At 46.3% G+C, this 58,799-nt stretch overlaps 2 protein-coding genes and 1 non-coding gene across 3 annotated transcripts; 1 reads left to right on the top strand and 2 right to left on the bottom strand.

The window, feature by feature from the left end:
- The first annotated feature begins 3,454 nt into the window (after window positions 1-3,454).
- Window positions 3,455-5,052, top strand: LOC128721642 (NEDD8-conjugating enzyme UBE2F-like). The gene is made up of 3 exons (XM_053815414.1): window positions 3,455-3,839; window positions 3,924-4,085; window positions 4,163-5,052. Exons 1-3 carry the CDS (start codon window positions 3,537-3,539, stop codon window positions 4,277-4,279), a joined length of 582 nt encoding a protein of 193 aa, XP_053671389.1. The 5' UTR covers window positions 3,455-3,536; the 3' UTR covers window positions 4,280-5,052.
- Window positions 5,053-7,662: 2,610 nt separating this feature from the next.
- Window positions 7,663-9,793, bottom strand: LOC128731551 (dnaJ homolog subfamily B member 6). The gene is made up of 6 exons (XM_053824676.1): window positions 9,692-9,793; window positions 9,473-9,582; window positions 9,044-9,289; window positions 8,254-8,466; window positions 7,887-8,169; window positions 7,663-7,780 (listed from the first exon to the last, which is right to left on the bottom strand). The coding sequence occupies exons 1-6, from the start codon at window positions 9,754-9,756 to the stop codon at window positions 7,678-7,680; spliced, it is 1,020 nt and encodes a 339-aa protein (XP_053680651.1). The 5' UTR covers window positions 9,757-9,793; the 3' UTR covers window positions 7,663-7,677.
- Window positions 9,794-24,292: 14,499 nt separating this feature from the next.
- LOC128722242 (U4atac minor spliceosomal RNA) lies at window positions 24,293-24,453 on the bottom strand. The gene has a single exon (XR_008410798.1). It is a non-coding gene; the product is annotated as a U4atac minor spliceosomal RNA (small nuclear RNA).
- Window positions 24,454-58,799: the final 34,346 nt, after the last annotated feature.

Below are 58,799 nucleotides of genomic sequence, written 5' to 3'. Positions count from 1 at the left end.
GAAGCTAGATGGTAATTCATAGCATATAATATTCATTGGGAGCCACGAGGTTTTTCCTTTGCTTTGTAAACATGCATCTTGAATGAATGATCCACGCAAGCTGCAAAGGATGAATCAACTTGGCGGGTATCCCGATGCCATGTTAAATAATGCACATGTTGAAATGTGAGTCACATTGGAAATATTTGAAATCGGGGATGTTGTTTCCATCCGACGAGGCGTTTAACAGAGAAGTATAACATAATTTAAATTTCATCGTAGTTTTCTTTTGCCTGGTGCAAGGAGTTCTACGCAAAGTCATAATAATATTTAGTTTCTTTACGTAAATTAAATTTCTTGTTCATAAACACATAATTCATTCATTCTTATTCTATAATTTCGCATAGTTCAAGGCGAGTGGGCATTTCCTTCCATCAAAACATTGTAATAATTCATAAATATTTTCACGATTTAAACATAAAAGTGAAAAATCGCAACACATATATTTATGGACAATCTATGCATGCTCATAAATAAATAAGAAATAACAGTGCACAATGCAAACGAAGAAGAATAAATCAAAAATGCCCGAAAACTACTCGGCAAAAATCAGTAGATGCACGTTTACATGCAACAAATGCACAAAAATCAAGCCCATGTGGCTCTCGTCGCTAAGCGGTATCGATTTCGGGCGTCGGATTTTGAACGCCAAAATCACCTGCTTTGAAATCGCTAGTAACAAGAGATCATGCGTCGAAGAGGTTACATGCACCAGCCGGAGTACCACACTATTATATATAATGGATTGCCCCTCCTTATGTTATCAGTACATATCGCCGATCTTTCCGACGCATGATAATCAGCATCCCATCTCGTTTGCTCTCGTTTGCTATCGATCGCAGTGTTCTACGCACACTGTAGGATCTTATTGAGCGTTGTCTCTTACCGGTCATAATTCGGTCGCAGTTTTTTGTCGATAATAATAAATTGTCTTCCTACATACATTAAATCCTTTTCGGATACAAAATAAAGCAACAAACGGTGCGCGATAAATTTCTTTTATTTAAACCACTGCTTCCCATGTTATTGAGCATCTTTTTATCACACAACTATATGAAAATAGCGGGATGATCAAACACGGTGTCCAACTAGCACGCAGTATTCCATAGTGCAGCAATGTCCACCTCCGCAGCTCGCCTGGTACAAAATATAGTAGCTTGTCCTTGTTGCGCTCACGTGCTGCTGTCGTTATCCGAAATAGTAACCTTTAAGCTCATGGCGCACGTTTTTTATCAGCAGTGCCAAATCTGGCGTCGTTGCGCGTGTTTCGGGCACACGTGAATTTCACAAAATTCTGTCGAGAATTCTGCTCATCGGAGGATTTCGGCGTCGGATTTTGAACGCCAAAATCACCAACTTTGAAATCGCTAGTAACGAGAGACCATGCGTCGAAGAGGTTACATGCACCAGCCGGAGTACCACACTATATATAATGGATTTCCCCTCCTAATGTATCGCCGATCTTTCCAACGCATGATAATCAGCATCCTTTCTCGTTTGCTCTTGTTTGCTATGGGCTTAAAGATTACTATTTCGGATAACGGGAGCAGCACGTGAGCGCAACAAGGACAAGCTACTATATTTTGTACCACACGTGCGTAGGGCGTGACCATTTCTTGCACTATGGAGTACTGCGTGCTAGTTGGTCACTGTGTTCGATTATCCCGCTAGTTCCATATAGTTTTATGATAAAAAGATGCTCAATGATATGGGGAACAGTGGTTTAAATAACAGAAATTTATCGCCCCCCGTTTGTTGCTTTATTTTGTATCCGAAAAGGATTTAATGTATGTAGGAAGACAATTTATTATTATCGACAAAAAACTGCGACCGAATTATGACCGGTAAGAGACAACGCTCAATAAGATCCTACAGTGTGCGTAGAACACTGCGATCGATAGCAAACGAGAGCAAACGAGATGGGATGCTGATTATCATGCGTCGGAAGGATCGGCGATATGTACTGATAACATAAGGAGGGGCAATCCATTATATATAATAGTGTGGTACTCCGGCTGGTGCATGTAACCTCTTCGACGCATGATCTCTTGTTACTAGCGATTTCAAAGTTGGTGATTTTGGCGTTCAAAATCCGACGCCGAAATCGATACCGCTTAGCGACGAGAGCCACATGGGCTTGATTTTTGTGCATTTGTTGCATGCAAACGTGCATCTTCTGATTTGTCCGAGGTGTTCGGGCATTTTTGATTTATTCTTCTTCGTTTGCATTGTGCACTGTTATTTCTTATTTTTTTATGAGCATGCATAGATTCTCCATAAATATATGTGTTGCGATATTTCACTTTTATGTTTAAATCGTGAAATTTTTATAAATTATTACAATGTTTTGATGGAAGGAAATGCCCACTCGCCTTGAACTATACGAAATTATAGAATAAGAATGAATGAATTATGTATTTGTGAACAAGAAATTTAGTTTTGAGAACAATACGGCCAGGTCGTCATTTAAATATAAAAAATTGAACTTTTTGACTCAAGTCACGAGAGTGCAAAGTTTGTTGTTCGTGCAGAAGCAAGTGCGGTAAAAAGCTACGCAAAGAAACTAAATATTATTATAAGACTTTGAATAGAATTCCTTGCACCAGGCAAAAGCAAATTACGATAAAGTTTAAATTACGTCATCACTAAAAAAAATTCATTCATAATGAAAACAATCAAGCAGTTTAAACTAATTTTCTGAAACACTGAAGCAATTATCATTTTTAGCATAAAATCTCAACGAAAAAGTATTAAAACTTCCAATTTCATGAACTTTAAATCACGTTTTTCAAAACCATAAATAAAAAAGGATGACAATTTGTTAACCCTTTTTTTCAAAATTGAAAGACTGTGAAGGCGTTTAATTTTGAAAACATGCGCATATATAACGGCTGCTGATTTGACAGCATAATTTTTTCAAAAGCTTTTGACGTTGATGACGTCACACATAACGTCAGTGAGTGCGTGTGTGCGCGCTAATGTTTGTTTACTATTTTCATAGACGTGAGCGATGGTAGGAATTTCCTTTTTTGTAATTATAAACGATTTGCTTCCCCTTCGTCCTACTAACATTTCAAATTGCAAGTGAAAATGATTCACAGTGCTTCACGGGTCTATTTGTGGCTAGTGGCTTCTTAATACGGTATCACCAAGAAGAGTAAGAGTTATCGTTTTCGTGCTGAAGAAAAAAGGTGCCACACACGGGGTGGAAGGTAAAAACGGTCGGGAATTCTATTTTATAAACATTCAAAGTTACCCCCACCGGAGGTGTACGTGTGATGAACGTGTAACGTCAGCACTCGGAGCCGTAGCAAGGATCACTTCTTTTACGTACCAGCGTACACGTGAGGCTTATTTGCCAACTGTACGTGCGGTGCAACGGTGGCGCAAGATCCGGCGACGGATGTGACTCACCGTGACAGGTGCCACTCGAGCCGAAGATCAACTGGGAGTTGAACACACAGCAAGGATCACACCCCAACATCACGCAGCGCACAATGATCACGCTCGCTCGCAAAAAGAAGGAATCGGGAAACGGCGGCAATGGTGGAAACGGTGGGTCCACCACAGGCACACCCGGTACGCTGTCCGACGCACCGAAACGGATATCCATTCGCGAGTTTCTGCTCGTAAAGGAGGTCCAGGAGCTCGAACAAAATCTCCCGAACACCTGCAAGGTGACGTTCCACGATCCGAACGTACTGAGCGAGTTTACGCTAGTCATTAGTCCGAGCGAAGGGTTCTGGTGTGGTGGCCGCTTCAAATTCAGCATTCTCGTTCCGGAAGAGTACAACATGGCGGTAAGGCGAAAGCAAACCAATAAGACAGACGAACGACACGCATTACTCACCGACTGACAAATGATGATTCCTTTCCCTTTTCAGCCTCCGAAGGTGAAGTGTCTTACTAAGCTGTGGCATCCGAACATATCCGTCGATGGGGACATCTGCCTGTCGCTGCTACGACTCAACTCGATCGACGGGCTCGGTTGGGCACCAACACGTCGTCTGAAGGATGTCATCTGGGGCCTGAACTCTCTTTTCACTGTAATGTTGTTCTACCCGATTGTTCCAACAACCTTACGATAACGATGATTGTGTGTGTGTTTTATGCCTTCTCGCAGGACCTGCTAAACTTCGACGATCCGCTCAACATCGAGGCGGCGGAACAGTATTCCAAAGACAAGGATCGCTTCCAGGCGAAGGTGTGCGAGTATGTGTCGGCTTACGCGAGGAGATAATAATTCAGCATACGGCCCTCTCCGTGACTCGTTGCAATCTTCCCTGCCTCCCGGACTGCGTGTTTGCCCCGAGAAAAAAGAACAAGTTATCCCGTGGAACGAGAGAGAGAAAAAGAAATAATGGATACGGAACCAGTTTTCCTGGTATTATCCTTCCTGGTGAATTGCTTGCTCCACTCGGTTACAGAAGAGGACAGCGACAGATTATAACACAAACGTTAACCACATCCAGCCACCCAGGCGAAATATCAAATGGAACGATAGGAAAATGACACGATATCTGGAAATCGCACTAGGTCGATTACAACGCCTGCAGCGGTTGATGACTCATACATAGTATTCAAAAACTACTAGAGAACAACCAACCACCATATGAAACGATGATATTTTTTCTTTTACATGAGGAGATTTTTAAAAGGAACATCTATTTGCTCAATTAATCTGATTTAACGCAAAAAAACCTAGAGATTATAAAAACTGGATATTATTTGTACGACTTGTTTTTGTGCTTCACCAGGAAGATGCGCAGGATTACTCGTTGTACGCGCACCCGACAAAAAGGGACACAAACACCGCCTCTCGCGCTCGCTTAGGAAGGGGCACCACGGTTAAGCATGTAATTATATTACCGGTAAATACTGATAATCGAATTTTCGCATGTAAGTTTAGCAATGTCTAGAAATAAAATTAAATAAAAAACGCTGTGACTCTAAGCCTCCGTTCAGCCCGCATTCATCTTACTCCGCGTGTTTCGTCCTGGAGGGGTTAATGTGATAATTCTAAAGGGTTGTTCAACGAAAAAGCCCAATAATATAACAATGGAAAAACGCTCTCGATTGATGCTTGAATGTACTTCAACTAGCGAATTATCGGAAATCTGTTATATTTTCATGTTCTTGCCATTTGTGGGTGTGGTTTTTTCTTCTTATGTTTTCTCTATATGTTTTTATATAACTTTATTTTGAGCCATTTAGCTTGGGATGTGAGATATTTTCATACTTCTGCTTTTGCTGCTCCTGCGGACTGTGTTTGATTATAAGTTAGCCATCTTTCGTACAGATTTATTCCTTGTCCCCCTCTGCACGCTGTGTTGGCTGGTGAGGGAATTTTTGTCTTATGTATTTTTGCTGCCTAATTGCTGATATTCTGATGTTCTGTTGCTGTTGCCTCATTTGTCAGTAGTGTCTGTTGTGTTGATGATGCCGCATTTTTATCAACTGATAGGGAAGGGAGGGGCGAAGGTTACCCAAAACTAAACGTACTTGCGATAGGTAAGGGATTTATCCCGTATTTGTCTCTCTTTACATGTACACAATCGTTCGTCCTATCCTTCGTCATTTTTTCAATAGTAGAACATTTTGTTTCAGATTTCGCTTCGGCTTTCGCGTCGAGATTAAGGAGCAAAACTACATTTAAATACAGCTTTCGTCTCATTATGCGTGCCGTGACTCTAAACGCACCTAGCCACAGTTACCGTTTCTTTCAATTTTTTTTTCGTCACGTCCGTCTGTACTCTATCATTACCGTCGCACTTGTTTGCACCCAGCTCAATTCTAAACCCAGGGCACGAAGAAACCTCGAGAAGTTTTTACAGACAAATCACCATCCCACCACGGCACCTGGGACACGAAAGAGCATATCATTTTGAAAAGCAGTAATGACGAACCAAGCTAGAGGGATATCCGTGTTTGTATTGTCTTTTCCCCTTTTAAGAGAGGACGATTTCCAGGAGTATCGCGAGAGGCCCCACCAGAGAGGCTTGCCCGCGATGCAATTGTTATTATTTTAGCTTACAACATAAGCGAAATCCTTATCCATATACCTAAGAACGAAAATACATAATAATATTAATAAAAACGAAATATATATTTTACAGTGCGCGCGGATTCGCTTCTGGAAACTCTAGGAGGGCAGGTAGGATGAACGTACGTTTTAGTTTCCGTTTCGGCAGGCTTTGAAATTTATTCGAATATTAATAAACGCAGCCGCCAAGGGATCAACGAAAAATCGTTCATTTTCGCAACTCAAGCAATATATTCCAAAGTTCCATATCAAGAGCGGAAAGGATAGCAAAATTTCCAACGTATCAAGGAAAGGACCTCGCAGGGCATCATCGTTCTTAGTTGTTTGCGTCGAGAACGATACATAACCTCAGCAAGAAAATACATCTGATGCCTGTTGTAAAATTCTCCGTCAGGCAAGGAACACAAAAATGTCTAAATTACGTCAAGCTACTGCGGTACTGAACAGTACTGACATCAGCTTTCCTTCGCTCTCGTTAACACAATGCTTGCTCGTTTGATTTTTAGCTAGTTTAGTTTTGTGTAATCAAACACTGAAATTTGGAGAGAGAGAGAGAGAGAAAGAAACCTTTGTCGTCTTTTAACAGTCCATTCGAAAACCGAGGCTAATGATGGTGGGTATGCGGTTTCCTACCAGCATTTAACTGGATGTGACCCGTTGTTTTTGCGACTACTTTATCTACGCTGATACTGCAAACAACTACTACCATTTGCAGTGCCGTAATCGTGCAGCACTACCTTGCAAACACGATTGAAAAATGGTTATAGATACCCGATAGAAAACGTTAACAGTTTGTTTACTTCGTTCCGCTAGTATACCGTCGGTTTTGGCGAAAACAAAACTCATGATATTAAATTCAAATTTTGATACCCTTTCTTAACCTTAAGCTTTTCAATGCATTAATCGTATAGCACACGTCCGACGGTAGAATAGTGCATGCCTGTGTACTATTTCATTATTCGGTCATGCGCCAAACTCACTAACCAGCAGGACAGTTGATCTAAATCAGCAGCGACATTGTACCATACCAGTACAGCTTGAGCATTTAAGGACTTCTGCCGGAATAAACGAAACCAATATTAAGGAAAGTAATGTTGCGATTGTTATTCAGTGCGCTTCTCGTAGTTCCCAAAGCTAGAAATTCTTGTCCTTCCTCCTAAAGGTTGAAATAAGTTCAGCAGCATTGGTTTAATAGAAATTCTTAAGTATCCTTTCCTCGCTCACACATCTTTAGCTATCTGCTCTATAACATCCTTTCCCTGCTTTCTCCTGTTCTGCAGTCCGTATCGTGCTCACCAACGGTGGTCTGGCTTCCTGACCGTCCGTTGCTTTCTCTGATTCTCTCTTTTGTCAAGCCACAGGCGCGCTAAAAACCCGCAATCGAACTCACACTCTTCCGCCCACAGACGTTATCCGCAATGCTACAAATTATTAATCATAATTGTTATGTGTATCACTAATCCTATGCTCAGTAGCTATGAGAAAATAATTGTTTGCTTTGTTTGCCTTTCTCCATCCCGTTCTCCATCTTCTTGGTGCTTATCGCGCAATTACAGGAGCGACGGAGGAGGCTTTATAGTTGTTTCCTCTGCGAATTAATGGTTGTATGGTATAGCTTGAGCGACCCCATTTACAGTCTTTGATTTTAGTACATCGTTCTCGTAGGACATGATGGTTTCCGTACCATTCTCGATCACCCTGTAGAGTGAGCAAAGTGAGAGAGAGAAAAAAAACACAAGACGATTAAAAATGGATCAATCCTCCGGCGACCGAATGACGGTTCCTCCGTCGTGACCATCCTTACTTTTTCGTCATCAGCTTCTTGCCATTGATGAACGTGGTCGAGGTGGAGGTGCGCTTGACGGGACCGCCGCCACCCATGCTGAACTCGGAAATGGAGCTAATTCCACTCCTCTGCGCCATGTGCCCGTTGTTAAAGAAGTCATCCATCAGATTGATGCTCATGAACGGTGTCATGAACGGCGACGAAATGACATTATGCGGGTGAGAGTGTCTCGCATGGTGATGGTGTCCATTGCTGGCTCCGTTGGTACGCGCGCGTCCGTTGTGATGCACAGGTTGACTAACTACGGAACAACGGCAACGGATGAAGACGATTACTTCTGGGGTTCTTACTCCAGTTTACCATTTAACAAACAAAACATGCTTACATCTAAGCAATTCATCGAACGGCGAACCGCCGAAGAATTCTCGGAACACATCCTCCGGATCGCGGAATTGGAACGGGAAGCCGAAGAACTCGAAGTCGTCCATACCGCCGTTGTCGTGTCGCCGGTGGTGCCGCGAGCTTGGATGGTAGCGATCGGAGCCGTTGTTGATCAGCCCATCCTTGCCGTACTGATCATAGATGCGCCTTTTCTTTTCTATATATGTTAGGTGGGTTTAAAAAGTACATATTAGTTTCCGATAACCCAAGAACTGAGCTACTTGCTTAATACAACACGAATCATTCGGTGGTTAGTTTGTTACAAACAGGAGAACAAGTACGAATTACATCTGTTCCCCGAATCAGCCGCAGAGCCTGAATTTTATATAGCTTCCGAGCGTATGCAATTAGTTACCGTAAGCACTCTAGAAACTCTCTCTTAAAACAGCAGGTTTAATAAAGACACACTTCTTCTCCAGCCAGCTGGAGAAAAGTTAATAGTACAAACATCACCACACGCCATTAGTCAACTGGGCATACGTATTTTCTTTTCATTCGAAACACGCGGATAACAAGCAACATTCCCGATCCGCCACAAAATAGTACGCAAGCAACGGGGTGTTGCAAAAGAAGGTTCTCGACAAAAAGGAACCATTTCGCAACCACGCAGCGGATCGATCGATTAGAAGGGTAAAAGGGCAGCGTTCAGCATCGTTATAGCAAAACAGTCCGATCAGAACAGGTGGAAGCGGAAATTCAAGAGTAACAAAAAAACTGTACAACTACAACTCTACCAAAGAAGCGGAAAAACGGCGTCGTCTCAAAAAATCCTCTAAACGAAAACGTACGACTACTGCTACTGTTCTCCCGGCCACCGGTCGAACCGTACCGGCTGCCGCCCGAGCCGTAACGATGGTGATGATAATGGTCATAGCCTCCGTTGCGACTGTAGTCGCGGTTGGTGAAGGCGGTATAGCTGCCGCCGGAACCGGTCGCACTTTTCCGCGTGCCCCGATTATCGTAGATGTGTCGTTTATAGGCTAAGGTAGGAAAATGGCATCGTTATGAAAGATAATGCTAAACCCTGGCAACTTTAAACGTGCCTACAACGTGCCTTTTTGACACCTTCAATAGCACACTTTTGTCCCTACCAAATGTCCCTAACCAAAAAGTGCTCCTGTTCCGCTAATCACTAATCCGTGTAAAACGTTCGATTAACTTACCATCGGACAGCACTTCGTATGCTTCAGAAATTTCCTTAAACCGCCTGTTTGACTCTTCCTGGTTGTTCGGATTTTTGTCGGGATGCCATCGTAGGGCTAATTTTTTGTATCTAAAAAGAAAACACAACCGATATTAATCAAGCGTCCCATTTTCCATTGTTCCCACTGTAACCGCATTGCGGTTTGGTCGGAGCCTGACAACTGTGTCGTTACACTTACGCCTTTTTTATTTCAGCCTCCGACGCTGTTCTGGACACGTCCAGAACTTTGTAGTAGTCCACCATCGTTGCGGTTTACAAGTCTCTACGGGTGTCCGATGCGGGTTTGCACTATTTGGAGGACTTTTTCAATCCTTCACACTCCTGCTCGTACTGGTGCTTTTCTTCTTCACACTTCGCTGACACTAGTTTTTCAAGAATGATACATGTCTTTCTGAAGGTGTACTAAAGTGGGACTCCCGAATCGTATCCACCGATCTCTAATTCACTGCAGTACACACTTTTCCAAACAGATTTAACGTGTAATTTTACTGAACAGAATTAACCGATCCAAATCTAAAAGAAAAGATAGAGGAGAAAACATCAGGATTACCAACTTGTCAGAACAGCGTGAAACACAAAACCAAAAAAAATAGGCTGTATTCCTTTAAAAATATGAAAGGATTTTAAAGGATGAATCCAGGCAAAATACGCAAGAAAGTGTATTAGTATTTACATTATCAAAAACTTCTGGAATTAAGATATATACATATGCTTGACGTAAAGTTCTAGAACAACCACATCTGAGTAGGAAATTGATGGGTAAAATTAGGTTTACACGAGCGATCCGTCACTTCCGCTGTCAAATATCACTTAACTTCATCATTAACTGTCACAGCTAGCGGTAGTAAGCCATTGCTACAGACACCAAAAAATCATCTATGTAGCCAAATGTTTAGGACTAGATGTAAATAATTTTTTCCCCTTCATTCAACTCGTTGCTAACAAACAATAATGCTTAATGTGTCACCGGATTACCGTATCCGTATCCACCTACGAACTGCTTCGTGCTTTACTTCCGTTACAAACTTGTCGCGACTTGATCAGACCTGTGTTTCCGTGCGTTTGTGTTATTGCCAGTTGCACGAAAGAAAAAATCGTTCCAAAATACCGTCATGGTTCAAATGCAAACAAACCAAAATAAGATAGCTAATCCAAGACACGGATTGCTCGCTTACGGCTGAAAAGTTCATTGACATTCCAGACAAAAGTTATGCCGAGAAACACGTGTTGCGATGGCACGCACGCATGTCAACACGAGGTGGATATTGGAGAGCAACCAGCCTCCGGGAAACAGGTTCAGTGTTCGCTTCCCACACGATTAATCAACACGTGTGTTGGGATTGAATCATCGAGCAGCTTGGCAATGCATCATGGATATTACATTTCTGTCAGCAAAAAATCTCTTCGGAAGTCATCAGCACGATGTGAAACCATGAATCATGGTAAAGCAAGAGATTAGGTATTGACGCACTCAATCTTATAATGCACCTCACGGTGACCGCAAAGACCATCAAACGGACAGGGCGGCTTTGTTCCAAAGTGTTCCGATGATTGGAGATAAGTGAAACGTTTCCGATAGAGAAAGTATCAAAGGATACACTCATTCAAAATGCTATCTAGTGTTTAGTCTCACCTGGGAAGCACTACGTAAACGCATTCTTTTTTAACACAACATCTCCTCTTGTCACCATTGTAATCAACGGTTTTTTCTATACATTTTTAGTCCTTTGAAGACAGCTTATTGATCTCCGGAGCGGTTGATCAGCTGAAGAAAATCAACAGACGCTGTAAAACCACAGTCACGCTGTGACGTTTCACCTTTCGGTAACTAAACATAGCAAGCAATGCTAAGGGCACGATCTGAAAAACTGGTATTAGCAACGAGGCTGGATCTGCCACGGTCGTGAATACATGAAACTACAGGCAGACTAATGCTGTTCTGTGTCCAGTCGGATCACTAAAATCTGTGCACGTAATCTTAATTTCATTAACAACTTATCGCGAAGCTAATGAGGTCACATGAATCACACAGATACACAGCAGCACTCGTGTCACGCTCACATTTGTTGTAGGTTGGTGAAACGTCATGATCAATTCCGTTTATTTGCTCATAGTGGCTCATGAGTAGTGGCGGGGATTTTCACTATTCCTAAGAAACTGCCTCCGAAATCAGCTGTTGAGTGTGCGTCCCAATCATCAGTGACTCAGTGGTTACGAAACACTAAAACAAAAAATAAACTACGTACTCTCTACAGTGCTCCGATTGCACAGCATTCGAAATAAGATCGACGTAAGGCACCCATTTTAAAGTCTTGAGCAGGATTAGAAGGAGTAACCCGCAGTTAAATAAAATACTAGATTTGGTCCAGAGGGCCGATTATGAACCATTCTGGGGTGTTTCACTCGGGACAGTCTCGGAACTTCTTATCAGTGTGCCACGCAAACACCCGCAATGGTTATCGAATTGATAAGCGTGGTACGTTCGCATGCGCTAGTGTGAGTTGCTGGAGGAGCATCTACCACGTGCACGGACCGCGGACTCCAAACTCGATCGTATCCGGTTGATTGTGGTCAACGAAGTCTTGGGTCATTGCCACATTGGGCAGGAGAAGGGCGAAACGTTGCGTTACTCAGTGCACAACCCTTCACGAAGCGAGCGAACCCAACACTACACTGTCAGGCACAGTGTCTAACCGAGACCTAGAATACACCACACTCAATTACGCTGCTTCGATCCCATGGCGTGATAATGCACACGCAATTACAAAAAGGAAACCCTTCCGTGACTTTACGCTGGTGTCCCTGGCATGTTTACTCCATCGCGAATTTTCCATTTCTCACCAACAGCGCTCATCGGGCACGTAACTAGACAAAGAATCGAACGTGGACCCACGGTTGCGTCACAATGAAAGTGACATTGAAACACACTTACGACAATCACACGGTCAACTACTCGCCACGATCCGGACCTATAGATACCCCACAGACGTTGGAGATAATAGCCAACACGACAGTTCGACGCACTGCAACTGCAACACAAACCACCTATCGAAAGGGGAGTATATTTATGCTATCCCAAGGTAGAATAATGCATTTCGCAATGTGTGAACGGGGGCGATAATAGCTGTTGCTGTATTGCAACAGAAATGAGCACCTATGAATCATCATCATATGACGACGTGCACACGTTTATCTTCTGAAGAACACGAGCTAGGTAATTAGAAAGAACAACATCCACCAGCTGCGGGTTTTTGCTCATAAATCTAATCCCAAAATCTACTCTACGAGTGGGGTGGATATTCGCTAGCCACCAGCATTTGCCCCCTATACAGGCTTAGCTGTCGTTCTCGTTACATACGAAATGGCCTACCGAAATGGCAGTTCCGTGGAGGGAAAACTTTTCACCGCCCCGAGGGAGTCTTTCCCTTCTAAAGCTATTTTCTACTTCGCAGGGTTTAGAAGCATATGCAACTTTTTCTTCCACGCTTCAGCGCCTCGAAAAAAGCTCTGTGCGCGAATCACTCTTCAAAGGGAGCTCGCTTCGTAAAGCGCCCTGAGGTATGGAGCGTGGCACAAAAAAAAAGACACTTCAACGATACAAATGGGAGTTCAAATGTCGCAAAGTGCTGCGATCCAGCCCTCACATTGGCCACGGTTTGAGGCTGCGGTTATCCATCGGCCGCTCGGTAGAGAGGTATGCCAGCGAATGTGCCTCTATGCAAAAACTCATTTAGCTGCTTCGAAGCGATTTCCGCAACCATTATTGCTCACGATTAGCGCCAAACGACTGTGTGTACGGGACGGGTGTTGCTGCCGGCACCTTCCTTTTCCGTGATACGCGCGAGAAGCTCGCCCCAGGAGGAAAGAAACTCCAACCGAAACCGGCATTATGTGTGCGCGCCTTTTAGCTGCTGCCCTCTTTAAAACACCCGCCCGATCGCACTGGGAAACGTTAAATGGGCGGATAGATCGAGGTATGGTTTGCCGCAAGTGGCCACACACTCGTCGGGGGCAACTTGCAAGGGAATGCGAACCACCGCGTGTTTTATCGGTGCGCACTCGAGCGTGTGCAACCGCGGCGTGTTTCAATGCGCACGGGAAAATTGGCGTGCCACGCGGCGTGTTCCGTACCGATGGCGCAAACATTGGCATCCGATCGGCGTGGGGATTAATGTGATGGCGAAGGGGAAGTGGGGTGGACGGGGAGGGGTACTGGCCTGTGTCGAGGGGCAAACACAAACCTTCCCAACCGAGCGATGCATGCATGCGAACTCGTCGACTCGTACATTCTTTCAAAAAGCCACAATGTATGGAGCCACAACGCTGAGAATGGAGTGGAAAGCGTAAGGTCTACGGGAAAATGCAATATCCCTTTTCTCGCTTTCGCCGTGTCTCGTGTCCAGCCACCCCGGCGGGAGGCATAATTCGTTCCATTCGTTCAATTGCCTGCTAAACGGCACGACTATTGGCATATTGAAAGGGTGTAAGTGAAGAAAGACATCCCACCGAACTCCAATTCGTTGATGATATCTCATTCGGCGGCGTGTTCGCGCGAGCTTTCTCCTGCAGCAACGTGAAATGATGACAAATTTCCGAAACCCGTGTTAAGGAGGTCAATAAAAAGGAGGGTGGCTTATGTTACGATTAACAGGATGGACTAGTGAAAGAAAAAGCTCTGTAGCTCATTTTAGCTCGTCCACCTAGACAGCGTGTCTATTTCTAAATGCATCTGCGATTCATTTTCAATGCCGGATTTTTCCAAACACACACAGGCCTCAATTATGTTGTCGCTGCTGCCAAGGTGTACAAAATCCAAGACAAAAGCTTAGCTTGCGCTTTGGCTTATGGGGGCTCTCTATTGCGACATACACCACCTACCAGATGAGAGATGACGAAACACCTCTAAAAAGACAAGCGCCAGACTGTGTACAATGCAACTTGACACCTACAAGAAGGAAAATAAAACCACCAGGACAACAAACGCCACCCCACACAATGCGTATACGAACGATGGTTCCTCATAATTTCTATCTACACGCTACCATCGATGTATCTTTCACTTCTCTACAGCTCAGGCGAGTTCTTTGGCGAATGGACGATGCCTTGCTGACTCGAAAGCTTTTCGAAAAGTTTGACATACTCAACCCTTCAAGGGCTTCACGGCCCATGAAAACCTTGCCATTACCGCAGCTGTGAACAGTGAATGAAACTGATGTCGAAATAAACTCCCCTCCCTTGAACCTACGAGGACGGAGGACGTAGTCGGACACGGGGGACCACCCTCAATAGAATGTAAACCCTCCCCTCGTTATCACTATTACGCACTATTGTGACGCCACCATTCAAATGTGCACGACAGTGTTTAGTCATTTGCTCCCCACGGTGGCGAATGTCGAACGAAACACGCCAACGCCTTTTCTCGTAATTTCTCGCCAGACTTTTCCATTGTTTCGGTCACGGCCCCAACATCGCGGGTGGATAAGAAAGCACGGGAGACGAATACATTCATAACTGCCCCACGTCATCGCGTGCCAGTTTAACAAGCGCGAGAGTTTTGTCTTCTGTTTGTTGAAAGAAAATTGCCAAAAGGAAAAGGCTTTCCCTCGGGCACCCGCAGTGCCGCAACATCTCTGGAAGACGGTTACGCAAGCACGCGGAGAGATTAGTTGCTTTTTCTTTTCACCGTTACGCGTTTAAATTATATATTGACACTCTTTTTTTTACGACCGGTAGCAGTAACCGAACCAAAAGTAGATCGGTGTCCTCCTCTACTACGCCCCTTTGGCGAAGGCGTGGACCTTTAATTTCATTTTCGCCACCGGTGTGTGCGCTTCCGCTCGAAGGGAAAACTTTAATTCAATTTCGCTGAGGTGCTGACAAGCGGCTCCCGCAAACCTCGACTGACCTCTTCCGCGTTCCGTTCGTCGGTAGTAGCCGGTTTTTTTTCATTCGTCATCCATCCGTTTCTGCTTCGCCCTCTTTACATTTATTTTTGAACGCTTCCATCAGCGCCACGCACGATTAGCCGGTTGTCACCGGATGTCCGATAGGTTGCGCCGGCGTTTTGGTAGTCCCGCGACAAGGCACGGTCAGTTGGAAAAGCACGTACGCATGCTGCCTATGGAAGGCTCCCGTGCGGAACGTTCTCGGGTCTGGCTTTGAGCCGCGTGCAAACATCCGCCCGGAAAGCAAAACACTCGTGACAAACGCAATGGGATAGCACCAAAAGGGCCTAGTTAACCGATCGTTAGTTAGTGTTCAAGGCACAATATGGCCGTTGGATTATGACAATTTTTAATCCGAAGGACACATGAGAATTATCTTGTCTAGTCTGACAGACATTGTTATGATGTGCACAACGCGGGGTCAATTTTAAACACTTTAGTTGATTATAAAAGATAAACTGATTTGCCTACATCTCACATAACCAAGTCACCATAGATTCCATCGGTGGCGTTCCATAATGCAACCCATCAAAGTAAGCGATCAATTTCAGCCTACTCTTCCAACAGCCGACCTGTTATCATGCGGCACACAACCCATGATTGACTGCCTCGATTTCGAAGAGTACAAAATAAGCCTCAAAAATGTCTACCCTTCGGAAGCTGCAAAGCAAAACAAACACTGTTCGGTGCCAATTTGCCTACCGACACGGATCGACCGGCTGATGGGATCGATGGTACGATTGTGCGGAGATTATATACCGGATAGGGGAAGGAAGATTAAAGTGAAATTATAAGCCTCCATCGCGACGGTCGAACCACCTTCGGTCGCGTTTAAAACCCCTAAAGAAGACATTACGGGTTGCTGTGGGAGGCAATCGGTCTATCTAATCTCGTAAACCACTGGGGATCAGGATGGATTTGAAAGCATGATACAATTGAGAGATTGCCCTCCAGGAAGCCTAAGCCGGTGTGCAGGGAAGAAAGTAATAAATAACGCAGAGGCAATACACGGGCTAATCGCAGCCAATCCCTAGAGTTCATCTCCGTGTTGTGGCATTCGTCGGTGCTAGAACAATTTTCATTTACCTTTCAAGAAGTAGTTAGGGAAAAGGCGCGCAGAATTGCAGCATCTTAGCGAAATGTTGATCCATGGTATGTAAACAAAACGATCTCGAACGCAAGCGAAAATGAACGAAAAGACTCATATTGATCCTTTCTGTGAGATTGGCAGGAGAAAAAGAACGAAAATGGAATAACAGCAACCTCACGAATTTGACCCAACAGTTTGCTCTAATCGCTTCCAGTTGCTAGTACCCGGGAGCGGATTGCTTTCACAATTTAGCAAACTACTTCTTGGCACAAATGCAGCTTCCGGAGGCTCGAGGACTGGCACATTTCAAGCGTACCCATCCCATAAAACGGCTCTTCTAAACGTCGTCGTGAGAAGCCCCAAGGGACGATGGGTGCCCGGTAGGATGAAATGAAATTTAGTTTCAAAAGACTTCACGACCAAACGTCGATGAAAGATCGTGTGCAGGATGGGTCCCGGCAGATCAATTGATCAGTGATCGGAGAGGGCTTGCGATTACACAACAAACTATTAGCAACAAAGCCTACGCCAAACCCTTCTGCAACGGTTTGGCAACGATAATACCTTCTTCGCGGCTAAAGATGATGGGAAGCATCGCATCCGTTGCTCTTGGCGGCTCACGATCGCACTTGAGTCACCTTCAATCAGGCACGACCAAGCAAAAGCCGGTATATAGAGAAAGAAAGAGAACTGACTGTTTATTGCAGACCCTCGGCTGCCTAGCAAACGATGAAGATATATCGTTTAAATGAAGATAAACGATCTATTGTGTTCCGTAGTTCCCTGCCCCTGGCTATATCGATCGCTGCGATGCTGCCGAGACAACTTCTTTAAAGGGCGCGAACAATTCTTCTTCGCCTTGCCTGCTGGTGGTGTTAGCTTTTATCTATCAAATCAGGCGTATTGTTTGATAAAAAGAAAGAGAAAAAGCAACATCCCAAGACTACCCCCGGTATATCAGCTCTAAACAGTGACATTGAAATCTAGAAAAGGGTATTGGCCAAATCCACACACCCTAAAGCGCGCTTTAAAGGGTTGATTATTTCCCTGTTTCGATTGCACAAAACGAGCTAGTGTTTGTACAATTGAAATGGCCACCAACAAAACGTGCACACATCGTACCCGTGCGATGCACAATGCAATTTAAACGTCAGCCTGCAAATGTCGACAAATGCAATTTGGTTCCGTGCTTTATGGATCGAAATCAAGGCCCGCTCGTTGGTTTGCTGTGGCCAAATGGATACCAAGTCCGCTCATCGGATGGGTCTCCGAACCGTGTGCGATGGATGTGCGACGTCTGAAACTCGGTTGGGTGTGAATTGATTTGGCGTGCGCTTCACGGTCACGGTGTCGCAATTCGATCGACTTCGCCTAAGGGCAGCAACGCCACATGGGGAAAAAGGCCACTAAAAGCTGTGGTCGTGTTTCCAGCGGTGGCCAATAAGTGATGCATATTCGTAGCGCTAAAAACCTCCACAAACCAGCACCGTGCGCATGCCGGAAGGATTGGTACCGCGCTTCGTGAAGCAATTACCAGCAATAACACAAACGAACCCATGAACGCCTCCAGAAGGTGAAAAACACGGCCTTGGAAACGATATTGAGCAAATTTTCGATAACGATTGGTGATGCTATTTTCGCACTTGCTGGAACGAATGCGCTTGGTTCTGTGTTTAGTCAGCAAGCATGTTGTTAATCAGCAACAACAAAAGAAACCAGCGCACAAATTCCATTACGCCCTTGAACGTTGCATCAGCTAGTTTTGTCGTTTGAGTGAAATAAAACAAGAAGCTTTATATGAGAAAACAGATGTCCCCTAACGAAGGGGTGATTTCAAAATTAGTCAACACATTCGACTGCGATTTTATACGATCCAAGGCAGGAATGCGCCTTAAGATTTGTCATAAAGAAAACGTCATTTCCTTTGTCCACGAACACAAAACCCTCCATCGAGGGCAGCTGTGGGTCTGCTGAAGCTGGAGGGGTCTTTCTACGCTACTCGTGGTACCTAACGTATGTAATACCCCGCGTTTAGCGCAAGCAACCACGTGTCCAATGGGCAATAACAGAACAGAACCGCGCTTGAGGCTCGACCTTTACCTAACGGCTTTGCGCAAGCCACTTCCATCGGCCGTTCATGGGAAAGGTTTTCCTTTTTTACATCTAATGGACGTACGGCTTGTTACGCTACTGCTAGCAGCCGCTACTCTGTCGGTTGGGTCTGACTCATGTGGAACCAATTCGGCTGAGTTACGTAAATTCCCGAGCTCAGTTGCCGTCGTGTGAGCAGAATTGCCGCCTCATGCCATTAAGAACAAGCGGATTGTGTGTTGAATTTGCAGATGTAATAAATACTCTTTCATTTTTTTTTTAAACTGATCGGTCGCCTTTCTTACGCATCGGGATGAAGAAAGTGTTTCTCTGTCGCAGCACTCATGCCGGAATCGACAGAAAATCGATTATCATTCCTTCGCGTCGCTAGCGTAGCGGCACGGGAATTAATTTAAATCGCTCAAATTACAAACGAAACAAATGAAAAAAGGTATAAAGCTCGTGCACAACAAACGCCACTCCGATAGGTGATGATATCTAAGTCGGTCGGCTAGAGAGTCGAGGTAAGTGAAAGAAGAAAAAAAAACCAACAACGCACCTGAAGGGATGGAAAAGCCGAGATGAAGTGCAAGAGAGGAAAAAAAAAGTACAAAGGAGCAAATATAAATTGCTACCGTATTTCATCGTTCATCGTGGCTGCTGCGCGCGTTCGTGACTGGTGACGCGTGCCACGGGCAATAAATAATCGCTAGGCGCTGTGTAGAGTGCCGCCAGAAGGAGGACGAAGCTTTCGCGCGAGTTTTTCTTTTCTGTTCTCCTTCCGAGCGTTTATCTCACAGCCAAAGCCAAGCCGTCGAAGATGAAGCCGAGCTCCATGATGCCTATGGAGAGGGTTTATTTCTTCATCTTCTAAACCATGGCAGCCCTTGGATGCACGAAGCTGCGTCATTCAAAGCCACACGCGTAGGAAAACCTTCTATTTTGAACCTCCTAACGTTTGCTTACACACACACACACACTCGCGGAGGCTTTCCCGAAACCGATTTGTGCACACAACGATTAATGGGGTGCTTTTTGCAGCAAAACATGATTGTTATCTATGTTTCCGCAGATTGCACCAACCTCGACCTCCCATCGCATTGGGTGGGGGGTTTGATAATTTCCACCCGGCAAATGGCGCAAGGGCAACCCAGTAGCCGCCCTTAAGATCGCTCATCTTCCCCACCCGAGGGGGGCTAATTTCCCGTGCAATTGATGAAGTCTATTAGCGAGCATTGGGGGTCCACCACATCGGGGCATTGGGTTCCTCTTCTTATCCAGGCTACCAACCCTGTGGGGGGCCAGCGCACGCCAGTGGCGATCATTGCTACTTACTCTTCATTACCCACCATACAGCAAAGCCCCGGCGCTATCCATCCGTCTATCTGGCTATCTATCTATCTTTTCCACTGATTGCTTTTACGCCGCCCCCCTTCGTGAGCGGACGCGCGCGCGCAAGTAAGACCAATTGTTGTATATTTTCCGAGACGGATCCGGAGCGAAAGAAGATTTTAAGAAAGAGGCAAAAAAAAGACACCCATCACACGGTGGCGAGCTGGGCACCAACAGCACACCATTGGGAAAGTTACTGGCGAACTTTCCCATGCACTTACCGTCGTCGGGTGCGCACACCCACGATCAATGGCTAGCAGCCTCGACATCGCGAGCCTCTGCGCGCGCCATTTTCACCGCCATGAGCTGCCAGCACCATTTGCCGTTGGCCATTGCACACCCGGGGTTGGGTGGGTTTTTGGCTTCGGTGGGTCGCGATCGGGGCGATCTGTGCGCGCAAAAGGTGAACGCAAATCGAGGTCGATCGGACGTGATCGCGATGCGGTGAAATGACACACACAGCTGTGTGCGAGGAGAAAAAGATTTGCTACCGAAGAGTGCATTCGGGAAATTGTGCGCGGTTTGCAAACGATACCCAACATGACCCTCTTTGGGGGAGGGCGAGATAGATGGCTTTAGAAGGGCCAGCAGCACGAAGGAATGGCCCTTAACGGAAGGTAGCGCAGAAAGATCGTAAACCGTAGCGGCCCGTCACCGAGCCACAAAGGGAAAGATGGAACGATAAAAGAAGTCCGTCTGCTGTCTCATTAGAGTCACGATTTAGGCAGATGAAAGGGTGCCCATTAGTAGACATTATAGCGTGCAATTATGCTGCACCAACCGTTCGGTAGTCTTCAAATGGTCGTAATTGCGCAAAAATAAACCTCAAGAGACATTGTACATGCTTACAGTCAAGCGCACTTATAATTGCAAGCCTCAAGTTCATCGGAAAATTAATGTGTTAAAGTTTTATTATAAAAACTAAGAATTGCTTCAAAGTCACAGCACACGTAGCCAAATATATAAGCACCGGTTTTTTTTTCAAATTTGTTCCATCTAAAACCTTCCAAACCCTCACTTGGTACGTTCCGATTGTCGAGTCGCCAAGGTAGTAATTTATGTCCACGGAAAACAATTGATTGCAAGTAGACAGGGAACCTGCCGCCCGAGTCATGTGCAACAATGACCCACTTATGGTGGGACACCTTGTCACCCTACGACAACACCCAATGAACGTAGCTATGCGCGGGTGGAATAATGGAACCCCACAAGCCATCAGAGAACGATCGAGGTGATCGGTCGTCCCCGCGAGTGTTTCACCCGTAATCATTTCCGGTGGCAAATGCAAAAAGCCAGGCCTCTATCGCGTTTCATAAATATGGGAAACCGTCTTACGTGGATATGGCTTAATGGCTTTTCCGACTCCATGAAGATGACTTAAGGCCGAGCAACCTATTTATCATTAAGAACACGTGCTCAACTGCTTTATGCGTTAAAGCTGAAGGTAAGCGGGAAAATCCACCATTGTTCTCTGCTACTTTTAAATTTACCTACGACTGAACTGATTTTGAAGTATTTTTTGCTCGAGATACTTGAACCTTCACTTTCTAACCATTAAACGTGCAAAGGCTAGTGCCCCCTCTGTACCTAAATCAAGATACGCAGCATGCTGACATTAATTTCGGTTCATCCTCATTGCGATTCTCGGCAAGGGTTTATTTTTTCTTGCTCCCGCTTCTCCCAGCGTGCTCTGGCGTATCTAATCACAATCGGAAGGGATGCAAAAAAAAAAGACCAACCTCGACCCCATATCCCAAAGGTGGAAAAAATGACAGCTTTCTCCTGTCGCCGGGAGCATCAAGATGAAAAATTGGGCATGAAATTAAGAGCTTTGCCAAATCACGGTTTTGAACCGTGCCGGGGATGCAAAGAGAGCCCACAACCCGCCAGCCCAAAGGATGGAGATGTTTTCTGCACTAATGAACGGGTGAGCCTAATCATCATCATTATGTTGATTTGCCCGAGACCGCTGGGCCGTTTTCCCCACTCGGTTTCGGTTATTACGGGTTCACCTGTGACTTTAAAGCTCCGGAAACTGGCATTAGTACGCTCACACCCGGTCGGCCGTAGCGTTGCGTTTCCTATACGCTATTTACTAGCTCAGCAGCGCTCTCCACAGGAATCCCAAGATGATGATGGAAGTACGCGCGTGTTTTTCCCATGTGAAATGTTATAACTTAATTTTGACAAAACAAGCCTTCAAAACAGGCTAACCAAACATAGATAGATGAATAATGTGGTAAATTTCTGCTCCTTATTTGCGATCGTAGAGGTGAAGGTTTGGGAATCGGGTATTGTCATTGACACAGTGAACTTATTCACGAAAAACCAACCCAAAAAAGGACGGTGCAAATTCATGCTAAACAGTGAGACCATGAAGAAAATACTCCATCACAAAGTTATATAACAAGCGTAAGCCAAAGGTTCATTCTTCAACTCATAGCACCGCATTAATTCGATCAAACACACCACAAGTTGGATCGAATCGAAGCGCTCAAAAGAGAAACTTATTTCACTCTATTCTTTCCATCCCAGCACTCAACGCGACGCCATAATTGATCATAATAAATCCATCATCAACATCGCCGTCGTCATCTTTCGCCGCACATGTGGCCCCCATCAGGATCACACACTCGGTTCAATCCCGGGCGTTCCTCCGCCTGTTGACCAAACAAAATAACTCCCTCTGGACGGAGAAAGAGAGAAAGAGTGTGTGTAATGACTCCCATGGCTTGGACGGCATTAAACGCAGCATCACGCAGCCCCAATTATGATCGATCAGGTCAGGTGTGTGGGTTAGATGGTGTTACGGAGCTTTTCTTATTCGCGTCGTCGCTGCGCTGTCTGGAGCGCCTTTTTTGTGCCTCCTCATCGTAATGGTGCGCTGCGCTGGTTAATTATTTTATTCACATACCCCCGCGGCCGGTTGTCGTTAATCTTTCGGGCACATTTCGAATCGCAACTGAAGAGAAAAAAAAAATACTGTCGGACAAGCGGAGGGATGAAAAAAAATAGACCAACAACCAAAGCACCATACACGAGACGATGTCGACCTGTTCCACGCGCTCTCGGTTGCTTTGAAAGGCGGCGAATTTGCGGTTGGAGAAGAATCACACACGTCCGGGTGTCACCTCCTGCCGGCATCGTTAGCATGATGCGGTGTTTGATTTTACGATAGCAAGGTTTTACGGAGCCGTGTCACATAAAACGTGGAATATGAGGAAAGTGATCCGTCAGACAGCTCGTGAGCTTACACATGTCGGGTGTATTGAAGGAAGAATCTGCGAAGCGTCAAATTTAATTTAATTTTAGTGCTAAATGAGCCTTTAGTTAATCTCCATTAGGCGTATCGCAAAACGCCTCGGCGAGTGTGCTCATTACTTAAAAATAGATGCCGTGCTATAAAAAACTTATTAACCCTTTCCACCTAGTGGTTGCTAATGAGAAACGCTCAAGGAATGAACGAAAGATTGAAGATAAAACAAAGCGGCAAATCGCTCCCAGTGCCTGACTGACCGACCGACCCAATGACTGACTGATCTAAACACGGATCAAACTTTCAAAGCTGGTTTTTAATGTTGCTGCAAAAAAAAACAACACAACAGTGCACTCGCTATCTCATCACCCTGCAGCATCTCAACGGATCGGCGAAAAAAAATCGCACAAAAGAGGAATCAGGAAAAAAGCAAGGTCACTTCTCGAGCTCCGTACGAGCTCGGAAGCGCACATATAGCGGTGGAAAATGAAAACGGAAAATCAGCACAGCATAATCAAACAAACGAAGCCAGTCGAATCAGTGGGCAGAGCGGTGCAGCGCGGAAAAAACGAGTCAAAAAGAAACGAGAAGAGGCACAAGGCCGTAATAATTAATTAATGATGCACTCGCGGAGGCACGTGTTGAACCGGACAAGCGATGGAAAATGCAGAAACGGAAACTGAAAACATATTGCTTTACGGTTGTGTTTTTCCTTTGATTTTTTTTTTGCAATACTCGACTGTTCGCTTAGTACATATATTGGAGTGTAACATAAAACTGCTCGCATCATATCGGTATACAATACAGCAGTGATATAAATGAACGTACTGAATAAATAAATAGGGGTCGAAATTAAATAATACACTTTTCTTTTCGCTTGCATACATATATGACTATCACGAATTTTCGTCTTATTCAGGCATCATAAAGTACGCAACCATCAGCAGCAAGCATGCAGCCACATTCCGCTATGCAATTATGTGCATCCCTTGTGAAGTAAAGGGATGCTTCAAAAATTCCGACCAGCCGGATCAGCTGTTTGAAAGCGAACCACCGGACGGGGGTTTAGAGGGCACGTGTGTGCGATCCTCTTATAATGGGTTTGTCAGCATCAATGCCCTCACTAAACGCTCACTGGACATTATGCTCCCCAAGACAAGGAAGAAAGAGCGAGACAACTAGATACGCTCTTTAACGGTGGTAGATGTGTTGCGCTAGCGATGTTTAAAGTGACTGAAATGTACGCAGCCCAACGCAATATTCGGCTTGCATTTTTGCAAAATGACTGCGTGCTTTTACGATTGCAATGATTTGAAGGACAAGGATTTTAAATTAAATTCAATTGAATTAATTATAAATGATTGATGAATATTATATATGAGCTAATTTTTGTCTTCAATCATACCATAATCAGATGCAGGGGTTTGGGCATCCTAGAGTTTAGCATTACCTGAAAAAAAATATAAAAAAACATTAATACTGAGACAAATTTCATTACAGTTTCAGTAGATCAAAAACTAAATATCAAATTTCGTCAGTAATTGGGTAGTTGGTAGACACATTACATTAGGTAGTAGGATAATGGTAAATAATGGTCTAAAGATTCTTCCGTTTTCGTTAAACAAATTGGTCAGTAGTGGCATCTTACCTACCCCACTAACCAGCTTGCTTCAGTGCTCGGATTCGTTCGATAATCGCACATTTCCTCGCAGGGGAAACTCGACACGACCGACGACAAAACGAATGACAATCGCCGGCAAACAGCCCGACGGTAATGCTCATGACAGAATCGGTGGCTTCTGCTGCCGGCGAGATGTCTATTCAGTGCCATTTGCTAAACGACAGCTCCTGCCCGGGTGTCTCATTAAAACATCTCACTTTCCATGGACACCCGGGCGCGCGAACCGACCCATTCCCGTCACGGAGAAGCAAAAGACGGTTTTCCTGCTGCATTTAAACAACCTCACACCTCCGTCCGTTTTCTCTTTATCTCTTCTTCCTCCTCCATTTGATAAATGGAGATCGTGTACCTTTTAACTCTTGCATGCTCAACAAATGCCAAAATAGAAGAAAATTATTCCCAGATAGTATCAAAGAAAACTATCCCCAATTTGAACCTATCACTATCACACCTTATCCGTGAAATAGCCCACTGCTCTGGCAATTAATTCACCAGCTTATAAATTTCATCTGCACCTTAGAGGTTAACTGCGCTGCCTTTCTTCTCACCTCACCTTTGAGAGACCCCGGGTATGTTCTCGGGGTCTTCTCGTCGCCTATCCATTTAATTGACGTTGACTTGAGCTATTGAATCAAAGCGACCCAAGCAAAATCGCGCTGAAGATTCCAACGGTCCGAAGCGAGTGCGCTGAGCCACGGGACGCGGGAAATCACGGCAGGAAAACTTGATGATAGTGGCGGCCCTCCCAGCGATTTGCAGCAACGCCTTCTACCGCCACCACTGAAGGGGGCCTTTAAACCACTCGGGAAACACGACACAGTTACCGCGTACGAGAGAAAGAAAGAAGCCAGGAAGAGCCCCAGGGCCTAGACTGGGAGGCTCCTCCTGGCGGATGGCTGATGGCTCGTGATTGATGCGGAATGGAACAACACACCGCGAAGTGTAAACTTTTATCACCTTCCTCTTGGGGCGGCAGTTGTCTTCTTGCCTCCCGGATGGGACACCATCAATTTTGCCGCCATCGCGCGATGGATGATGCTGTCGTCGTCGCCCTTTTTTCCGGTCACCACACTAGGAGGAAAAGCGTGGACGGCAAACGCAGTACTATTGCCATTTATCGGGCATCCCGGCATCCATTTTGAGAGTTCCACCAACGACATAGATCTCGCATTTCGGTGCAATTAATTCGCGATGCGAGCGGACATTTCGAGGGCACCCGGAAGTGAGTCGCAGGAAATTTAGCGCGTTACTTTAATTGATTCGGCATGGAGAGGCGATTTTAGACTTACACACGAGATGAAAAGCCATCTTTGAGCGGTCGCAGAAAGATCTTTTGCACTAATAGTAGTTTCTGTGAAAGGGAGGAGGAAATACTATCGAAATCTATTTTCGGAGAACCAAAGTCACTACATATATCGCAAAAAAGAAGCTGTTAGAGAGCTTGCTGTCGCATAAGAACCGATAGTTTTGGCACCACAAAATTGAGGACCTTTCCGAGACGACTGTGTCTCGTCTTAGATAGTAAAATGTTCACAAATGATTTACGACGTTCTAGTAAGCCCCACCCCGTAATATTGGTCTGCACTTTTTATGAGAAATTGTGTATTTTGATAAATTTTCTGTTCTCGCAGACAATGCACACAAACCAACCCCGCTGTCTGCTCTGAGGCCTGTTGAAAAACAAACATTGTCTGCACGGACTATACCATACGGCACGCACCCTTCTCCCTGTGTCTCGAATCAAGTTCCACGGCAAAACAAAAAGGCAAAAGGCTCTAGAGCAGATGATTCGGCTTCAACGGACCGTAAGAAGGATAGAGCGAATACACGTGCTTGTTATCGGAGAAGTAAAACAACACCCTCAGAAGAGCAGAGGCTGGTAAATCGGCGGAAGCATAATTTATCGCTCGCTGTAAATATCACTATTAATAGCGACCGCTCTTCTTCTTAAACATCGCAGATGATCCTAAGTATAGCACGTTGTGTTGTTTCTATCCTCTTCTGGCCTGGTAAACCTTCTGGTTTAGAGATTTAACCCCTTTGAATTCGAACAAGCCCTTACGATTATGCTAGCGATACTGAAAGGGCAAGAGCGCGAAGATCTAAAGGGTCTGCGTGTAGTTGCCGAATTCACGAAATTTAATATCCTCGGCTACCCTTTGTCAGCAGCTTTTCTTCCACTTCTCTCAAACACCCTACCGCAGCTTCCGCTAGCACGCACGATGTGTCCGAGTGTGTCGGATTATTTCGCGCGATATATATGTTATTTCGAGCGGCAACAAAAGACGACGGCGTGATCCCATACGCCCCAGACGTACACAAACATCGAGGGGCAATTTAGTTTGACCTTCGCCAGTGATCGGAAGCTACCGGGGAGATGTGAGAGACTGGGCGGAAATAAAACCCCTAAACGCCATTAGTCATCGCTATGGACGGCGAGGGAAGACTCGGCGAGCGATTATATTCTTATAAAGTTCGTTCGATGTTCGCGAGGTGGGAAGCCGTTTTCAATATTAAGCACGCTCGCTTAGACTAACCGGCTCGATTGGAAGTGATTGAGCATGAAAAGTTTTGCACCGGCTCAAGTGGCCTTGCTGGGCAAGGAAGTGAGGTGGAATCATGCAAGGGCGGAGTGAGAAAAAGTTGCCTCCCTTTACGATCAGAACGGCAGTCAATATTTGAATATGCAAATCGCGTTCGAGGGACCAGAAAGAACTCCACTTGAGCAGAACGGCTACTTGTAATCAATCTTCTAATGAAGTGTTGTTTTACGGAAGAATAAATTTCTGCACTTTTATCGAGTTAGTAATGTGGCGAAACTTATCAGACTTTCAGGCTTAAATATCTCTGCAGCTTTTTAAGTGGCTGTGTAAGCTGTGTAAATAAACAATAACACACATGTAAAATGCCCGATCTACCACGTCGCAATCTTAATTTTCCGGCAATTCAAAGCCGAAGATTAACCGCAATCCAATTACTGGCTTCTTCCATGTGCGCGTATTCCTAACAAGAGCGAGCAAAAAAACTAACTTTCAGCCACCCTTATCCCTTGTCATGCGTTTAAGCGGCCAAGATAAGATACGTCCTTTTTTTTTGCAACCGTGCCCCATCACCCGAAGGGCAACGGATATCAACCGACCTGATCCGCCGTCGAGCGAAAATATTTGATAGTTGACCGAGGAATGTATCGACGGGGCCATTTTTTGCCATGGTCACCCGTCGAGCAAATATCACGCTGCTTTCGTTTTCTTATCGGCGATTCCGGTGGTTTCTTGGACCAGTTGACCAGCCACGCACCAACTCCTGGTGGACAGAAGAAGGGACACGAAAGCCTGCCCGTGCTGTTTGGGACGTTGATACGCTACTTTCACCTCCGAAAACGACACGCGGGCTGGCCCTTCCGAGCGAAATGTAGCCTTTCGAAGGCGAAAAGCCCTCGGGGCGTTGGGTTTCAAGGAGAGAGACAGCAAAAAGCCCCAACGGAAGAAGGTCCTACGCGGCAACTTTCATAGCAGTCACATTCCTTGGGCGAGAAGCTTGCTAGGTTCGGATGGAGAACTCCTGCACGAGAATTTCCCATTTCGATTTCAAAGCCCGTTCCGATTGCGTTTGTTTTTTTTTACGCTTCGTTTTTGGCGATTTCTACCGACGTCCTGTGTCCATTATTGGGACGCGATATCTAGGGCGCGATACGCGACGGACCGTAAAAAGCCGCCAGAGGCCCATTGGGGCAAAGATCCGCGTCATCCGCGGACGCTAATCTGACAGGTGGTGGAGAGCTAGACGTGGAGTGCTAGAAAGCCTCCAAACCCTTTCGGAGGCTTTATCCGATTTGCTGAAAAACGCAATTCATTCCTGCCGTCGGAATGGTAAGTGAAAGCGGTTCGGGCTTTCTATCACGTTCCAAAACGCGCCGAATGTCTTAGGCTCGAAATTAAGAATTTGTTTCACTTTGTTTGAAAGGTAAATTGCAACAATGTCGAAACAATCTAGACGGGCGCAATCGCAAGTAAAAGGCATTGCTTAGGTATACATTACGGTTGTCGATAGATAGAAAAATTTGAAGTAAAAAAGATCAGAATATAAGAAGCAAATCAGTTCGATAACGTTGTAACGGCAAGTTGAAAAAATCGTTTATTTTGATCAGGGTTGAACAAACCCATTTTTAGACAGCTCTTTTAATAGATTTTATCTCCGGTCAAGAAACGGGAGCCGTTCCATCGCTGAATGAAACATCAATCTGGTCAAGACAGTTTTCCCGACACCCGTGAAAAACCGTGCTCTCACAACCTCCTAGAGCTGATCCATATCGGAGCATAATGGCGAAAGGGCAATATTTCATCTTTACCGTCATTTTTTTTTTCTTTCTCCACACCAAGTACCATCATCAAAAAATCATTAGCCCTCGCGGGTGGCCAATGAGGGATGTGGGAACAACAGCAGTAAAAAAATGCAAGATGCGCATGCAATAACTGCAAGATGTACAAACACGAACGCGAGCAGATAGTGATAGAAGCGCGGACAGCAAAATCATGTTTCACCCACGTAGCTTCCTGCCGACACGCCATATCTCGTGCGAGGAGAAATAAAACCCCTTCTGAGCCCTACCAGCTTGCGCGTGCGATAAAGTTTCTAACACACCGCTGGGTGATCATCAACATAGTAAAAGGGAACCGTGTTAGCCGTATGTGTTTCTGGCTCTCACGCTAATAATTGCGCGCCCCATCCAACCGGAGGGCGCGATGACTAAAAACGTCGAAGCTCCGATTAAAGCTCGCACGGAGAGATACGGGTTGCGGGTGCGCGTTTTCAGTGTGGGAAAGATGTGCTTTTTCTCCCCGCTTCATAACCACCATCATCACGTCGATATCGAAGGGGAAAACTGCGATTTGTACAAGCAGTAAAAACACATGAGCGGATGCAAGAGAATGCAATCGCTGCTGCACATATTGCGCTCGGTAGTGCATGTGCAAAGCGCTCCTTCTTTTCCGTGCGGATTGGGATTGTCAATCGATTGAAGGGAAACTTTCCATTTTGCAAAACCCTTTTTTGGTGCGCATCCGGAGCACGGCGTCTTCTTACGCTGAAGGAAGAGGTCGCATTGTGTGCAAGACAAGAAAAATTAAATAAAGCAAAAACATCCATAAAATGCGCGTTTGGTTCGAATTGGCGATGCACTTTTTATGGGCAGCTCGGCAGAATGTCTCTCTGAGGCCTTATTTTGCGGTGGAAAATATGCAGCATCTGGTACACGTGGGTTCGCTTAGATATGCCCTTTTACGAGAGTGTGGTTTTAATTTGAAATTATTCTCTTTAATGGTATAAAAGGATAAAAATATATGTCAAATTAAACATCCCCATATGGTCGTATAGTCACAATACATCCGAATGGAAAATAGTTGCGTCTCAGCGGTAATCTTTCAATCATCATTTCGCCCATCGTAAACGGAAACTAAATTGAGGCTCTTGTTCTTTCTATCTCTTTTTCTCTCAAAGGCGAACTCGAAAATGCATTTTGCACTTTCTCCCAGTCGTTCGTTCGAGTTTGCCTACACGCGAGACCGAAGACGAATGTCGCCAAATTGGCAAATAAATCGATTCGTTCGAGCTACGACTGCAATCCTGCCCGTTCGTAGCCATCCATTCCGTGGACGGTTTGGGAAGGAAAGACAAAACCGACCACCATTTTTAGCCTTCGATCGTACATCTTTTTATATTCACCTAATCGTGACGGCGTTTTTACACGCTTCAATGCTTGTTTTTTTTGTGTCCCAAAAAAGGCTCACATGGCGCTGTCCCCTATATCATGCCTTCGGTAAATTCACTTTGATCCGTGCTTTGTTTTTTGTTGCTCTTCCAATGCACTTTAATTATCTGCGATTCGAATAGTGTCAGCCATAGGAAGGTACCGTTGTCGCGCTTGATAAGTATGGGTTCTTTTTTTTCACTCACAACCAAGCATCAAACGAGCCGCGATCGAAGCGTGATCGTCCGAAAAAGTCGTCGTCTGTCGAAACACGCGACAAGTGACCGAAAAATCGACACCCAGTGGGCGCTTTATCGTGCAGCATTTCTTCGACGGCTTTCGAGTGGTGGTTTGTGCTTGAGATACGGCGAAACGCGCTGATTGAAGTGCTTTATCGATTGATTCATGGCAACGATACGACGTGGCATCAAATCGGTGTGTTTATTATGTGTTTCGTTCGCCGAAGATCGCTAGAAACAAATCAACGGAGCGATAAATAAAGATAACGAGGAGGGAGTAAAACGAATCGAGTTCGTAGTCTATCCGGGACACGTTTAGAGCCAGGTACGTTAGTTACCAAATTGATACGTCGATCAAAGCACGCTGATTTTACTGCTGCTGTCACGCAGCTGTCAACGTGGACGCGTAATAAGGCTCCTCTTCTCGATGTAACACCTGCAAAACAGTCACCGGATTATCATTTATCATCCAAACATTTATCCAACCACCGAGTCGGGTTGATATATATATGTTTTATTGGGCGAATTAGTGAGCCACGTTTGCAAAACCGTATCACTATAAATAACACACACGCGTTGCTCATTATACACGAGAGATAGATTGCCCTTCAAAATCTTCAACAACCCGAACGTCGGCACCGACCATATGGTATCGTTAGCCGCTTCCACTTTCACTGCCATCGCTGGCCTGTGAAGAGAGCTTCACGACCATTAATGGGTATGGAATGATCCACCCAAACCAAGGCGCGACCAGCTGTCACCGGTACATCACAGATCCTGTGCCAATCCACCCCCCCAAAACAAGCAAGAAGAAGGAAACACACCAGCGTGTTAAAGCCATTATTAGGCGGAGAAGCATTTCAAATGAAGCTGAATTGCTGGCACGCAGTTTTGTTTTATTATAACTGCTACCAGCCTACCCCCTTGGGTGGCGTTTTCGGCAAAAGGGCACTAGCCGGCTTCAGGGTGAGGTTCATGGTCAAGTTGAGCTAAAACGAGGGAAGACAAGCCCGCCCACACGCCCGGTCTCGTCTTTTCCATTGCGCACCACTCACCCCCTGGGTAGCTTTCGACGAGTTTCATGTAACATGGAAGGGAAGGATGGAGGGAACAAAAACCAAAAAAAAGACTCTCACCGACCCCCCCAGCAGCCAACAGTGACTTTTATTTGGACACACGCACACACATGCTCCTCCAGCTTCCGTTTAAAGACTACCAGGGGGTCCCGGGTGCTTGAAATCGCGATTGTGTCACGCGAACCGCTCACACCACGCCAAGTGCCAATGAGGGTTTTCGCCCCCCAAACAGCGACACAACAAACAGCAGGACATTTAGAGGGAATAGTGATGGTGTGAGATGAAGGGGGGTGGTGATTGCCAAAAAAAAGGCCACCTCAACGAGTTCCATCTGTTGCGTTTCACGCGCGCGCGTTCATTTTCCGCATCCGCGTACCGCTGGTGGAGCTTCCTTTTCCCGGCTTGGGATGTCCTATTTTTAGCTATGGATCTGCGCGCGCGGAAGGTGTGGAGCGAGATATTTTTGGAAAAAATGTCGACTATGTGTGCGCCACACCACGGCGCTTTTCCGGCCATAACGCCACGTACTCTCTCTCTCTTTCTCTCTTGCTCTGTCGCCACCGTGTTCCGGGATCGACCAGAACCAGTAGCCAACTTTGGCGCACACACAGACACACATGTAGACATGCACACCTAGTGTGCCAACCAACCACAAATGCACCAAAACGCAAACAAACCCGAGGCGGCCTCGAACTGAGCAACATCTTCTTCGCACGCGCTCTCGATGGGGAAGGAGATGGATCTGGGACATGGCACTGGCAGGTTTGGGGCAGGGGAGGAATGGGGGACAAACACGATCTTTAAATAGGCGCGTTACTATTTTTAACCCCCGAAAAAAAAACCCGCCACAGTACACACTAGGCTGTCTGCTGCTTGCGTGGTACTAGGACACGGTTTTGCCACGGTTGTGTGAGAAGCATCTTTTTCCCGTTCGCTGTCGATTTTGTTCAGGTGTAAAAAAGCGGATTTTTATACTGCCTCTCAGCTTGCCGGCGACGGGTTGCGTGAACAAAAAAAATATTGTGTAAGCATTAGGGACACTAGGCGCTTTTGCAACATCTTTACTACTCGCGCAGTATATTTGCTCCATCCTATATCCTATGTGATTTACTCAATTTTAGCTTGGATTATCCCAGATTGATTATTATGTTTATCATGTTTAACATATCCTTACAGGATGCTCCATGATTTACATAAAAAAACACTTCATTTAACTACCATTTTCTATTCTTATTTATCAGTGGAAATTCCATCCCCCCAGAGGGCGATAAACAAAGCAGATGCATCATTGCAAACAACATCAACACCATGGAATGCAACGCTTGCTGTGCAGAAATGACAACGCTTGCGAATGTTTCGACACAAAACAAATTCCACAACACCGAGCTGGTATGATTCCGATGTGCAGCCGCTCCCTCGATGTGTGCCGGAAGAGGGCATTGTAGTGCTGCTGGAGATATTAGCTGGCGCGATAAATTCCAATCGCTGGAATATGATTTCACGACGCCCAGTCTCATCAGCTGTGCGCATCCGTCCGTCCGATAATTGCACGGGTAGGTGGTTTGCACACGTCACCATCGCAATCCGTGCACATTACCAACAGACGGGTTGGTTGTAAAATTATGCACAGTTGCACAAAAGCTAGCATTGTGCACACGCCAAGCATCGCGCCAAGCATCACGCAGAGTCGTCGTCGCCGGCGTAGCATTACTGCATAGTAATGCCGTTTTGAAACATGATGAATCATGGCCCTTCTCCTTGCCAGTTACCCAACTACTGGCCGGTCTTCCTTTCTACCCACCACCGGCAGAATGTTAAACAACATCTAATTGATTATGATTCGCGTAAATATTTACTTCCCTTCCCGTCGATCTGGCTCGATCGCTCGAGGAGCGAAGGCTCACAAAGCGTCCAGAAAATTCCCTCCAAGGAGTCAGCTGGAACTGGTCCAAGAGAGCAACGCAACGGGTACGTACATGCAATCGGCATCAATTAATTTTCCCGCAGAGCACAATTTCGCTCACGAACGGGACATGGCGCATGATGAACGGGCTCAATTAGGCGCCTGATTTCATTTGCCTCCGTGTGCCGCGTCTCATCTCGGTTGCGATTCTTTCTAAACCTCCTCCACCACTCGTTTGGCTGCTGAGTCAACATTAATCGAGGGCTGGTTCTTTGTTTTTCTCCGGCGCAAATATTTGAGGGCGCATTCAAAGCTAAATTCCCATTTTGTACAAGGTCTCGCACAACCGAAAAAGAGCTTGTCATCGAACCCCGAAACTCCTTCCTGACAATTGCCAACTCCAAATGACGCTCGTGCCGATAACGCATTCACGAGCAGAAAAGAAAGCCGTATCTAATTTGCGTTAACGCAGACGTAAATGGAGTCATCTTGAGGCACATAAATTAATTTGCAAACGATATAAATGTCACTCGGTTGCAGCGTCACTAGCGCCAGCCCATTAGAGGGCGGCGAATGGAGAGAACCGACCGTCTTTTTGTGCTTCCGCGTGAACTACTGTAGATGCAAAAAGAAAACCAGGCACAAAAAATGCCACCCGCGTGGTGTGCAAACAACACGTGCCTCAGGTATCTTCACCGACGGCGGAATGCTCGACGTTCGTGCAGCAAAAAAGGAACAAATGTGCTGATTCGAGAGACGACGAGGAGCTGCATTCGACACATTTTGCGTCAGTTTTGAACACACACGCTCTTCCCGAGGCAACAACGCGAGCCCCGAGTTCCACCGCAGTCTCGTGCAATGACAGTTATTAAAGATGGCATATGTAAAACACCGGGCAGCGAAGCGGGCACAAACACACGCCATACCTCTCTCACACGCGCAGCAACACAGCACAAATTGATGGGTCCGTGTAAAAACGCTCCTTTCCTTGCATGCATTTCACTTTCCACGACGCACTGCGCCGCGTGAGTGGAGAAGGTTTTTTTTCAATTTTCCTACACCCCCCCCCCCCCCCCCCGGGTGATCCGGCCCCACCCTGCGCATCCTCACCCGCAAGTCTATTATATGCAAATTATGCTGCGGTACGGCGGCCACGGTTGTGGGTAGAAATTAAATTAATTACTTCATTATCTTCCGCGGCCCGGTATTAGAAACGCGAGCGAGGGAGGAGATTACGATGCCCACGGCAGTTGTGTTTTTTTCTTGTTTCGTTTCTATTTTTCTAGGTTAAGATCATGTGCTCGACATTTTCGTATGCCTCATTCAACCATCGAGCGTATGAGCGGGATTGGCCGTTGGTGTGTTTGAAAGCGAAATGATAAACCGTGATCGTTTCGTTATTATCGTGTGCCTGTACAGTTGAAATTGAGATTGAACCATCATTTAGCTAACGGGATCCAACATAGTCGGAGGACTTTCAGCCGCCCAATGCAATTGCTTCTTGTGAGCGCTGTTCATTTAGCGGTATGAAAAAGGAACCTATAAAATTGGCCTTTACGAGAGTATAAAAATTTGTAATGACATGAATTCAATTTCTTTCCTTACCTTCGGCCCAACGAGGACGCACACGACCCAGACGCGTCGGCTACGATATTATCTACGCAAGCAGATGCGAGCTGAAATGGGAGATAGAAGAAAAAAAATACGTTAGACGATTGTGCATGACCGTTTCGAATTTCAAATATGGAAAAAATGTCATAAAAGTCACTATTGCGAAAGAATGATTGATGTCAAGCCCCGAGGTGTCGAGAAACTCACAGCATCCGCGTCCGAGCAAGAGATAATATAATGCATCAAGAAAGCCGTAAAATTCATATATGCTTCTCTGCTGAAGCATTTCAGGGAAAATTATTGCATTTTTCCGTTGGCAGACGAATAGCGTCGCCGACACTTACGGTACACACGGTGCATTTGCATTTGAAAGGATAGCGAATCGCTCTCCGTTGCTATTTTCCGTGTTTTTTTTTTGCGTTCGTTCGCGACTAAATGCCAGATGGAAATGGCACCGGCGTGCATGCGAGTGAGAATTATTTATCGACCCAAAGCTACACACAAAAAACGGGAAATAAAAGTGCACACGTTCGAATCGTTTGAACACATGGTCGGGAAATGAAATGCAAAGATGAAAAGTGTGATGTTTTACCACGTGCTGGAAGCATGTTTTATGATGAAAGACGGTTCACCTAAGCCTTTCATGTTTCCTTTCATCTATCAATTTCTCCCGACAGGAAACGCCTAACACGTTGACTAATGTGATCCTCTCGTTGTCCTCGGAAGGGTGTTTCAATTCCACTTCCAATGCCTGTTCAAATATAAATTCTACCGATGTGTGACGGAGTGGAATAACCCGCAACGCAGGCTCGATCAATTTTCAGGAAACAATCCTTCTTCTACCGGGTGAAGACGGTACACCTGGTACCGGGTCTTTGAAGAACAACGGCGAGAATGACTTTATTCCTCCAACCCAACACTGTAATTCCGGCTTGGATCAAAAGCAATTCGTTTTCCCATGATCCGTCCCAAAAGACACGCTTACTTACTGCTTACGGGATAGAAGTTGAACCTTCCACAAAAGACCCAATAAGCATGCATATTTTGATTATGATTGCACACGTAAATCATGCTCCATCCATCCAACACGGCCGGGGTTATTGACTTCATTATACGGCGGTCACCTTCCGCTCAAGACGGACCAGCATCTGCACGCGCCAGGAGGAAACATGCTGAGAATTTTGTTTGAAACTCAAACCAACCAAAACAAAACCTGCAAGCCACTCTCAGGAAGTGTGCACACTTGGTGGAATGAATTTTGAAAGACATATTCCCCTTTGGGTCCGACGGTGTGTAAACGGTCTTTTGAGATTGGATACAATTTTCCCAGCCATTAGCCCTTCGAAAAAAACAGGGCTGCGTGAGACGGCTTCTGATGTGGGCTGCTACACGAGTGTACATGAATAATTTTCAATTTATTATACGTGGCGTCGGTGGTGGAGATGACAAAATATGAAAAACTCTCATCATGTCGTTGTTCCCGTGTTCTACCCCAAGAAAAGAGGCTCTTGTTATGTCGAGTGACTGAGCGGCCGAAATGGGAAACTCTTAGATGCGCCGGAGGGAATTAATTAACATTCATGCTCCATGGCTCATATTTTCGAGTATTGTTTTACGTTTTGGATCAATTTCCGACCGAACAACAACGTAGAAAGTTACCGGAACCAGTGAAAAATAATACAAAAAGCAAAGAAATCTTATTTCTGAACATCGGTCTCAAATTCTTCCCCGCCAGCACGTTACCGATAGCGATTGTATATACTCTTGTTGTTTTCTTCTACGAACACTGCACGATGAAGATAATGTTTGCAAAAACACCGACAACGCTCATTTTGTTGTGACAATGTTTTAAATAGATCAACATTCATCGTTTGACATGTTTTGCTGTATGAAGAAACCGCCTGCTGAGGTTTTTCGAAACGAATCAAAACGAAAGGATGCACAAAATACGCATTTCACGGCTTCTGTGCCACTTTTGTAGTTGAATTTTCCATGATAATATCGCAGAATTTGTTGAGAACAAATAAGACGGAAAGGAAAAGCGATCTAATAATATTTTAATTGGATTACTCTATTGCGTGAAAATGAAATTCTTCCCTTGCGGATAGTCAAGAAAGGGTGGCCCGTCCTAACACCGGGCTTTACTTATGAAACCACTACGGCAGGGCAAGGTAGTGATAAAACTGTGGCTCGACCACTCACCCTAACTCAGCCCCACATCAGACCTCTTGTACACATCAATGGCGTCAACCGCTCCACCGTCAAACATTCAGAAACTACTTCATAGTACCTAAACTCGCCTCGCCAGCTGAAGGAAGCAGAAACCCCTTATGGGTTGTGGACGAATGGAGGTTATGAGGGCTTCTGACCCTTCCCACGCAAACCAAGAATTCCACCGCAAGCCCCTCTGGTTTGCGTAACGTATTTATAGACCACACGGTATGCGTATCGTAAGTAAAAATAATTTCTACCTCCCGCATCGCTAGTGTCGCACCTCTCACCCAGCAGGATGTCGATGCATGTTGTAGCCGGTTGGTGTTGGTGTTTATACAACAAGCCATCGATGATAGCTTTTCCCTTTTCTCATCCACCATCGAATCCTCGAAGCACAAAAGATAAAACAATTTAGTCGATATGGTAAAACCTCGACGAAAGGTTGTTACATCAAAAGAAGATAAAAAGAAAGAGAAAGAAATGTTTTTTAATGAGCCCTAAGGTTCAAGCCAGCATTAAGACATAAAGGGTAAAGAAGATAGTGAATGGCGAAGCTTCGAAATGAACGAAAAGTGATGAAAGAACGAGGATTGAGCCCTAATGCAAATGAAAGAAACCCTTCATAAAGTGCCAAAAATCTTGAACACCATACGGCGCTGGAAGAAAAGGTAAAAGAAAGTCCCAAATTTGACCACAATAAATGAGGTTCTTGTGATACGAAAGTACGTTGGGGTGTATGTATACCAGAACATAGCACGCTCACTCCATCGTATGGCAGCGTAAGGACCCAGATTTTTAATATCTAGAAGCACTACTAAAGCCTCTCCTCACGAACGAGGTCAAACCCCGGTGACCCACACACTCATGACCCCAAATGAGGCCAACAGGCCACCACGCTCTACTGGAGCTTAAGTATTACTGCACGATACCAAACACCCATATCCTGGTGCCTGGCATTAGGTGAACTGCTAAAATGACTCCCAGCGAACGTATAAGCGAGTGCCAGTGGATTTACTAGGCAATCAATCAACAATCGTAGATTTCGCCAATCGTGACCATTCGAGTGGGCGGCACATGTGAATAGCCCATGACGCCACGACTGTCCAGGAGGTGTCAGTGACACCGTCCGTGCAAAAGGCAATTAATTGCATCCCGCTATCTCCGGCGGCGCTGCTTCCTAGAAATTCAACCAGCACCACTTACTGGTGGACCCGCAAGCGACTAATTAATATTTATCAGGAACGATTCTCGCATGGTGTCCTCTCTTCGTTGTTTCGGTTGAGTTGGCACTCATCGGCCACAATCAGCAGCCGGCAGCAAACGCGCAACACCCGACGAACCAATTGAATTAGCCCAATTTGGGTGTCGCCTAGCCGACCGGGCACAAATCGGTTTACTTTTGCGGTGTCGAGGAACGACAGAGGAGTAAATTTACTTTAATGCATCCCCAACGGCGTGCAAACCTCCTCCTGCTGGTTCGAAACGCTACCCGACAAGACGATGCTAACGCACTTTGCTCAATTAACTGGAGAACGGAACCCTTGTTACTTGTTAAAAACTAAACGATTATCACAAAATTGCCGATGGAGCGCAAGTAAGTTACAATCCAATTAAAGCTACGCCATTAATTTTCGATCCTAGTCCGTCGATCAGCCGGTTTGAAACATTGAAAAATATGCTCTACCAGGCGGCTAGGCATATCTTACATCTCCACCGACGGATGAACCGTCGTGATTCGTTAGCACAAGGTGGTCGTGCAAAAATGTAGATCACAATCAGCACGTCTAAGTCCGCACGTTCATCTCGCAGGCCGTTAATCTTCCTGTGGCGAAGAACCGCAGGATCTTCGAGGTGCGCAACTTCGAAAGGCACTTCACGCTGTTGGAGGGCAGCGCAAAAGTAACATATACGTACGTATAAGAGGGAAAAGCCCGCATTCCTCATTAGGTGAGCGAAAATAATTGACCACCTTTCTTCGTCCTGTTCTTCGGTGGGTTCGGTTAAAGTTGTGGCACATTTTACGCGCAGATTGGATGATGATGACTGCTGGGTGGCCATACTGAAGAAGCAAAAGCTATCCGAGTGCCTTGGGTAAACGTCAGTCACACTTCGATGATTCATTGGACAGCGGGTAGAGACTGACTTACCGGTCACCCCGAAGCGCCTCTATTCGACCAGGAAGGGAATAACTATCCACCGAGCAGTGGAATAATAATTACCAGGCTTCAGTACCTCAGTGCTTCTTGTGTGCGAGTAAACAGAAAGAGCAAAATCACACTATGTATGTGAGCCTTCTTTAAGGCATACCGCGGCGGCTTTAGTTTAAAACGACAGAACCAATATATTACACATCCCGCGGTTTCTTTGTTCGATGCTTTTGGTGAGCGTTTAGCTGATGGTGGATCGTAGTTCAGTGGACGTTCAAGGTTCACACGAGTCAACCCCTCCCAGACATCCAATGCAAACTGTTTCAGGGCGTATAAACACAATGCTAATGTACGCTAAAGCAAATGAAGCTCTTGAAACTACACTTCACATGAACGCACGGACTCCCATCGAGCAGGTTCGCAACTATCGAACTGATATTGAAGATCTATCATCGCCCGTTGGTGCAAATAAAACTTTCAAACCGAGCGCGATAATGATGGCGTAGAGCAAAAATAAATCAGTTCCAACTGACTACCTGGCCTGAATTGGATACTATCACCTCCAGGCTGGCTGCGAGAGTAGAGCAGAAAAAAACGCCATCGAAACGTGCCCGCGAACCACAAAAACCACAACGGGCTACATGCCAGGCACGGGATCTAGAGATCTGCCTAATGACACCCGACTACTACCCCGTAATGATGCACTTCTGCCCCTGGAAAATCGATTCCAACGTACCGCCGCCATTCGGTGGTGCTCTCCCGTGGGTTTCCTTTCCCTCATTACACACTCACAAAAATCAATTTACTTCGCATTGTTTCAATCAAACCCACTCGTGTGCCCCCGCCCGCTAGCCCGATCGGTAAATCGACGTGTAATGGTGAATGTCTGCCGGGTGTCATTTCGATTCGCTAACTCCTTTCTCTGGAAGCGCACGAGGCAACCGACGATGGCTCTTTCTCTTCCGTCCCCAAAGACCCAAGAAGCTAAGTTCTGGTCCAGCGACCATTCCGCGTCCAGGCCACGTGTTCGATATTGGCGAGGCGTGAACACCACCTTCATGGTCCAGAGTCTCGGGCAATCCCTTCAACCGTCAACGGCTGTGTTAGTTCAGGGCCTTGAGGGGGTTGTTACAGTTTGCACTGGAGCGATATGCGTAAGTTTGCGGTAACGTACGGGTATAGATAAATCAAGCTAGCGCGCAAACGGCCTGTTCCCAACGTAGCCTCATTCCCTTGCCGACACCTCCGATGTCTTATTAGTGATGTGTCCACAGCTGGAGTTATCTTACTACGGCAACACACTATCTGGTTACATGATACTCCAACTTCCACCTTCAACTCGTCTCCTCGTCTATCAGCTGGTAGGGTATGAGGTAGCCAAGTCACCGTTGTTCGCCTGAATACTGACCACATCAACGACACTGCGCTAGTCTCATCGATGGCTTCGAGGTTCGATCGTGCCGTCTTCACCGCATTGTATCGTCTTCATCGTTCAGTAGCGGCATTTTAGCCGTTGGGCTTTTAAAAACCGCATCTACAGATCTAGGTCATTGTACACGGTGGCACCCGTTGGTCAATTGACTGATCAAATACAGCGCACCGTGTGCCTCTGTAGCCATCGCATGTGTGACACAAGTCCCCAACGGACTGGCTGCGGTGTATAGTAGGCTCTCGGTAAAGCTGGGCTTGGTCAGCCACCGCATAGGCGTGAATTACAAATTAATGATCAGACCCTGAAACGAAACAGAGAAATCTCTTCGCCTCCACCGGCATGCGGCAGAATTTATAATCGAAACCTAGGTTGTTCACACATATCGGGCTTTTCCGGAGCGGTACGAATGGTGATTGCACAGCTCACATTGTGCAAATATAATCATGTTCAAATCGTTCAACCTTTCCGTCCAATGCAGCACCCACTCAGCTCGCAGTAGCTCACAAGCACCACCAGGCAGAGTATTGCAACATTGCATGTGCATCGACCGCGAACACTGCGGCTGGGCTGCGTGTACTTCTTCGCAAAGGTTCACGTTCCAGTTTTGATGGCATTCAGTATTATTCTAATGTTGAAAGCACCACTTCCGGTCTGGCGCCAGAGCACGATACATTATGCGCCGGAAAAGGGCCATGAATATTTCAGCCGCAACGAAATAATCGGCTTTTGGTCAAATGCCCAACCGAATGCATCATTCATATGCAGTGCGCATGAATGACACACGACGACCTCGACCGGGTGTGTGATTGAGAAAGTGAATCAAAATTTAGATTGACAAAAAAAGACACAGTCAATCGGTGACTTAGCTTCCAGCCTTTGAAGAGAATTCTAATGTAATGACGTGGGTCGGAATTGGACGTCTAAAGCGATGCAACGGCAAAAGGGTGATTCTAGCATATCCGCTAATGTATATCGACCATAGATCCACTGGCAAAGTGATGCATAATGCAACATGAATTAAGGACATCGTGTGACGATAGTCCGGAAACCCCACACATAACCTCAAAGCTGGTGCCACCCTCCGATCACGTGTGATGAATGCGATGGGTGTTCTCTCTTTTTGTCTGTCTCCTCTGTTGGCGAGCGCAAAAGCGCGTTGTGTTTATGATTTATGCATTCGCGCGTGTGGGTTGAACGTGAATAAGCCACCACCCTGATCCGTGTCACCGGTGAACACTTTGAGGTGGACCCTACCGCGTAGGTGATGTGCTCTCACGTGTGTGACGTGACTTCCCTTTTGCCAATAATGACCACAAGCAAAAAAAAACCCTTCCGAGTTCCCCTTCGGTTAACACCATATCGCCGAATGGTGTCGTCTAGACTAAGGTGTGTCCTTACTCAGCCCCTGTAGGGATTAGCTCACACATGTATCACATCCCTCCGATCTCATCAGGCAACACCTAAGTCCTCCACCAGGTGCAGACGTGTGCGGTGAATGCAGCACACCACGTCGCATGATCGAAAAATCACACACGTCAGCTGCAGCAACACCTGGCCATACGCCACACACTCACTTGCACTAATTTCAGCGGCTTAATTCACGCCCCCAAGGCCATTATGAGGGCGGATGACGGTCGTACACCTTCCGAGTGATCGCACCCTTGTGCGCGATGGTGGCAATCCGGTAACCGGTAGGTTGTTCCCTGACCACCTGGTGATGCCAATCGGTCGCGACCGCGAACAGAAATAAAACGGTTGTGGGTTCCACTAGCCAGCCGCTCGCTGACGTATCGGAAGTCTTGTTCACCACAATCCTTTGCTCGGTCGTTCGCACACGCAACCCGCCCGCGGGGGTCATTGCCAATGTTCCACCAAACCGAGCACGCCAGGAGGGCGACGGGGGAGGTGGTGATGCCCCCTTTTGCCTCCTAGAGCTCCTAATTGGAAAGTTTAAATTCGTTAAGTTTCCGCTAGCTCGAGCCACGCGGTCCTCCACAGAGGACCCCCGAATGGTGAATCGGCTGCCCACCCGCAATATACAATAGAGCGTGTGTGTGTGTGTGTGTGTGTGTGCGCGTCCGAGGATGGTGTGCAAAGGCGTGCCAAATGTGGAATCTTGTCTCGAGTGTGCGCTCAAAACACCACCACCCTGGGACGTTGTGAGATGCGGGAGGATTGGATGCCGTGGCTTCCCACACGCTCGATGACCCATCCAGCACCAATGAGGCCACCGACATGGTGACGATGATGATGATGAAATCTATGAGAATTTTTAACCACCTCAGTGCCAGTGAAAGAGACCCAACGAAAGTCAGGGACACGTCAACCGTGTATGGTACCGGTAGAGAGCCGATTTTAGGGATAATGCATTATCCAGCGCCTCGGGAGGATCGTCAAGATCGCTGTTCCTTCCCGATCAGACCCGGAAGAGACCGAGGTGCTTTGAAAGGAGGAAGCCGAGTGTCGAATTGGAAGCAGAATTCTGGAACAAGAAGTCATCGCCACATCGCACCATCGAACGTCAGGGTTTCTTCTTCGGTGCACTTTACCCAGTGAGATGACTAACCATCGCTCGGATGTAGCAGGCGGACTTCCCCATCACAAGGGGAACTGAGCACATGTGTGGATCGAGTCTTGGATGCACGATAAAACAGGTTTCGTGAAAAGTTCAACGCTTGGGGTCGCACATGGGGTGAGATCGCAAAGCTGAAAACATCTGCCTGAAACAACAGCACGTTCATCCACAATCCTACCCCAACGAGCGGGACATTACACCATCACGTCACGCCGCCTTTTCGTAGGGCGTACATCTTCATACATATCTGCGTCGGATCAACATCACCGTGACCGTTCGCGTTGTGTCGCTTCCTCGCGATCAATAGAACGAAAAATGAGATTTGCCCACTAAGGAAGAATGACAAAACGGGAACGATGAATCCTCCTCCTGCGCGATTCTACCAGTTTTGCTGACATATACGATTCCCGAGGGGTACAGAGTTCGTCTGTCAGTCGGACTGACGCTCCTTCCCTCATCAGCGATCCCGACGACTCAGTGTGTGTGGGGGTGTTTTGTCCCACGAGCGCGCACGAGTCTCGCTGTCTCGCTTAAATGGGCGCGATTAATCACAGATGACTCATGCGCAGCAGATCGACGTTTGCTGTTTGAAGTGGTTCATCTGTGTGCCGCTCAAGCCGACAGTTAAAAGTAGACACCGCCACGAAGGTGGCCTTTTTTTCACATCAAATGATGAAATGTGGAAATAAATATAACTTTCTTCACTGTATAAATTCGGCTGCGGGGAGGGTTTCAAGATATTAATTTGGTAATATTCCTACGAGAAATTGATTTTAAACATGAATATTCGTTACGAAGCGAGCTACGTTTTAGAGACAAATTGCTGTGAAACATAATTATTTTATGAATAACTTACTGCTGGAACCCTTTGCACAGTTTAACTATTATTCCCTACGCGAATGATTGATGTGCTCGTACAACACTGGAACCATCACTCTTCTTTTCCGACCACAAACATAATGATGACGATTAACGAAATGAAAAGATCAATAGCTAATTGTGGCAGCCACACAAGAAAAAGAAATTAAGGTACCCACCCATCGGGAGCGCCCGGTTACGAATGGACGTAACGAAATAAATTAATTTCCCTGCAATAACCGTAATCCGTTAAGTCGCTTCCAACCGCACGATTTGACGATGGCGCGGTACCGGCGCTGCCCAAAAGAGCGCCCACTAATTGTAATTGTAAGGTTGGAGCATCTCGATCGCTTCCAGCGAGTCTTCTACTAATTTACCCATCACACTCCAGAGGAGAAAGAGAAGCGAAAGAGCCACAACATCCATACACACCAGCACCATTTATGGTCATTAAAAATCGACCCAACGCATGTGTGCAGCCCCGTGCGGTGATTATATTTTGAGCACCATTTCGGCAGCCAAACTGCGCCATCCATAATTTTCTGGCCTACCGAGGAAGCGATGGGCGAACGCCAACGGGAAAACTGGATCATCACCCCACGAAAATGGGGAGAGAAGAAAAAGCTTATGATCCGAAACACCGTCCCGCACAAAATGGAATGAAAGCGAAAATGAGAACAAAATTCCGTGACGAAACACGACGCCAACTTGGGCCAGGGCCAGTTCGGGCAGTGTACGGGGGAACCAGGGACGATTATTGGGCAGCATAATGCGATAGAGTTACATATGATCGCACCAAACACTGATGGTTTCACGTTGCACTCGTAGGAGCACTGTGTGGCAATCTAATTGACCGTTTCAGCACACCAAATTAGGCAATGTTGCGTTGTTTTTTTTTTTGCAGCTTCGCCGCATGTCGGGTGCCTCTTTCATGAACCACAAGCAATCTAATTTCAATCATCACAATTTGCAAACTCTCCGCGATGACCCAGCATTACGGCATCATCACTGTACAAAGGTGAGAATCGCTCGATAATGAAGCACAGCTTGAACAGCTGCTGCTGAGATGGTGTCTGGTGTTGACTTAACACCTCAATTCTACTCGCGTATGCAAATGGCCGTATAATCCACGTAATTCTTCAAAAGTACTTCCGTGCAACTTCGGGACACCCCATGCGAATCGTGTCAGCTGTACCCGACCCAACGGGCTTATGTTGCACATAATCGACACTCTACTTCAGCGAGCCTTTCGACCATTTGTTTGGTACCAGGCGCTTGGCGAAATGTCGCCATCGCCATCGTCGCCGTCTGGTCTGATAAGTGAAAACAAAAATTAAACATAATTGGATAAAAGTGTTACAGCCATAGGTCGGGAGTGCCTTGCCGTGTTTGAATAATCTACGAAAGCAGAGTGGATTCCTCGGCTGTCCCTCCAACAGAAGCGTGATGTAAGCGCACAACCGTTTTAATACCGGATGCTACCGTCGCTTCCGTGCGTACCACGCCCGGGGAGTTATTACGCCAAAGCGCCACACAGTGTTTTTCCACGTCGAAGTTTGTCCCCACGCCGGGTGGATTTTCCGCTACAACGAAGCGACGCTGCCAGGTTGCGAGAAACGAGAACTAATACCATAGACTCAAACCTGTGAGCGTCGAACTAGGAAGCTCCGTGGATAGCCTCATTTAGCTGGTGCGTTGTCTCACACCACAAAGCGTAACGATCCTGTAGGACAAGAGGTTATGCGCGCTCGTTATGAAAGGCTTTCCGCGCTTGTGAAATCCTGAATATACATAGTTGCTTTTCCTTTTGTTCCACTACCCACCAATTCAACACCGGATGGCGATTCTATTTTCACAAGAACTTTCCCTGCGTAAGAAAATGCACAACCATGAGGCTGTGGGGTGATGGCAAACCCAAAAGGACCTTGTAGAAGTTTTTACTACAACAAAAGCTTACAGCTAGCCACTCGCGCGTTTGATCGCCAGCACTTTGAAGTTGAGTATGGGCTCCAAGGCTCCCTTGTGCAGCGCGTAGAACCATATAATAAACGCCCACCCGTCCAGCACACGGCCGAGAGTTTTGTTCCTCTTTGAAGTTGTGGCTAGGGACCATGCAACAGTAACGCTAACCCGAGTTTTGAAGTGCCATTTGCGCGACAACGACGTGCTCCAGGCGGGCTAAATTGAAAATCGCTTCCTGTTACCTCTCCCAACGCCAACGATACGCCGTCCGTGAGGACGTTTGTGCCTCACGGGTTCCAAGGGTGAGCGCACATTTGCCATTCCTTACAGCCACGCCTGCCTAGCGAGCGATTTGTGCCATGTTCCAATCGATTGCTATGAAGCGCACGCTACACGAGGAGCCTGTGCTAGCATCAAATTCAGACAATCTGCAACGGAACACGGTAAGTTAGGAGGGCTCTTAATGCGATTGGTGGTGAAAAAACCCGCTGGGATTGCCGCTTTTTCCGAGCAGCATCCAAGAAAGTACACGTGCAACCCACATTAGTGACGCAAGCAGATGACAACGTCTGCAGATTCGATTGATCCTCACCGACAGCCAACATCACAACACCTTCACGCGATGGAACACGATAAAAAGATGTGATCTTTTCGCGTTTCCGCATCTCTTTGTGTCGGCAGGCATAACATCGTCTAGCTTCGACCCATTTGAACACTTCATGCCGCAATTGATTATCCTCCGGCAGCTGGTATTAGTTGAAAGCAACTACAAGAGAGCCTCAGCAGTCACTATTTGGCGTCCAAACATACGCCCCATTGCCGGTTCCGAGCGAAACCCGTGATAACACGAAACAGAAACAAAACCAATCAAGCTAAAATTATCCAAATGATTGCAATTGAGCGTTTCCTCCGTCGGCGGCAAATGATAGACCCTACGGTTCGGTTTGTTTGGGCCCTCCCTTTTAGGTCGTGTGCGGGTCACCAACAACATTGTGTTTATCTTACGCTCATGGGTCAGAATTTGCCACATGGAGTCACTCAAGCCGCTCCAGATTGCGTGACAATCTCAACGAGGCTTTTACTGTTTTTTAAAACTAGGGTTTGAAACGGCGGGCCCATTGGATACGATGTACAGAGAAGCAGGAAATGACCAGCGAGTCGGCGGATCCATGGTGCCAACGGTGTTTATATGTGCACGAAAAGCCAAAATACACACAACGTGCCTCTTCAGAAACGAGAGGAACAGAGAGCGATGCAAGGGCAAGAAAACAAATAATTAGTTTAAAATTCATTCCAGCTCGTAACTGTTCTGTCACGCACGATCGATCGCATTGAATGGCGACGGAAGAAGGCCGGCAAATAATAGCATTTAAATGAATAAAACACGGACTACTTTCGAAGTCCATATCTAAGTGAAACCGGGGCGCACATAATAATGTGAAATGAAATCAGAATATAAACGAAGATATCCGATACAAAGAGTGCGTTTAGTTGGCAAGCAATGCATAGATGAGATGCAAACCATTTCAGACAACGGTGTATAGCATTTATTACAATAATAACGCCTTAACATATACATGACGGTCGCTGTGCTAGTTGCTACGCGGTTCAATAATCCAGGACTCATGAAGTTGGATAAACGATAGCTTGTCTAAAGATCAAGATCAAGATCGTAAACAGAACAGAAACCCATCCTTTACGACTCCCTCATCACGTTCATTGGCAGTAATTACCAACAAGTTACCGCAACAAGGCACCGAGAAACGATCGGAATGGGAATGGGAAAAAGCAAAAGCAGCATACACACACACACACACACAAAAACCGTCACATCTGGTGAAGAAGCGTCAAGGAGACTACTTTCCGCCGCAAGATCAGTACTCGATTCGCAGCTTCATTTATCCACAACCAAACAGAACGAGCTGCCCTCCTGCTAGGTAATTGTCTTAGGAGTGAGGCCATCTGCACAACAGCAACGAACAGTGTCGAGAGCGTTAATTTGGTGTAAATTGTTTGCACTTCCTCTGCGGCTCGAGTACATCTTGTACCAGCTGCCCTCGGGGCAGAGCAATCGGCTAGAACGTGGCAATGATTGAGATCAACAAAGGTGTATCAGGGCGAAGGTTTGCGGAGAGATCCGCGCGATACAATCGTCGCCACAGACATTCTCGATCACATTAGTCTCAAAGGCAGAGATCGAACGAAGCTAGCGATGGCTTGCTAATTCAGACAGAAGCTCTTCTCCTTCTTGTCGTTGACCTAAACCCTCTTATTAGCACTCCAATGGAGCTAGAGACGCTTCTTCGATGGTCCCTTACTCTAGGTAAGTGATCCGTAACAACGAACGAACCGAAAGGTAACGCGATTCTTTTCGAAGCATTCAGCAAACGTTGACGTTCATTACTTGAGATGGGCGCCTCCGGAAGGTTTAGACCACAAAATTGAGACGTAAACAAATTAGCTCCCCAATGAAGAGTACTGCTTGAGTTCCTCTTGACCTACACTCGTCGATATCGCACGGTCGAAATGTCGAAATTTCGCTCTCGCGGACACGAAAACATCCGTTGGCCGTCAGATTTTGAAACTTCTTTCCATCACGGTGTGATATTTCCGATCACGGGAAGGACAGAACCCATCCAGGGGAACACAAAAACGATCAACAACCACACAATTATGAAATCGAAAGTTCACTTCCTGATCACTTTCGCCCGGAGAAGAAGATATCACTCCTCCTTTCACTTTCCGCGGGAACTTGATAAAGCCCTTCATCGTCTTTTTTTTTTCTCCATCTATCCCATTTCACTACCCTCCGAGACATCCTTCCTTTGCGCTTTGTCTGAATTCTTATCTCTCGCGCCCATCTGCTCCGGATTCGCCGGCCACCGGTGAAAACTTAATTAACAATTTGATATCTTTTTAATTGATATGGACCCACAGAAACCACACCCGTGGGAGGGGTGGGGACAGCATTAATTCCTAGACAACCACGCAACCACCAAAAACCCGTCCCCACGGGTGCGGTCGTTGACCGGAAGGAGCGAAAGATCGAGAAGATGTCCGAGGGGGTCTCTGGCCGTAAAAGATGAAAGCTCCCGATTTCTCTTAATCTCGCGCCCCTCACACGGTGGAACATAGGTGGCTGGAAGTGTGTCTCCGGTGCCTTCAGGGGGTTTACTAAAGTGCGCTCAAAACACTCCAACTCGCGCTTGAACCAAACAAAAAGCTATACGATCCCGCGACAGAGCAAGGGTCATAGGCCAGCAGCAAGCGGTTTATGGACTTAAGTTTATGTTAAGCTGCACACATGCACACGTGTCATACTCATGCTTGCGCCTTTCGCCTTTGCTCGTTACCCTAACATACTGCAGTAACTAATTAATTTCCCTAGACTTGCGTCCAATAAAAACACTCGCCCGTCCGTTCGTTGGACCTTCGGGACGCCGCAGAAGGAGTGTCGTTAGCACAGCGCTTATTTCGTGTTCCAATATTTACAATCCAGCCTCAAATTGCCCCGGACTAACAAACGTTCGCGCCAGGGTTTCACACGTCCGGCCGGCGAGGAAGGTTCTCCACATCCGAACCGAATTTGTACGGTGCGCGATACCAAACCAGACAGGTTCCATGAGACCGGGTTAGTTCGACACACACACACACACACAGCCAGCCAGCTCGGAAAAACCTTCTCCCATTTCACCCGCGAAGGTGTTCCCGTTGATCAATAATATATGAGTTTATGGCCGGGCCCGTCACCCGGATGGGGTTGTAAAACCATTTTCGCTTCAGCCGGCCGGGATTTGGATTAATTTTTCACAGCTTTCGAGAGGCGCAAGATGTTTATTCATCACCGTGCATCATAACAGTAAATCTGTTTTTCCGGCCCCTTCTTCCGGGGAGTCCCTCTTTCCCACGCAGATGCAAATGCTTAAACTGTCCGTCATCATCGTCGGATCGAGATTTTAAACAGCATGAACAAAAGCTCCCCCCAAAAACACGCATAATTGGAACCGGCGGGTGTACGGTTTTTTCCTCCTTTCTTATTACGTACCTCACACCATGCGTACGCCCTCTGCACGGGGTCCAATTTGTGCCCTTTTCGAAGGGACTCGCTAACCTTTTGCAGCCTTACGCAACGTGTGTCCCTTCCGAGAACCGGTCCCCCCTTCGCCTGGTGCTCGTTGTACAACGTTTTATTGCACGTGTTCGATACAACGCCGACCTCGGGAACGCACCTCGTAGGATGGGCCTCTATTATTCCCTTGCTTCATGCAAATGATTGACGCGACCACGAAGGGGCACAGTTTTTCGTTCCATTGCACTCGCCAATGCGGACACCGTGGGCGATGCGAAGTGTCTATTTTAAAAGCGATGCTCTCCGCGCTCGGCACATGGATATTCCGAATTTACCCGCAGCGTGGCGGATTAAATCATCTTCCATTTTTAATTTGCCAATCGGCGTGGGGAAGCCAACCCGGTACACACACTCAGAGAACCAAGGATGGGAAGGTATGGTTTGGAAAAAGGTACAATTTTTCACCTCTCAGCTCGCGGGTACTAACGCCCAGAAAATCGATAACCTGACACTGTGGTCTCACTTACCGTGAGGGCAGTTTTCATGCTTCCGCCCCATCGCCAGAGGCGTGTTTTGCATTGATTGATTAAATAGATCACATTTCATCGGCTGCATCAGCTTACGTTTCGTGTAATTGACCTGGCGATTTTTTTTTTCTCGCTTCTGTACCGCTCACATTCGTCTATACCGAGCCCAGATGGTGGCATGAGCTGCTCAAACACGTGCTAAGTATTTTGATCGAATGACATAACCCATCGATCGATCGTTAGCTATGGGAGCGAAGTGATGTAATTGGCAATACTTCTGGAACCGTCTCACGGACAAACATCGTCCAGGCTGTTATATTCATATTACCTCTTAGAAGCTATTTTCCTGCCGGGTGAGGTAGAACTCATAAAGCCTCAACTGCGCGTATAAAATCCCAAAAAAGGTTCATTTCAATAAAAATTCTCTGTAGCAGAGGTCCCAGTGTCCCGGAGTCGAATAGCTATAAACCGAAAAAAAAAACCACACCAAGGAGAAACTCTCGCCCAGCGCGCGTTAATAAAAACATGAAAGCGGCAACGAAAACTGCACCACCGACGAAATCATCCCCGTAGATGGAGATCCCGGTCCGTTTTACGACCACGCCTTGACATGTTCATATCGCGGTGGACCACCGATATGTGTCCACTCTGTCCACCGGGTGGACTCTTTCCCTGCGTTCGTCGTGTGTGCGGGATCCAACCGAACGGTATCTGACCGGCGAGTCCACGGAGGCCGGGTCGGAGAAAGTTTTTGGATGCATACGATAGGGAAAAAAGAAGGCCAAAAAAACACACCACCAACCGGGAAGCTTCTTCGGTGGCTTCTTCACGACACGCGGCAGCTGAGAAAGGAGGAAAACTCACGAAAAGAACTGCATTTCTCGTGGTTCAATAGATCACATCTTCGCTCTGTCAACATTGTCTGCTTTCCTGGGGTTTTCTGACCACCCCGGCCGTTTTTAAAAGCAACGAAAAGCGTGTCGCTTTGTGAAATCACATTTCCGCCCCATGGCATTTCTCCGAAAAACCTTCCACGCATGAATTTTGTTTTATTTTCCTTTCATTTTTGTCACGCGTCAAGAAAGAACGATGTAAACAAAGCTGACCCACATTGGGCCTGCTCCCGCCGGTTGACACACTACTCCAATTATGGCTTTTTTCACCTTCGCAGGTGTGCCGCTTAAGCCGCTTCTAGCGGGCGTCCTCTCCGCCCGAAAGGAACGGAAAAGGGCCAACGAAGGTTCCTTAAAAGATTAATGGGTGGGTGGGCCGTCCTACGCACCCTACGCGGGCCGGATCTGAACGGCCGGTGCCTTCAAATAAAGCCCACAGATTTGTTTCGTTCTCGTCTTACGACGTGAAAAGACCCTAACGAAAGACGAGGGCGTTCGGTAAGCGATCCCACTAAAATGTCGCGATCCCACTAAATTTGTTTGTCTATAATACACGCGTTTAAGGTAATGCCCTTTGAGCACTTCATTTTAAGTAGTCGTTTCGAGGGGCGAGATTTTGCTCTTTGGGAACAAAAATGGTACCGAAATCGGAGCTAATGCTTTGGGAGGCGAAAAAAATCTCCCCAGATGGAAAACATCCGATAAAACCTACGATTAGGTCCCGCGTGTCTTGTTGGTCAGCGAACAGACGGAAATGGAGGGAAAACGCTGATTTACAACGCCTCACAATAGTTCCTCCAATTAATTTATATAGCATGGTTTTGATTCCATTTGACGTACCACCAATGTGCAATCGGGTGCGTTAAATAGAAACGCACCCGCCAGAGGTTCGCGTTTTCTTCTTCAATCTCCAGCATCACCACCACGGCGAACCAAGACGAATGGACTTTTTCCTTCATCCGCCGATGCTCAAGAGTAAAAGAGAGAGAGAAGAAAGAGGAAACACGCCTTTTATATCACCAACATTAATCTTCTAATCATTGAGCATTTCTTTTTACGGCCGATTTGAATTAGGAACGATGCGGTTTTGTGTGCGCACTCGAGGATAGGGGGGCTAGGCCAGCTAGGCCGCTTTTGACCACTCTTACCAACGGTACACGCTTTCATTAATCATCGCAAACTGGTGCTTTCTATCGCGGGGCGATTTATCATCGAACGTAACTGCACCGCGATTTGGCTTACGATTTGGGGTGGAAGGAAGTCGCACCGCCATTCGATTTCAATTTCAAACATTTTCCACTTTCGAACGCAATATGTGGCCACTACAACAAGGCAATAACATTTCATTTGCGACTTCCAAACCGCTCACGGTTGCGTTAAGGGGTTTATAAAGTTTAACAAATGCTTCAACAAACAACTACCGAAAGTGACACTTAATAACTGCGATCATTGGCTAATAAAAGTAGCAAATTGCTCTTGAACTGTTTGAATATTCTATCACAAAAACAACTAGCAAAAGCTCAACAAGCTTTCCGCAATCAGCATCGGTGCATTGATTCAATCAAAGGCATATAAATGGAATAGATACGTGAGGCCATAAACTTCATTCTACCAACAGGCCCGAGCCGAGATTTCGTCATCCTTTCTTCACACAACGTCTGGCGGCATGCGTGTGTTTGTATGCGAGGGTATTTGATTCAATTCAATAATAATTCGCTCGCTCATAGCCGAGCCTCGGAAAGCCCTCGCAAATAAGAGCCCAACGATTGGTGTCATATGAACCTGTCAGTCATCATGTGAAACAAAAAAAAAGCGCCAACACAAAACCTACGTAATAATAATCTCCCCGATTAAGAAGCGATTCCTCTAGTGTTCCCAGAGCACACAGACTGCTCACACACCCGAAGCGAATCCATTCGGTACGGGCGCTGGTGTGACCGAGGCGATTAAATTGCGCGCGACAAAAACCGCGCAGCCGCCGCTGGCTCGTTTGAGAAGAACCGGCAGCAAATCTAGTGAGCATGGAGGTGGCTGGTTCAAGCAATACCGCCGGCTGCTATGATGCAACACACGGCACTCGGGAGAAGGAAAAAGAATTACACAAATTGCACCGCGTGCGCTTGGCGTCAACTACACCAAATGCTGCTCAAAAAAGCGTTGAGCAACCCATGAAAAGCTGTCGAGCGTCGGGGAGCGTATTGATAAGTATCTAGCATGAAGTGAAAAGTGTGTATCAATCGAGACGACGTTAGAAGCACTACTCTGAGTTCACGTAATGGTGGTTGTTTTGCTAAATTTTTTTTTTTCAATTATACTTCATATTTTAGGCCTAAATTCCTCGCACTTTTCCAATAATGTCCATGGCTTTGACGAGACGAAATCATGCACCGTAACCCGAGCATGAACCTTCTTTCCCGTTGAACAGCAGCACCACCGAAGCTTCAAGCTTCATCGAAGCCGTTTCGGAAGGCTTGTTTCGCACCGTTTCAGGCTGCATTTACGCCGGTAGCGAACCGTCGCCCCCTAATCACAATAATGTGCGTGCGCGAGCGCGCCGGCACCAATTTTTCATCATTGTTGGCCCCCACCGTGGAAGGGTAATTTATGTTGCATGAAGATTTTGTTTGTTTGTAAAATGAAGCAAAGGGAATCAACTGAGTGTGCCCCACCAAAAGTCACTCGTCGATGGCACAGATTTCGATATTTGTGCCCGGCACGCGATTAATGTTAGCTCAACAATGGGCTCACATTGGTTTTTTTTTTGGCTGAAGCCGTGAATGAAAGTGCAAATTGCGGTAATGGGGAACCGAGAACCTAGACCTCGAAGCGCGGCAAGGCAAAAAGTGGAGCAACAAATGGCTAACCTTCTTACAAACGGTCAACACCTGAATTCGTTGCCAATAAATGTTAAAAAGCAATCCCGAAGCAATCCCGTTTGCGGTCTAGCTTTGGTAATTTTTTCACTGCTGAATGCTATTAGTAGCAACTCAGTTTCTTTTTCATCTGCCTACCACCAGTGAACATCGGTGATTTATTTTTTATTAAGTTTTTCTTCTAAAATCAGTAATTAATTTCCGCCGCAGGCACACTGCGCTGTTCAGTCCGGGGCGAAAAACTGATTAAAACATCATTCCGCAAACGCAAACAAATTCATCTCATCCTTTTCTCATTAAAGTGCCATAAAGCACCATCCACTTTTCTAGCTCTTCCCATCATCCGTGGCTCGTGTTTTCAATTATGCCCATTGCAACCCAAAGAGGTGTATGAGTTGGAGGCAAAAAAAATATTGAAACAGCTCGTTTGCCACCGGAGATGAAAATTGCAAGACCTTTCTCGGCATTTTCACTCCGTGGGTCGTTTTTTTACCTCGGTCAGTAGCCTTCTGCCACGTTGGGCGCTGATATAAAAAAGACTGGACCGGCCTCTTTAAGTACCCTGTCAAGTTAAGTAAAAATTACCACAGATTCGAGTCCTGCGTGGGGGGATGAAGAGAATATCCTTTCTGCTTAGCTGTATGCCCCAAAAGCTAGAAGACGATTAGCAATGACGCGCTCGCCTCCAAATTAAAAAGCTGTGACATGATCTTTTCTTATAAAGAACAATTATGTGCACTGTTTTACGGTTCAGACGTTAAACACTGAGTTGACGTCACGAGCTTATTAAACCTGAACGTGTTACTAATCGAAAGACATGGGTTTTAAATTCAAAACAAAACATCAACGCCCTACACCCTACCCTGGCAACAAAAATACCCGCAACATAAAAAAACGAGTCTATCGTTAGGCAGCCAAGAACAAAGCGAAAACGAATTTAAAAAAACACACAGGGATGCCCCATCAACGGCAGCAGCACCGTTTGGCGTACACATATAAATAAAACACTCAATCCCTGCCAATGACACGCTCGATTTTCCACTGTTAAAGGTCGCTCTGCCCGAGAAGAGGCCACGGGGGAGTGGCCTATGAAACAAAAGGGTGAATAAAAAAAAAAGGAAAAACAAGCATACCATTACCACTGTCAACGACGTTCGTTCCCGGTGGTTGGAGGTCGAATGCCAAGGAAGAGAGGGCTGCAATGTTTTTTGCGATCGATTCTCCAGCTGTCCGTTGCAAAACCAACAGCAAATGCAAAATTTGCTGGCAAAAAAAAATACGGGAGTCGAAAAAAAAAACAACACCAGGCAACATTGGCACTTTGGCAGGTACTTCTGGCCCACCTACTATCGCACCCCCTCACTAGCGTTCTCGACACTAACAACCACCCCCACAGAGGGTGAGCAGATGAGTGAGCGCAAAGGGGTGATCCAATGATGGGTGTGAAATGGGCAAAACTGACAGCCGACAATTTGGAGGTTATGTACACAGCCATCGCAAAAATTCCGTGAACAATCGGAAGCGGATGTTCCTCCCATCAGCGGGGGTGTTTGGGAGTGCAATTGTTCACTAGCGCTCTTTATCCTTCCCGCAAATCACTCATGGTCAAATGAGCGAGATGGAACGCGCAAACCGGTATTCGTCGTATGTCAGTGCCACACTACGTACTTCGATATCAATCGATAACTGCATGTTGTGTGGATGGGATGTCCTCCTGCCAGTTGCGGTCACGTGTACCTCAACCTTCGCACGGTGGAATTGTTTGGGTGCACTACCTTAACTACCTTTGCTCAGCTTTATCGGATCTCAACGGGAAGGTTTGAATTTTGACAGCTGGGAAACATGGCACCGAACGATATGGGGCAAATGAAGCGCTCTGTAGGGACATAACGGGGCGTTTTTATTTTTAGAGCACAGCCGATTGCAAATTTCTTCAAACGAAGAACGCCAAAAACACGCTCCCAATCTAGTAGAGACGCTCAGGCCGCAGTCATAATGAAAACAGCTATCGTCAAATACACCACACCGGACGCCGGGTGTCCCGGGGTTCCACGATCCTTTCCCGTCTCCGTCAGTCAAAACGTACGGTGAGCCATTTAAAAAAAGAAAACCACAGAAAATCGGCCGGGAAAACAAAATAACGCACAAGAAAACTCGAGTCGCACCACCCGGCTGTGGAAATCCTGTGAAAAATTGTATGTTTGTTTCTCGCACGCCCCAACAAACAAGCGGTTTTTACTACTACTACTTTCTTCGGGGGTTCGTGCCCAGGTTTGATCAATATTTGCTTCCGGTTTAATAATATTTTTTTTTCTGCTCCATCGCTCACCCAAGCCCTGACCTCGTTTGGAAGGAAAACCAAATCCTAGAGGTAAATTAAAAATGAAGAAATATTTTAGTGCTGTCCTTTTTTTTTCACCTCCCCTTGATTATGTTAATAAAACAACCTTATTACTCCTGCTTTGCATTCGTTGCATTTCCGTTTTCTTTTTGTTTTTTTGGTTGCATTCTAGCAGCTGCATTGCCCTAACATTCTGGAGCGGGAATTCACGGAACACCTGCAACCCGAGAGCGTCCTTCACTCAAGGGGTTGGTGCTTCCGCTCGATAGCAGCCGGAAAATACGACCCGCAAAGGAGGAGCTGGCGATAAATAAATGATTCCATTCCCCATCCCCAAATGGCACCCCTATCGTCGGGTGGAATATGCTTAAAAGGCTTTTACAGGAGCTGCCCTAACCCGTGAACCGGAAGGAACGAACCAAATGGCCTCTCTTTGGAGAGGAACAGCAGCGCACTAATCAAGCGGAAATATTTTGCGGTATAATTTATGAACCTATCGGATATTCACCATCCTACTGGTAGCGTAGCGTTTCGTGGCTGGCCCAAAGCTCCCTTTCTGGCTCTCTGGCTGTAATCGATAAGTAACTTTCCCATTGACATCGCCCACCGGCACATCGTATTCCTCTCGAGTGAACGGAGGATATTTGTGCCATTCCCCTCCAGGTAGTACTGTCGTAAAATAAAATATTCTATTAGCCATAACCCCCAGCGACGAGGATCGACTTTTCGATGAAGAGTCCTTCCCTAGGGCACCAGAGTTACAATTTGATCACTTTGCTTTTGTAAGTTTTGTACTGTGAAAAACTTGCGCAAATAGGGGAAACTTTTTCAAGTAGGAAAGGGCGGTTTCTGAACCGCCAATTCCACTCCCCAAACGAACTTGAAACTCTCATTCGAGCGCTACTAGTGAAGCGTAACGGAGGAACATATCGTACCGAAAGAACCAATTGGACACCCGCCATTCGGCGTGTTGCACGCACTACAATGAATTGCACAATCGACCGGCCGAAGGTCCAACATAATAAGTGACCGTTACACAGTCACGTCAACGTTTTGAATGAAAAGAGAAAAAAACAGACTGGTCCCTCTCAACCGCTAGTTTAAACGTGAACAGGTAGACGAGAAGCGAACAGCTGCCGTTTTCTAATTTGAAAAAAGCTCGCTCACAACAAGAACGATGGGGTTGCGCGAAAAAAAAACCTATGCTCAATGAAGAATCGAACTTCAGTAATAAGACAAAAAGAAACAACCGTGTGGTTGGGCCGAAGGAGCCGAAAAAAAAATCGAAAGTTAAGGTCACTAGGCACATCGGCAAACCGGTTTTCGGCCAAAAGTTTGGTCTTCTTCGGTCCACACACCGGTCCA

This window comes from Anopheles nili, chromosome 2 (assembly GCF_943737925.1).
Source record: "Anopheles nili chromosome 2, idAnoNiliSN_F5_01, whole genome shotgun sequence".
Lineage (NCBI taxonomy): Eukaryota > Metazoa > Arthropoda > Insecta > Diptera > Culicidae > Anopheles > Anopheles nili.
Note: the sequence above shows the minus strand (reverse complement) of the source record. Positions and strands in the feature narration are given on the sequence as shown.

Excerpts from the sequence above, each read along its gene's own strand:
- LOC128721642 (XM_053815414.1), top strand. The coding sequence starts at position 3,537 with ATGATCACGCTCGCTCGCAAAAAGAAGGAATCGGGAAACGGCGGCAAT. Across the intron at positions 3,840-3,923 it reads CGGAAGAGTACAACATGGCG|CCTCCGAAGGTGAAGTGTCT; the intron begins GTAAGGCGAAAG and ends TTCCCTTTTCAG. Across the intron at positions 4,086-4,162 it reads GCCTGAACTCTCTTTTCACT|GACCTGCTAAACTTCGACGA; the intron begins GTAATGTTGTTC and ends GCCTTCTCGCAG.
- LOC128731551 (XM_053824676.1), bottom strand. The coding sequence starts at position 9,756 with ATGGTGGACTACTACAAAGTTCTGGACGTGTCCAGAACAGCGTCGGAG. Across the intron at positions 9,583-9,691 it reads GAGGCTGAAATAAAAAAGGC|ATACAAAAAATTAGCCCTAC; the intron begins GTAAGTGTAACG and ends TTTTCTTTTTAG. Across the intron at positions 8,170-8,253 it reads GTTCGATGAATTGCTTAGAT|TTAGTCAACCTGTGCATCAC; the intron begins GTAAGCATGTTT and ends GTTGTTCCGTAG.